The sequence below is a fragment of the Rattus norvegicus genome, chromosome 10, assembly GCF_021556685.1.
Source record: "Rattus norvegicus strain SHRSP/BbbUtx chromosome 10, alternate assembly SHRSP_T2T, whole genome shotgun sequence".
Lineage (NCBI taxonomy): Eukaryota > Metazoa > Chordata > Mammalia > Rodentia > Muridae > Rattus > Rattus norvegicus.
In genome coordinates this window covers 73,557,501-73,616,314 of record NC_141543.1, presented here as the reverse complement: position 1 = coordinate 73,616,314, position 58,814 = coordinate 73,557,501, and the positions used below count along the sequence as shown (strand labels likewise).

The following is a 58,814-nucleotide window of genomic DNA, read 5'->3' as shown; positions in this document are numbered from 1 at the left end:
AAATAGTAATCAGTTGGCAGTTAAAGAATTCAGACTTTATGTCATAAGCAGCAAGACAATTAACCGTGTGGCACATACCAAAGTCAGACAATGTCATCTCGAGACTCACACCTAAAAGAAAATCCTGGGACTGGAGAGTTGGCTCTGTGGTTAAAGAGCACAGCCTACTCTTCCAGAGCATCCAGGTTCAAATTCCCAGCAACCATATGACAGCTCACAACTGACATCTAACATCACTGCACAGACATACATACAGGCAAAACAGCAATGCACATGAAATAAATCATTTCTTTTTTTTTTGGTTCTTTTTTTCGGAGCTGGGACCGAACCCAGGGCCTTGCGCTTCCTAGGCAAGCGCTCTACCACTGAGCTAAATCCCCAACCCCAATAAATCATTTCTTAAAAATTCCTTTGGCATCCTATTCTTATCCCTTCTACATTTTTTTCTTCTAGTCACTAAAATGTTAGCTCTCCCTGAGAAATTCTGTTATTCCCCATCCCCTTAGTCTATAATTAACCAGTCACTTTACTTTTGAAGTAGTGTCCACATAATTTCCCAGTTCCTTGTCCTAGACTCCTTCCATACTATATACAACTAGAGAAACACCTAATTGTCAAAAAAATCCTTCAGTTTAAAAACAAAACAAGGACTGGAGAGATGGCTCAGAAGTTAAGAGCACTGACCGCTTTTCCAGAGGCCTTGAGTTCAAATCCCAGCAACCACATGGTGGCTCACAACCATCTGTAGAGCCGATGCCCTTTCTGGTGTGTCTGAAGGGAGCAACAGTTTACTCGCATACATAAAAAATAAAATCAAGACTTTAAAAAAAAAAATTCCTCCATTTATTTCCACATTACCTGTAAAAACAATCCTTTAGAAGTAAAGGACTTTTGCGCCTTCATTTTAGAAAATGTCTCACTACATAGTCCAGGATGCATCTCCCCCAGCTTTCCAAAAGCGGAGATGTCAGGCATGAGGCACCACATCCAGCTTTCAAGACTTTCAGGTCTTTTTTTTTATTGGTGGTTTCCCTAATAAAGCCTGAACTGGAATGGGTTAATGTATGAGAAGCACTTAGGATCCTGCCTGGCCTATGAACAGTATGCTTAGCCACTACTATCAGTAGCAGCAAATCAGACGATGCTGTACATAAAACGCTGCTGCTTATCTTCCTTTTTGAACATCTCATCCTCCAAAGCAAGTAGGACCATCAACTATCGGTATCCAACATAAGGCAATGGGCATTGCTTTCCTGGCTACTTAAATATCTCCCTGCCACTGGAAGAACCTGTAAACGCATGCCTAATTTACCACAAAAATAAAATCTCAGACTCCATGGGGCAGGGATGAAATGGGGGAATATTTCCTTCATTCAGAAACCGGCTTGGTGGTGGTGGAGTACTGGCCTAGCATTCCCATAACCCTGTCTGCTTAGCACCACCCGGGGCAGGGGCTACAGCAACTACAGAACATGCTCAAGGAAAATAAAGTCTGAAAAAAAAATATATATATAGGTTTTACACTTAGGGCCGCTGCCTCTCCAGCTTAAGCATATATTAGAATAACCTGGGAATATTCAGGAATATTGTCATCCGAATCCCATGTAGATTTATGGCGTCTAAGTTCAGGGCTCAGGCACTAAAGCGTCATAGGTGCTTTGGCATTCCACGAACAATCAAAAGTGTCACTGGTGATACTGATGTACAACTTAACAGTTATTGACCTTGTCGAAACAAACACTGTGCTTGGGACTGGATGTTTGGATGCTTTTGAAAAAAGAACATTCATTCACTGTTTTATGAAGAATATGTGTTTATGAGTAGCCTTCTAAGAACAACCTTCCCAAAGCTCCAACCCTTGGAGTTTAAGGCTTGAAAATATATATACATCGAGGTCATATAAACGTGTCTTTTTTTATCTGACTTCTGTAAGGTTCAAAACAGTGACTTGTATAAATATATACTTAGCTATGTGCAATATTTACAACCGAAAAAAACACATTGAGCCTGTAACAATGAGAAAACTTGGCAATCTGTGGTTAGAGTTTCAAAAATGTCAGAAACAGTTTTACCTCAAACATTTTATAATAAATAGCACCGCACGCAGTACCATCCCCAAAGTATTACTGCTCACTGGCTTACTTTATCCCAACAAGGGTATCCGAGGACAGAGGAACCAAGAACTTGGACACAGCACTTCTTAGGGGGCAGCGGAGACCTATGGAATGCTTGGGTCTTCAAAACCTTACAGCAAAGCCCCCTTTACCCTCCAGTCCTGAGACAGCAAATCCTGTAATTCTCCCTCGTCATCACTGTCCACATTCTCCTCTTCCTTTTTCTGAAGCTCCTTTATGGTCAAAACCTCTTTAAGTTTGTTTTTTATTTCATCCTGGCGATTCCGAAGCTTTTCCACTCGACGGTAACATTCTATCTGCTCATCAATCTCTCCAATCTGCCGGTCCAGCCGTCCCTCCTCATCCTCTTCAGCGACGATCGCTTCAGAGATAGTGTTGACTTGCCTCATAGCCTTCTGAAACTCGTCCCACTCTTTGTCCATCTGATCCTTTGGGGCATCAACCTTCCGGACCTTTGCATCTACCTCAGGGTCGTCGAAGAATCCTTCTGGTAATGCTTCGGCGGTGTTCTCTCTCCTTTCCACCACTTTTTCGTGTATTTCTGCTTTCTCAATTGACCCTGAGTGAGGAACTAAGGGGGCCTTGGGAGGATTTGTATTAAAGGGATCATTTGGCAGCACATTGCTTGTTGTCTCCCTCGGAGAGGCAAGTGAGTGTTCTCTGCCCTGTGCATCGGGAAGATGCTTGCTGCTGTCCCTTCTTTCTTCCCCACCTCCCAGTTCTTCTTCCTCCTCTTCCTCTTCCTCCTCTTCATAATCAGGGAGTAAACCGAGTCCAGTTTTACTGGAGGCCACCCGAGTGGCCTCTTTTCCCGATTTCTCAAAGTTGGCGGATGAGGCTGAGGTGGAGGGCTGTACCTGATCCACGGAGGCCTTGGCTTTCTTGGCGTCTTGGCTCTCCACATCCGTCGTTTTCCTCTTGGTGGGCTGAGGTGCAGTGCCGGCCGATGGGCCCTGGGTTGCTCCCTTGGCGCCCTTCAGCTCCGCTACTCTCTCCCGGTGCTGCTTTCCCAGAACATGGGTCTGCCACAGGAGCTCGCTCTTGACCGGGGTGTTACATAGCGCGCAGCTCAACTGCCCCAGACGGTTGTACTTGGCGAACGGGGATTCTATCCTCTTCCGGTTGGTGCTAAGGCGCTGCTTCTCCTTCATCAAACGCCTCAGTTCTTCCTGATTCACCACTCGCTTCCCCGCCGGTGTCCGAGCAGAGGTGGAGGACGCCATGTTCGCGCCCAGCACTCAGGAGATTCTAGCTTCCGAGGTGTGATAGCGTCACTTCCTGTTATGGCGCCGACTGGTTGAAGCTCCGGAGTGTGGGCGTGGCGCCAGGGTTCCGAGTTGCGAGTTAGGGGCTGGACGGTTGAACCATGGCTGCAATCAAAATCGCCAACCCTGGGGCTGAAGTGACGCGGAGCCAAGCGGCCTTGGCTGTGAACATATGCGCCGCCCGAGGATTGCAGGATGTGCTGCGTCCCAGCTTGGGTCCTAAGGGCGCGCTAAAAATGTGAGATGCCGCTAGGGTGTGCGGGGTGTCGCGGCTCCCTCTAATGCTGATCAGTAAAAGCCTATGAGCAATGCTGCGACACCTAGACACCCGGTTTCCTATCTCTCATTCCTGTTCTTAGAGTTTTCTAGCCGAGGAAGAGAACGCCTCCCCGGAAAAAAAGACTCCATCAATAGAAGCTGTGGCGCCATCCCCTTTTCACTAAGATTCACAAAACAGTCTATTCATACTGTGGGTCTCAGGAAACGTTGTGTTGAAAACGCTTCTGATGCTCCCTCTATCTCTCTCGTGTTGGGGATGAACTTAAACCTTGTGCGCGCGCTCAACAGACGTTGGGGCTGCAGCTTCGCAGACAGTATTGTTTTGATGTGGCAGACATGCGGGTACTAGCTTTGGAGCTAGGCAGGCAGAGGTTCAAATTCAAGTTCCATTATCTTCCAACTGTAGGTACTTAGTCAAGTTCTTGCGACTCTCTTTACAGTTCTTCATATTTAGTCATCCATTTGGACATACATATGTTTAGTTAGCAACATGCTTTTACGAAGGAAGAAAAGAAGAGCAGGAGATATCAAAATGTATCTTGGGAAAGACACACCCTGAGAGGAATGAGCAAAGTAGCACTAAATAGTAAACGAATCCACTTAACACTAGATGCTGGGAAAACAGATGAGATAGTTTCTGTTCTTTCCTTAAAAAAAGACTGATTTATATTTATCTGTGTACATCTGTCTGAGTTTATGTGCATCACGTGTGTGCAGATGCCCCCCGAGGTCAGAGGGTGACAGATCCCTAAGAGTTATAGGCAGTTGTAAGCCATCTGATACGGGTGTTGGAGACCAAGCTCAGATCCTCTGCAAAACAATAAGTGCTTTTTAACTGCTGAGCCGTCGCTCTAACCCTTGAGATGGTATCAATTCTTAAAGTGACATGGCCATGACAGGTATGCCAATTATATATAGATGCAAATCATTTTACAGAGGACTGTAAAGGGAAAAGGGTACATTTACTGAGTACTGAAGGAAAATCTTCTCAGATATCAGGGGATGCTTGATCAGAGTTGTAGAAGAATGAGTGTCAGAAATCAAGGCCTCCCAGTGGTGTAAGTCCATCAGAAATAAACATTATAATGCATTAAGGGAACTGAAAGACCTACTGTGGGAATACTGGTTGACGGAACAGGAGAATTTGGAAAAGACCAAGTATGTTACTGCTAAAGTCCCTGGGTTTTTATCTTGAAAGTGGTAGAGAATGTAACATCTTTGAAGGATTGGTGGTCTGGACACTGAGTCCCATTGCCTTTTAGAAATACATAGCATGGAGAGTTGATTAAAATTTGGAGACAAAACGCTGTCTAAGCAGCGTAGGAAGGATAACAATAAAATTGGAGAGAAGAGGTCCAAAGGCATTTTAACTGTGGAATTGACAGAGCTCAGTGATTAAATAAATGCAAGGGATGAGACAGCTAAATTCAGTGACTGAATCATGACACTCACCTAGATTAAAAACCTACCAAAGTTTGTAGATTTATACTCTGTTTCATACTATTAAAAAAATACGTATTTTTATTATGTATACAATATTTTACTTGCATGTACGTCTGCATGTCAGGAGAGGGCGCCAGATCTCATTACAGATGGTTATAAGTCACCATGTGGTTGCCGGGAATTGAACTCAGGTCCTATGGAAGAGCAGCCAGTGCTCTTAATCCTCTGAGGCATCTCTCCAGCCCTGTCTTATACTTTTCATTAGCCAATGTGTATAACTCAGCAGCTGCCCTTTAAACCCATAAAGGCTCCGTTTGCAATGAGATTACTATAAGGTCATCAGGGAGAACTAATTCCATGAGATGCAATTGGCAGTCACTTCCACACATCACCCCATGGCTCAGTGTCGAGTTTCCAAGCCTAGTCATCTATGTTTGGGACCATGGATGGCAAGAACCGGGAGTGTTCTTTGATTCTTGGCTTGTGTAGTTTAATAAGTACCGTTGTTCTTTTTATAGGCTTGTTTCTGGGGCAGGTGACATCAAACTCACCAAAGATGGCAATGTGTTGCTTCACGAGATGGTGAGCTAATGTTCTTCTTCCTTTTATTTTCTCCGATGGGCTCTGCCTATGTAGCCCTGGCTGGCCACAAACTCACAATACCTTCTTGCCTGCCTCAGCCTCCTGAGTGTTAGATTCAAGTATTAGATACAATGCCCAGATGCTGCTGGCTTTGATAAACTGTATGTTAATTAAAAACATGGCACATGGGTCAGGAATGCAGCTCATGGTAGGAGTACTTCCCTCACATGTGCAAGCCTCTAGGTTCAACATGGTGGTGGTAGGGTGCACTCTGCATGTTTGTTAGTTTATTGAAGGCTAGAGAGATGGCTCAGTGGTTAAGAGCACTGGCTATTCTTCCAGAGGACTTTGGTACAATGTCCAGAACCCATGTGGGAGTTCACAACTACCTGTACCTCCAGTTCCTTACATAAGCATACATGCAGGCAAAACACCAATGCACATAAATGAAAGAAAAATTATTTTAGCTGGGCTTGGTGGTACATGCCTTTAAACCCAGCACTCAGGAGGCAGAGACAGGCAGATCTCTGAGTTTGGGGCTATCCTGTTCTACAGATCAAGTTCCAAGACAGCTAGGACTACACAGAGAAACCTTGTCTTGAAAAAACATTTTTTTTTTTTTGCAATGCTAGAGACTGAGTGTTGGGCTCCCACATGTTAGGCAAGTGCTCTTCACCACTAAGCTATACTTTCAATCTTACAATGTATATTTTTAAGGATTTATTGGGCTGGAAAGATGGCTCGGAGGTTGAGAGCACTGACTGCTCTTCCAGAAGCCCTGAGTTCAATTCCCAGCAACCACATGGTGACTCACAACCATCTATAATGAGATCTGGTGCCCACTTCTGACATGCAGATATATATGCAGAACACTGTGTATATAATAAGTAAATAGGTTTAAAAAAGGGTTTATTGATTTTTAAATGTTATGTGTATGAGGGTTTATCTGAGTATGCCACATGTATGCTGGTACCTGCAGAGGCCAGAAAAGGGTGTCAGATTCCTTGGAGCTGGACTTAAGGCAATTGTGAGTCATCTCTGGGTACTGGGAACTAAACTCCACTTCCTGCAAGAGCAGAACATACTCTTAATGGCTAAGCTATCTCTCTGGCCCAACATTTTTTCTTGCTTTTTTTTTTTTTATTAAAGGCCTGCCCCAAGACCACCTGACCCCACAATTTGTATTTATTAATGTAATTTTTTAATGTTTATTTTATTTACATGAGTACACTGTAGCTGTCTTCATTCAGACACTAGAAGAGGACATCTGATCCCATTACAGATGGTTGTGAGCCACCATGTGGTTGCTGGGAATTGAACTCAGGACCTCTAGAAGAGCAGTCAGTGCTCTTAACCACTGAGCCATCTCTCCAGCTCCCACAATTTGTACTTTTAAGGCTGTCAGCTAAATACTGCAGTCTTGAGATATGACTGTTGGATTAAACCTCAACAGAATGAATTTCGGCTGTTTTCAAATGTTTATAGAGTCTGATAGCTTAGGGAGACTTACAAATTAATAACATCTTTTCAGAGCACTTCATTATAGTCTTTGTAATCATGCAAAAAAGAAAAAGTCCTTTGCAGTGTTCATAAATATCTTCCTCTTTGAGATTGAAGGGCTTAATCTCTTCTTGGAAATGTCATTGCATTTTGAAGCAAAGACTTTCATACAATGTTCAAACCTCATTAATTCTCAACTTTAAAACTTCGGATTTGACATTTACTAAATGTTGATAATGTAGAACTTGTAAATGTGCAGCATGAAGTTTGTTTGTTAATTTTACTATTGACCCTTGGGCTATCTTGGATTTAGTGGCCTTCTTCCTCACAGTTTCTTTTTAAATCTGCTGTTTACCTTTTCCAGCAAATTCAACACCCAACAGCTTCCATCATAGCAAAAGTGGCAGCAGCCCAAGACCATATCACAGGGGACGGCACTACCTCAAATGTCCTGATCATTGGAGAGTTGCTAAAGCAAGCTGATCTTTACATTTCTGAGGTATTAAATTTTCACACAAAGCAAGTTTTTTTTTTAAATTTAATTTTAGAGAATAAGAACTAATTTTAAGTGTGATAACCTTGGGCAGTTATAAATGAAAAGTGCTTTTTATTTTTTTTTTTTTGCCAAAGTAATGGCTTTTATTGCAATCATATGCTTTAATAAGTATAAAATATTTAAGGAGATATAGAAAGGTTAAAAAGAAACCTCCCATGTACTCATGAATCATGCTTACAAAAGAAAATGTAGCTAGTACTAATAAAAGTTGAAACAAAATGTTGGGGGGGGATGGCTGGAGGGTTTTCACTTTGTGTCTTTTTCTAATCCCTGTTTCCTAAAGCACTTAGCAGAATTCTTTCTTCATCAGCCGGTGAAATCATCAGTCATATTTTTCTGTCTGTACCCCTGTTTAGTTGCATTCTTTTCTCGACATTATCTATGTCTTTTCTATAATTATTTGGGTTTTCTGTCTTCCTCAGAGACTATGCAAAGCATAACCTGGTCAAAATGGAGATTTTTGGGTCTTTGTGTTCTGAGAATTATCTATTGAGTGTGTGTAATTTACCTCATTTAGATTTGGGCTTAAACAGTGGAAACAAGTAAAGCTCTCTTACCTATCCAAAAATCAGTCATCAGTCATCATCTTACATAAGAGAATAGGTGTATAGTCTGTGACTGGTAAATTTAAAAGTTCAACCAGCCATCAAGTACACAAGTCCTTTTGATCTCTTAGCTCTTTTGCCCACAACAAGTCTTCATCCTAAAATGGATCTTGAAGGTTAAGAAGCCGGTGTTGCTTGTTTTCCATGGTAAGATTCAGCAGGTGTGGGTAAGAGAAAGAAATTTCTTCAGCTATAGCATATGAATCCTTCCTTAGGGCAACCTTAGACTTATGCCCATGTTAAACTGAATACTATTGTCAGGGGAATTGATTAGGCTTGTTTAGAGCCCACTGCTTGAGCTAGGGTTATTGGTCCTCTGAAGCACAGGGGAAAGATGGACGCCTCCCAAGAATTAGGGTTGGGGGAGGAAGGAAGGAGACGGCAATGGTGAGATGTGTGTGTGTGTGTGTGTGTGTGTGTGTGTGTGTGTGGTGTGTGTGGTGTGTGTGTGTGGTGTGTGTGTGTGTATGTGGTGTGTGTGTGGTGTGTGTGGTGTGTGTGTGTGTGTGTGTGTGTGTGGTGTGTGTGTGTGGTGTGTGTGTGGTGTGTGTGTGGTGTGTGTGTGGTGTGTGTGTGGTGTGTGTGTGGTGTGTGTGTGTGGTGTGTGTGTGGTGTGTGTGTGGTGTGTGTGTGTGTATGTGGTGTGTATGTGGTGTGTGTGTGGTGTGTGTGTGGTGTGTGTGTGGTGTGTGTGTGTGTGTATGTGGTGTGTGTGTGGTGTGTGTGTGGTGTGTGTGTGTGTATGTGGTGTGTGTGTGGTGTGTGTGGTGTGTGTGTGTGTGTGTGTGTGTGGTGTGTGTGGTGTGTGTGTGTGGTGTGTGTAGTGTGTGTGTGGTGTGTGTGTGTGTGTGTGTGGTGTGTGTGTGGTGTGTGTGTGTGTATGTGGTGTGTATGTGGTGTGTGTGTGGTGTGTGTGTGGTGTGTGTGTGGTGTGTGTGTGTGTGTATGTGGTGTGTGTGTGGTGTGTGTGTGGTGTGTGTGTGTGTATGTGGTGTGTGTGTGGTGTGTGTGGTGTGTGTGTGTGTGTGTGTGTGTGGTGTGTGTGGTGTGTGTGTGTGGTGTGTGTAGTGTGTGTGTGGTGTGTGTGTGTGTGTATGTGGTGTGTGTGTGGTGTGTGTGTGGTGTGTGTGTGTGTATGTGGTGTGTGTGTGGTGTGTGTGGTGTGTGTGTGTGGTGTGTGTGGTGTGTGTGTGTGTGTGGTGTGTGTGTAGTGTGTGTGTGGTGTGTGTGTGTGTGTATGTGGTGTGTGTGTGGTGTGTGTGTGGTGTGTTTGTGTGTGTGTGGTGTGTGTCTGTGTGTGTGTGTGTGGTGTGTGTGTGGTGTGTGTGTGTGTGTGGTGTGTGTGGTGTGTGTGTGTGGTGTGTGTGGTGTGTGTGTGTGTGGTGTGTGTGGTGTGTGTGTGTGGTGTGTGTGTGTGTGGTGTGTGTGTGTGTGTGTGTGTGTGTGTGTGTGTGTGTGATGTATCTGAACAATGATAAAGTGAAGCACACGGTATGATAGAAATGCCAGGAAAGCGTGGAGATGCTAAATTAGCCTGCAGTATTCAGGAACTTGAATACAAAATCTTCAGGTTGGAATGTGAGGTGCATGGTGTTCCAGGCTGAAGCCCCACATAGCACTGGTATAGAACTGCAAGCATTTGGTGTGACTGGAGTGTAAGGACATGTGCGTGATAGTGAAGAGGTTGTGGAAGAAATTGGAAGACATTCTCGAAGGGTGAGGAACACTAGCAGGTCAGGAAGCATTACCGTGGTGAACAGGCCAAACAGCAGCATATTAATGACTGATGGGAACTGGTTGGCATTTTAAATATTTGGGGACAGTTTTAATTAGTCCACAATCAGAGGCTTTCCTAGTAGTCTGAATGAGTGATTATGAGGACTGAGATAGAGGACATTTTTGCAAATGGTAATAGCACAGGTTGGATGAGAGTGCTGGGTCTTAATGGATATAAGTTTTGGCTCCATTTCTAAAGCAGCTTGCTGATGTAAGACAAATTACATTACCTGTGTAGGGCGGTAATAGTGCCCACTTTATCCTGTTGTTGAGAGGATCAAATTAAATAATTCACATAGAGCCCTTAGAACTATGCCCAGATGCTCACTCCTTAAGTACTCTAGGAGTGATGTAAAGAAGTGATGTGAATGAACCTGGTTCATGTCAACGTCCACTATGTCGCATGTTCCTTTACAAAGTGAACAATACTGTGGGGGAGACAGCTTAGTGGGTAAAGTGTTTGCTGTTCAAAGATGAAGACCCGAGTTCGAATCCTCAGACCCTTGCCAAGCTAGGCATGGCTGCAGATGTCTGTAACCCCAGTGCTCCTACAGGAAAATGAGGCAGAGGTAGGAGAATGCCCTTGGAACATGCAGCAAGAGATCCTGCCTCAATCAACCTGGAAGATAAGGACCAATACCTAAGGTTCCAAAGTTGTCCTCAGACCTTCACACTCATGCTCTGGCATGTACAGTCACCAACATCCTCACAGCACATATAAAAGATAGAGAACACGGATAAAGGCACCAAAAGAGAGAGTAAATAATGCTACTACTTCCTTTGCTGACTGTTGCAAAGACCTAGGATTTCGCTCATCCCTGTACCACATCTTCTGTCTCAACAGTACTTGAGTGAGGCACGGTGGTCCATGGCTGTAATCCTGGGACTCAGGAGGCTGAGGCAGAGAGAGTGCATGTTTGGGGGCAGCTTGGGCTCATAATGAGACAATGTTTCAAAATTTTATTTTGGTCAGAATTTTAGATCCACAGGAAAGTTGCAAGAGTATTACAAAGAATCACCAGGGTTACAAGTGCACTGTCGCACCTCTGCTGTGTTATCTGTGAGACAAATAATTAATAGAAGGTGTCTAACGTTTTCTGAATGGGTGAGAGGAAGTGGCAAATGTGTCCTAATTATTTCAGTGACACACACACTCTCTCTCTCTCTCTCTCTCTCTCTCTCTCTCTCTCTCTCTCTCTCTCTCTCTCTCTCTCCCCTCCCTCCCTCCCTTTCTCCCTCCCTCCCTCCCTCCCTCCCTGTTTTTAGACATGGTATATAGGTGGGGCTGACTTCCTTTTTTTTTAAATTTAATTTTATTTTTTACTTATTCACTTTACATCCCACTCAGTGACTCCCTCCCACAATCCTTCCTCCACTCCCCTTCTCCTCTGAGTGGGTAGGAACCCCCTGGATACCCCTCCACCCTGGCACTCCTAGTCTCCGCAAGGCTTGGCACTTCTCCCACTGAGACCAGACAAAGCAGTCCAGCTAGAAGACCATATCCCATGTACAGACAACAGCTTTTGGGACAGCCTCCGATCCAGTTGTTGGACCCACACGATGACCAACCTGTACATCTGCTACATATGTGCAGGGTTTTTTTTTTCTTCTGCTGACAGCAAGAGGGTTACACTTGGCCACAAGAGAGGACAGAACTAGTCCAGAATGCCAAAGGTTCAGGGCAGAGGGCCAGCCGGACTATTTTGGTTGTGAGGAAGGCAGTCGTTTTCGTCACCTCGGCGAGGTGACGTTCCAGGTCTCCTGAGACTTATTACCGACAGCAGCATACAGTCCAACTACTTGTTCCGGCGTCCCGGCCTTCAGCATCCCTTACTTCTGCTCCCGCAGGCTTCGTGGGTGCACAAGATGGTTTTCTTGGACCTCTGCCTCATCTTTCTTCTCTTGCGCTTCAGCCTGCGCATTCTCTTCTTCCGCCACTTCGCTCTCATGGCGCAGGAGTCTCAAGGAAGATGGCGCTAAGACCGAGAGCAGGTTTTTTTTTTTTTTTTTGTTTGTTTGTTTGTTTGTTTTGGTTTTTTTTGTTTTTTTTTTTGGGGGGGGGGGTTTCGGAGCTGGGGATCGAACCCAGGGCCTTGCGCTTCCTAGGCAAGCGCTCTACCACTGAGCTAAATCCCCAACCCGGTTTTTGTTTTTTTTTTTCCCAAAGATTTATTTATTCACTTATTACATATACAGCGTTCTCCCTGCATATATGCTTACATGCCAGGAGAGGACACCAGATCTCATTAGTGATGGTTATGAGCCACCATGTGGTTGCTGGGAATTGAACTCAGGACCTCAGGAAGAGCAGTCAGTGCTTTTAACCTCTGAGCAATCCCTCCAGCCCAGGGACTGGCTTCTAAATCACTACGTTTTTGCCCCAGCCTCCCAAGTGCAGTTGTTACAGTCATGTATTCTCAACTCTTAGTGTATAATTTTTAGAATCACCAAATTCTCATATAGAGTCACCTATGTATAAAATTAATCTCACAAGTGTACTATAATCCAGTGTGCAGATTCCTTTCAGATTCCCCACTGGTCCTGAGTGTCTTTTACAGGGAAAGGAAACTCTAGGACAATGTGCTGTGTTGAGATGGGGTGTCCTTTTAATCTCCTTGAAGCTGAGACTGTTCCTGAAGTATTCTTTATAGTCCATGGCATCGCTACTTATTGTGTGCGGGTGCATGTGTGGAGGTCAGAGGTCAACCCTGCAAGAGTCAGTTCTTTCCTTCCCTGCTTGGAGCAAACTCAGGTTGTCCATTTTGTGGCAAGCAACTTTACCTTCTGAGCTGTCTCTCTGGCCTACTTAAAAGCTATTTTAGATTTATTTTTATTTGTGTATGTGTATGTTTTGTCTTCGTATATGTATGCTGGCCAGATGTGTGCCTGGTGTCTTTGGAATTCAGCAGAGGATATTAGGTCCCCTGGGACTAGAGTTATGGATGATCGTGAGCCACCATGTGGTTGCTGGGATTTGAACTCAGGACCTCTGAAAGAGCAGTCAGTGATCTTAACGGCTGAGCCATCTCTCCAGCCCCCCCCCCCCCCTTTTTGAGACTGTTCTTTCACATAACTTTGGATGTCCCAGAACTCTCTATGTTGACTAGTAGGCTGACCTTAAATGCATAGTTGTCTGCCTGCCTTTGCCTCTTGTGTCCTGGGACTAAAGGTTTGTGCCATCACACTTGACTGACACTGCTACTTTTTTTCTTTTAAAGATTTATTTATTTATTATATATAAGTACACTGTAGCTGTCTTCAGATACACCAGGAGAGGGCATCGGATCTCTTTACAGATGGTTGTGAGCCATCATGTGGTTGCTGGGAATTGAACTCAGGACATCTGGAGGACCGTTGAGCCATCTCTCCAGCCCCGACACTGCTACTTTTAAGTTGCACAGTTATTTTGTAGAAAGCTTGGTATTGTCTATTTTCTCACAATTAGACTCAGTTTATTACTTTTTGACAAGGCTGCAGCAGGAGTTCTGAATGTATTCTGTTGGGGGCATGGGATGACTGTCCCATACATTACTGTGATGTACTTTTGTCAAAGTCTGTGCTGCCCCGTCCCTTCACATCGAGAGGAATACTGTGTGCCTAGATGTAGTTGTAGCTTTTGAAAAAAGACTTTGTTATGCCTTGCATTGCATCACACATCTTCTATCTCAGCTCTGGGAGAGCGGACTGAGGAATTTGAAGATGGACTGAATTAGGCATGTAGCGAGACCCTATCTGAATGAATGAATGAATGAATGAATGAATGAACAAATGAATGAATTTATAGGGTTTTTTTGTCCTTGCAACTTTTCCGTAGGCTTATTGCTATTGAGCTCCAGCTCAGCCATGGAGCAATGGCTCAGTGGCTTAAGAGCATTTGTTGCTCTTGCAGAGGAGCCTGGTTTGGTTCCCAGCACCCTCATGGTGACTCAAATCCATCTGTGAGTCCAACTTCAGGGACTCCGACCCCCTGTTCTGACCTCTGTGAGTACCAGGGTGCACATGGTACATATACGTGCACACAGGCAAAATATTCATATACATTTTAAAAGATTATTTCAGATATGAAGCCTGAGAAGGAGATACTATGAATGACAATTTATGTTAGTGCCACCACTCTGGTACACATTATTTTTAACATGCTACTCGGAAAGCATATCAAACTTTTGCTCTGCATGGTTTGCTGTATAATTTGTATATTTATGTTGCTGCACCAGGGACTGCACCCTAGAATCATAGCTGAAGGATTTGATGTTGCAAAGACGAAAGCACTTGAAGTTTTGGATAAAATTAAAGTACAAAAGGAGATGAAAAGAGAAATGCTCTTAGATGTGGCTAGAACATCCCTAAGGACAAAAGTTCATACTGAACTGGCCGACATACTAACAGAGGTATGTGATAAACTGTCGTCTACCCAGACTAGTCAGGCACATGGCGATACTTTTTTTTTTATTTTGTCATTATAGAAAAAATATTATAACCAAATATTGCATATAACGTTTCACAAATGTAAGAGAAGAAGGCAGGCTGGAGAGATAGCTCAGTGGTAAAGAGCACTGGCTGCTGTTTCAAATGACCTGGGTCTAATTCCCAGGACCCACATGGTGGCTCACAATCATCTCTAACTGCAGTTCCAGGTGATCCAATGTCACCTTCTTTCCTCTGTGGATCCCAGGCATGCACATAGCACACAGGCATACATGAAGAGGAAACACTCATATCATAAAATAAATAAATTAAATTTAAAAACTACCACCACCACCAACAACTTAAAACAAGGCAAGCATTTAAAATTCAATTGATTGAAGCAGTCTTTTTAACCTTCCCAAAGGTGTCACATTAGTGATTACCTGCCTCGGAATTTGGAAGGAACTTCACTTCCTGTGGCTTATCTCTTGTGAAACCTCTTGGACAGTGTATTCAGCTAAACCTGGAGGTCCATATTTGATGGTATCAGGTGAGACATGAGCAGGCCGTTTCGGCAGTGTGTCTTGTCATTAGGGCTGCTGCTTTAATGAGGCAAGATTGACCTGATACACACACACACACACACACACACACACGCTTCCCATCTGGAAAATGTATGTTTATTTGATTTACTTCTGAAGGTAAACTATATGTAGAATAAAGACACAATTGCCTGGGTAGCTCCAGAAGTCTCGTTTCGGGTGGTTATTGTTTGGTGTATTGTTGTTCCTCAGCTCTGCCGTTTCTGAAACTCGAATTCATAATAACCAAAGTCACAAGGCATTGCCATTTGAAGTAGAATGCTGCATTATTAATTTACTTTAAGAAACACAAGTATGCCACATGTGGTACTTGGTGACCAAGCCTTTGACTTTGAAGCTTGAACCCCTTTCTTTCCCTGTTTGGTCTGGTGATAGGTCACTCGGACCAGGAGTTTCTTTTAGTCCAGGTAATTTGCCTCTCATATGCTTCTCTTTCAGGCTGTGGTGGATTCTGTCTTGGCTATTAGAAGACCAGGTATCCCTATTGATCTCTTCATGGTGGAAATCGTGGAGATGAGGCACAAGTCAGAAACAGACACGCAGTAAATAGCATGAAATTTACAACTAAAAATCGCCCCCCACTGTGTGTGCACGTGACTGTGTTTGTGGTGCGTGCCTGCGTGCATGCGTGTATACCACAGCATGCTTGTGCTTGTGGAAGTTGAATGATCTCCCTCAGCACTTTGTGAATTCCAGGGATCAAATTCAGGCTGTCGGGGGTGTTACCTGCTGAGCCACCGCCACAGCCACACTTTGGCAGTAAGTTCTGAAATATTTGGCTTTTGGTGATGTCATTAGCTTTACTCAGTGGCAATGCATTCATTCCAACACATGAGTTAGCTACAGTGAGCCTGTCACTTCTAGGTGCTGCAGTGAGGAGTAAGTGGAACACGCTCTCCTCAAAAAGCTTACATTTCAAATCAAACTAAAGATTGAAACACAATCACCGGTGGGGTCTTATAGCCCTCAGAGAAAGCCATTCTAATACGCTGAACTAGGAAGATAAGAGGCCTCTAAAGAAACAGGACCTGGCTGTGTCAGAAGGGGAGGGAGGGGAGGAAAGGGAAGGGGAGAGGAAGGGGGGAGGAGGGGGGAGGGGAGGGGGGAAGAAAGGGAAGGGAAGAGGAGAGGACATGGCCTTGGAGTGTTCCATTGTACCTGCAGCATAGCTGAGGAGAAAAAGCAAAGGACAAGGCTTGGGGGCTGACAGGGGCCATGATGACATAGGATTTAGTTCTTTAGAACATTCAACTCCAAGTCTATGTAAATACAGGGCAGAGATCTCTCACGCACCTCTGATTTTTTTTCTTTCTCAGTTTTTAATCTAATTTCAGCCTTACAGTTCCCCTCTCTGTCTCCTCTTCAGCCTCCTCCCTACAGATAGTTTTTTTCATGTTTGAGATGAGACCTCACTGGGTAGCCTAGACTCAGATGTGAGATTTTTCCTGCCTCCCAACTGCTAGGACTAACCTACAGTATTCTGAAGCAAATCTTGAAATACTATCTCACGTTTGTGGTAGTTTGAATAGGAGTAGCTGCCAGAGGCACATGTGTTTGAATGGTTGACCCGTAGGGAGTGACAGTCTTAGGAGGTGTGGCTTTGTTGGAGTACGTGTGGCCTTGCTGGAGGAAGTGTCACTGTGGGGGCGGGCTTTGAGGTCTAAGAAGCTCAGGTCTGGCCAGTGTGTGTCTCCTGCTACCTGGATCAAGATGTAGAACTCTCAGCTCCTTCTCCAGCACCATTTGTGCCTGCACACTGCCATGCTTTTGCCAGGATAATAATGGATTAAACCTCTGAAACTGTAAGCCAGCCACAATTAAGTGTTTTCCTTTATAAAAGTTGTCGTGATCATGGTGTCTCTTCACAGCGATAGAAACCCAAATTAAGACAACTTAAAAAAAAAAAAAGGGCTGGAGAGATGGCTCAGTGGTTAAGAGCACTGACTGCTCTTCCAGAGGTCCTGAGTTCAAATCCCAGCAACCACATGGTAGCTCACAACCGTCTGTAATGGGATCTGATATCTTCTGGTGTGTCTGACAGCTACAGTGTACTCATAAATAAAATAAATAAATCTTAAAAAGAAACTTTATCTAGAAATAGGTGTAAATGTTGTCAATATTAACTAATATACCTTTAAAAATAATACTAATTCATTAATATATTATGTGTTTAATTTATACTTCGATTCGACTAGAGTTTTCAGTGGATTACTTTGATTAGGATGCAAACACTTTCTACATACTCCATTTATCCATCTCATCTCAATCTTCAAATTTTGGAATAAACAGGTCCTAAAGATCCTGTTTGCAGGATTTTCCCCACCCCCACTGTCTCCTGCCACCTCCCCTCTCATTTTACACAGGCCTTTTGTTTGTTTGTTTGTGTTTTGTTTCCTAATGCCCTTCTCTTTAATGTTTGCTTTTTGCTTCTGTCTTATTAAAATAGCACTCAGGTATTTTGTTTTTAGTGCCCTGTAAAACAGTATTTGAGGCTTTCAGTTCTCCTCAGAGTATTCCTTAACCACATCCTTTAACTTCTATTCATTTTTTGGCTTTGAGACCGGCTTTCACTGCCTAGCTCAGGCCATCTTGGGACCTCTGAGCCTCCTATCTCAGCCTCCTGAGTGCTGTGATTACTTATAAGCATGTGCAGTTGTTGGTTTGTTTGTTTTTGTTTGTTTGAGACAGGGTCTCACTATGTACCCATGGCTATCCTGGAATTTGCTCTGTGCACCAGGCTGGCCTCGAACTCCCATATATCCTCCTGCCTCTGCCTCCCAAGGGCTAGGATCAAAGCCTGCACCACCACAAACTGACAAGCATGAGCATTATGACTTTTAAAGTATTTTCTGTTTTCTTTGCCTTCTACAGATTTCTTTGAATTCTGAGTGGTTTAGGTATAACAAGACTATCTTTTTTTTTTTTAAATTTATTCATTTATTATATATAAGTACACTGTAGCTGTCCTCAGACACACCAGAAGAGGGCATCGGATCTCTTTACAGATGGTTGTGAGCTACCATGTGGTTGCTGGGAATTGAACTCAGGACCTCTGGAAGAGCAGTCGGGTGCTCTTAACCGCTGAGCCATCTCTCCAGCTCCATAACAAGACTATCTTAAGGGCAAGATTAGTGTTAAAGTACAGACAGGTGCAAGGAAAAGCAGCTCTGTAGTGACGACCCACTCTCCAGGAATGGCCACATTCAGCTGTTTTCTTTTTCTGCATTCTTTATTTGCTTATTCATTTTTATTTTGTTTTACTTTTTGGAGGAAACATCTCTGTTACCCATCCTAGTCTGGAGTTGGTGACAGTCTTCTGCCTCAGCTTCCCATATTCTGGGATTACAGGCATGAGTCACGCCCAGCGGTGTAGCCTTTATGAAGGCACAGAAGAAACAGTGCCTTGTTTCTCATCCGGTTTGAGACCATTCAGCTGCCCTGTTTGTTCTGTTTGCTCCTCTGGCCAGCAGTTAAGGCAGCCTGCAGTCTCCTCCTCCCCTCCCCCTTCTGCATCTCTTTCTGGATATCTGCAGAAATTCTTGTTGTCAGGAAGAGTTGGCTTTAAAATGAAGGTTTTGTTTGTTTTGTTTGTTTGAGTGCTTTCCTATAGCTATGAGTCTGTTCCACTGGCAGACAGACAGGCTGAGGTTTGCTGGAAAATGCAATCCATTTAAAATATTTTCTAATTTCTATTTTAAACATGTGTCTTAATTTCAAGATATATAGGAGAATAGTTATTGATTTCTAGTTCAATTATATAATGGTAGGGGACATCATATTCTATAAGATTTCATTGTTTTGAAATCTGTTGAGATTTGCTTAGAGGCTTAAGTATAGAGTCAATTAATTAGTTTATTTTATGGTTTTTGTTTTTTTTTCCCGGAGGCCAGGGTTGTATGCTTATTGCCTCGTCTGGCCTTGAGCTCACAGTAATCCTTTTTCATCAATCTTGTGAGTCCTAGGATGTGAGCTTGGCTTGAGAGAATTTATTTGTAATGTTTTATGTACTCGACAAGGAGGTATGCTGTAGTTGTACAGTTTTCTATCAAGGGATCAATTTGGTTAATGCTGTTTTTCAGACCTTCAGTGTCCTGATTAATATTCTGACGGCTTATTCTGCCAATTACTGTGACAAGTTAACATTTTGAATATCATAGCAATATCCTCATGGATTTGTTTATATCCTCATTTAGGTTTTTTTTTTTTTTTTTTTTTTTTTTTGGTTCTTTTTTCCAGAGCTGGGGACCGAACCCAGGGCCTTGCGCTTCCTAGGTAAGCACTCTACCACTGAGCTAAATCCCCAGCCCCCCTCATTTAGTTTTGACAGCGTTAATAGATGTTAAATGTACATTAAACATACAAATATACATACATACACATATATATATCACACATATTTTGAGACAAGGTCTCTCTATGTAGCCTTGGGTGGCTTGGAACTCCCTATGTAGGCGAGACTGGCCTTGACCTCACAGAGATCCACCTACTTCCCGAATTCTAGGATTAAAGGGCTATGTCACCATGCCTGGGTATTTTATAGATTTCGAGCCTCTCGTGGCCTAGAGATGTGTCTGAGCACAGACCCTTTGAGTATTATCTTTAAGGTCCCAAGTTCTACCTTTGGCAAAGAAAAACAAATAACCCCCCCAAACTGTCTTACTAGATGCATACAGGATTGTTCTTGTGTTTATTCTTTGATATGGTCTTGCTAAGTAGCCTAGACTAGCCTTTAACTTAGGTCCTCCTGCCCTAGCCTCCTCAGTGCCAAGATTAGTTTATGTCACCATGCCCAGCTTTAAGTCTGACCAACTTTTATTATAGTATTTTTCTTCAAACTCTCAACTTTTTGTACCAATATAAAGTGACCATCTTTTCTCTAATAATGACTTTTTTTTTCCAGTATTGAGGACTGATCCAAATAAAAGCCTTGCATATGCTTTGCTACTGAGCTATTACTCCATACTTTTCCTCTTACTTTTTATTATGAGATAGGTGTCTTACTGATTTACCAGGGTTGGCCTTGAATCACAATGTAGTAGTAAGTCTTAGTTTCTGATCCTCCTGTCTCAGCCTCTCAGGTGTCTGGGATACAGACCTGTACCACCAGATCTGGTTAGAAATGTCTTTTTTTTTTTCATTTACATTATTTATTTGGAAATGTTTGTAACAGTACAGTGAAACTAAATTTCAGAGACAATGGCTGTCAGTTTAAGCACCATCCATTTATTATAAAAGGGATGCATGGAAATTATTTACATGAGGAAATAGTTTAGCGCATCAGTGGAATGGGCAGCTTCATGTGACACCATTTCAACAGTGATTTCAGTCGACATACTTTCCAAGAACGTCACCATCTCTAAATAAGAAGTAATCCTTGTCGTCTAGTACTACTTTGGTGCCTCCATATTCTGGGAGAAGAACTTTATCTCCAACTTTCACACTGACAGGCTGGATCTCTCGACCCTTTCCTTTCCTGCCTGATCCCACAGCCATGACCGTTGCTTGCAATACTTTTCCTTGAGACTTTTCTTTTCTTTTTTTTTTAAAGATTTGTTTATTTATTATACATAAGTACACTGTAGCTGTCCTCAGACACACCAGAAGAGGGCACCAGACCTCATTACAGATGGTTGTGAGCCACCATGTGGTTGCTGGGATTTGAACTCAGGACCTCTGGAAGAGCAGCCAATGCTCTTAACCACTGAGCCATCTCTCCAGCCCCGAGACTTTTCTGGAAGCGTAATGCCACCTTTGGTCACAGTGTCAGCCGCACTCCTTTCAACCAATACTCTGTCAAAGAGCGGAAGAAACTTCCTAAAAGCTTGTCCAGCCTTGACTTACGCCAAGGCAGCTCCGGACTCTGCTTGCTCTCGACGGCTGCTGCAAGGAGACTCCAGTGGGCCGGCTCAGGACACGTGAACAGATGGCCTAGAAATGTCTTAAAAGTATAATTTAGGGGCTGGAGAGATGGCTCAGTGGTTAAGAGCATTGGCTGTTCTTCCAGAGGTCCTGAGTTCAATTCTCAGCAACCCCATGGTGGCTCACAACTATCTTTAAGGGGATCTGATGCCCCCTCTGGCCTGAGGGTGTATAAAAGTATAATTTATCCCACGTTGATACAATTGCCATTCCCTCTTTTTAATTTGTGTGTGTGTGTGTGTGTGTGTGTGTGTGTGTGTGCGTGCACGCGTGCGCACACACACGTTTGAAACAGGGTTTCTCTGTGTAGCCCAGGCTGTCACTCTATAGACCAGGCTGGCCTTGAGCTCAGGGATCCCTGGCATCTGTTTAGGATTAAAAGTGTGTGCCCACATAGCCCAGCTATGAATATGTTTTCATTTATGATCTTTGAGAATCACGTCTTATGTGTATAAGTGTTTTGTCTGCATGCATGTACGTGCCACCTGTGCATAGCTGGGACCTGTAGTGGTCAGGAGGGCGTCAAATCCTCTGGAACTGGGGTTAACAGATGGTTGTGATTCCCCATGTGTTTCTGGGAACTGAACCAGGGACTTCTGCAAGAGCAGCAAGTGCTCTTAACCACTGAGCCACCTCTCCAGCTCCCACCAGCTTTCTCTCCGTTGGTATGTGCCTGTCGAATATGTTGTTGTTGGGCTTCCATTCTTCTTGTCCTTATATTTTAGAAGATTGCTTTTTGTAAGTGACATTTTTATTTTGTTTTACTTCTTGGAGGCAAGCAAAATTATTAATCAGATAGTCTTTAATTGAAATAGCTAATCTATTACATTTAACGTTGTTAAGAGTATATGTGATTTCAAGTCTCCTGTCTTTTTACTGTCTACCCATTTGCCACTGTCCTATGTTTCTTTTAACTGACTTTTCATTTTATTGGTGTTATCATTATATTTTTCTCCTCTACTAATTTGCAAATTTTACACTTCTACTATTTTTCAATTAGTAGAAATGATATAATTTATAGTAACTTGTAGGACTCTGGCTTTAATATCTCTGCTCTGGCTAATATCCCCATTTACTCCTCCTTGAAGCATGATCTCGTTATTGTTCTTTAAAATCCCACTTGATACTACTGCTACTTCATACCGAGTCTGCGAAGCTCTATCGTCATAATTTCAACTTGGTTTGATGTTTACGGCCTTTACCATCTCAGCCCCACTTGAGACGGCAGCTCTCTGCCACTTATCAGCTGGAGATGTTTTCCAGGCTCCCCAGTGGATGTCTAAGTAGTGCTCAACCTTCTTTCTCCCTGGCCCTTGCCAGCAGGCCTGGAGCTAACACATTCGGCTCAGCTTCTCTTTTACCTTCCTTTTCCTCTGTGGATGACTCTGCAAGTTCATGCACTTCCTTAGTTAATGTTTCTCTGTGTGACAGCGGGTCACTGAGACCGGAGGTGAAACCACGGAGCCTCCTTCAGACAGGGGGCACTGATGTACTTTCCTCTGCTCACCGCTCAGCACATAGATTTTTCTCTCTGTGTACTTTGCTCGAGGCATCTTGCCAAATGCTGGTTTGCTTTCCTTTTCACTTTTTGGTGCTTTTATTGTGATTAAAACTAGGCTTAGAGTCATAGAGGATTCCCGACTTCAGTTCACCAACTTTACAGTGGTGTGAAGGTGATAGACATTCAGGGGAACCTGTACTTTGAATTTTACGTTTTGATTCTCCCCCAGCAATATATATTGTATGATACTTTCTTGGGATACCGAGCAGTGGAGTGAACAGGAAGTAGCTCACAGCTAACCCTGCAATCACGGAGTTACAAACTCAGTACCCTGCTCTATCCAGCATTGCTCAATGATGATGGTGGGAAGGTTAGGGGATTAAATGCATTAGACATGGGCTGGAGAGATGGCTCAGTTGTTAAGAGCATTGACTGTTCTTCCAGAGGACCTGAGTTCAAATCCCAGCAACCACATGGTGGCTCACAACCATCTGTAATGAGAACTGATGCCCTCTTCTGGTATGTTTGAAAACAGTTACAGTATACTCATATAAATAAAATAAATAAATCTTTAAAAAAATGCATTAGACATGACAGTTTCAACTTATGATGGTATATTGGAATGTAACCATGTGATAGTTAATTTTGATGGTCAGTTTGGTGCCCTTATAATGGCCCGGGACACAAACTTCTGGGCATACCTATAAGAGTATATCTAGAGACTTAAATGAGGAGAGGATCTATTCTTCATGTGGATGACATGAGCTGCGATCCTGGAATGAGTTCAGAATAGAGGTGAGGATGAGAAATACATATCTGAGAATCGTTATTATCAGGCTGCAACCATGATTCTTAAAGATACCAGAAATGGGGCTGGAGGGATGGCTCAGGGGTTTCAAGTGCTGGCTGGGCTTCCAGAAAACCTGGGTTCAATTCCCAGCACCCACTCCAGTTCTAGGGTATCTATTGCCATCTTCTGGCCTCTGCTGTTATTTCATGTACCTGGTGCACAGAGATGCATGCAGGCAAAAACAAAAACAAAACAAAAAACAAACAAACAAACAAAAATCCATGCACTTTTAAAAAAGATACCAGAAAGATAGAAAGATGCCGGTAGAGTTGGAACTGTTGATCTACCAAATTCAAATCATCCTCAGCAGCCATGATCAAAGAATCTAAAAGGAAAGGGCCAGTTCACACACCTACCACGACGACGCTAGCAATCACTACAGGAAAAACACCTTGCAGTGAAGGTTCTAAGGCATGGGATCATTTCCAAATGAGAATCTGTGAGCAACGCATTGACTGACCCAGTCCATGAGCCACTCATTGATTTAGACAGTCCTGAGATCGTTAAGTGATTACTTCCATCAGCATTGAGCGGGGAGCAGAGGCTGAAGTTACTATCGTGGCTGCCTGAGTCGACTATTTTAATAAATTGACCTAATCAGTTAAGAAAAAAAAAAGAAGCCTGAATGTTGGAAACTTGTTTAGAAACTGAAAAGAAGCTAAAAATTCACCAAGGGAGACTGAGGATGGGTGATCGGGGAGGTCAAAGAGGCGTGTCTCAGCACCCAAGCAGGATGAGGAAAAATTTCAAGTATATTGAAAAGCGATCGGTATACTGTTGCAGTAGAGAGGCAGAGATGAAAGTCCGACTGAAGGCAAGCAGGAGAGAACGGAAAGGGACCGAGTGTATTGTGGTTGGTTTTGATGGCATCTTGCCACAAATTAGAATCACCTGAGCAGGAAGCCCCTCCTAAGAACTGTCCCGATGGCCTTGATGGACCTGGGAAGACTCACCTTGACTGTGGGCACCTTCTGGGAACAGCACAGATGAACAGGTGCATCAGGAGGAAGAGCATCCAGCCTTTGGCCTCCCTTTGGCCTCGAATCAATTGTTGTCCTGTTGTTTCAGCTTCTGATTTGTTGTCAATACCAGAAGCAGTTTGTACGTTTTCATTCTGGACTTGGGCCGGTGACTTTCCAGCACCCTTCTGAGCTAAGCCCACATCCGACTGAGCCGCTGCAGGTCGCTCCTCCCCTCAGTGAGAGATAGCCCCTTTGGGACTACTACCAAGGCACCCCATCTTAAGTAACTCCCCGATTCTCGGCTCTCAGGTGTTGTTCCTATTTTAAAGCTGACTTCATAAATTCTTTAACTAATGTATTCATCCCCTTGGTTCTGTTCCTCTAGAGAACCCTTACAATTCAAGGAGGAATTGCAAATGGAGACAGTTCAGAGTGTGGCTGTAAGGAAAAGAAGTGAAATAGGACCAGCGTTCTGTGCTGGAAGGGGACTCAGGAATGGAGTGAGGAGAGGGATTCTCTGTTTTAACAAACAAGGGACTGCTGAGGACTTGTCTTTTTTTTTTTTTTTTTTTTTGAGACATGGTTTCTCTGTGTAGCCCTGGCTGTCCTGGAACTCACTGAATTTCACTGAATTCCATCTGAGTCCATGCCTCCTGAATGCTGGGATTAAAGGTGTGTGTCACCACAGCCTGGTCTAGTTTCTATTTTCTTTTCTTTCTTTCTTTTTTTTTTTTTTAATTTATGTGAGCACACTGTAGCCATCTTCAGACACACCAGAAGAGGGCATCAGATCCCATTACAGATGGTTGTGAGCCACCATGTGGTTGCTGAGAATTGAACTCAGGACCTCTGGAAGAGCAGTCAGTGCCCTTAACCTCTGAGCCATCTCTCCAGCCCTAGTTTCTATTTTCTCAAAGCAGCATATTTATTCTCTGAGGATGAGGAGAGTAAACGTGACAGAAGCTTGAAAAGTAGAGAACATTGAATTTATACCTTTTTTTCCCTTCCTACGTAAGGTATCTTCATCTTCATTTGGGAGTTAGTATTCTAGTCAGATTAAAAATGTGAAAGCTCCTTTATATCTTATGTTGGACATTTTATAAAATGCTCTTCCTTCCTCCCTCCCTCCCTCCCTCCCTCCCTCCCTCCCTTCCTTCCTTCCTTCTTGACAGGATTTTACTCTGAAGCTCAGGCTGGCCTGGAACTCACTGTGTAGAAAAGGCTTACTTCAAATTTGTGGCAATCCTCTTGGTTATGCCTCCCAAGTACCGAGGTCTTAGGAGTGTGCTACTATGCCTGGATAAAAATATTTTTTTCTAGTACTTAGGAAATACTGAGTGTAGAGGGATTTCAATCCAGTAACAGGGCTACTCTGGCTGGAATACAGACACTCCCTTAGCACATAGCTTTAATCTCAAACAATAAAGGAAAAGTTAGTTTACAGAAGGAGGCACCCATGTTTGAAAGTGACGTCTTATCGAGAGGCAGACAAAGTGACAAATCAGAGAAAGATTTGACAGAACAAGATATGCCCAACTCTTGTGAAGACAGAGAGAAAAGAGGCTACTTAAGAGAGAGCAGCACAAAGAGAGAAGAGAGACGGCAGTTTAAGCTGGATAGTTGTATGGAGACAGGTTGCAGAGAGAACGAGCTAGATAGAGGTAAAGACAGAACGAGCCAGAGAATGAGAATGAGCCAGAGGATTATATTGCCAAAGTTAGTATAAGGCCAAGCAGAACAATTCAGTCAGAAGCTGAAAGAAGCCATTTTGAATCAGTCAGTGTGGAAAGTAGTTTTGAGCCAGAACAGTCAGAGTCCAGAAAGAAGTAGGAAGGGTGAGCTTATTCAGCACTAAGTCTCAGAGACTGAAAACATTCTAGGCCTAGATAAGATTGTACAGATGCTGGAAGCTTCCAGAACAATTATATCAGTCAAATAAGTCAAACAAAAGACACTTTTACAATTGGACATAAACAGTTCTTAAGGGTCAGTGGTAGAGGACTGACCTAAAATGTACAGGCCTTGGTTCAATCCCTAGCACCATACATATTCATAAAAGATTCTGCCAGGACAAGGAGAGGGCTTAGCATGTAAAAGTGTTAACTGTGTACAAGCCTGGCGACCTGTGTTTGATCCCTGGAACTGATGTAAAAGGCTGAATGCATGGGCTAGCCTGGAGTACGCTGCTCAGTGGAAGAAGCAACAGGTGAGAGCATGACTGTGAAGGTGGAAGGTGAGAACTGACTCCCCAGAGTTGTCCTCCGACCTCCACATGTGCACTGTGGCGCATACATGCCCATGCTCACACATGCAACAAATAATTCTTAAAAAAAACTGTCCAAGAGAGTATTAAGTAGAAATGCTACCACTTAAATGTGTATAAGTGACTTTTATAAAGTTATGAAAACATTTACTCTAGAAAAAATATATTTGGAAAACTAAAAATAGCCCCTGGTCTGTATTCTTACCATCCAAATCTAATCATACTCTTAGAGTCCTCTACCTACCTACCTACCTCCTTCTTTACCTACCTACCTACCTACCTACCTACCTACCTACCTACCTACCTACCTACCTACTTACCTACTTCTTTACCTACCTACCTACCCACCTATCTACCTCTTTATCTACCTACCTACCTACCTACCTACCTACCTACCTACTTACCTACTTCTTTACCTACCTACCTACCCACCTATCTACCTCTTTATCTACCTACCTACCTACCTACCTACCTACCTACCTACCTACCTACCTACTTCTTTACCTACCTACCTACCCACCTATCTACCTCTTTATCTACCTACCTACCTACTTCTTTACCTACCTACCTACCTACTTCTTTACCTACCTACCTACTTCTTTTTTTTTTTTTTTATTATTATTAACTTGAGTATTTCTTATATACATTTCGAGTGTTATTCCCTTTCCCGGTTTCCGGGCAAACATCCCCTCCTCCCCCCTCCCCTTCCTTATGGGTATTCCCCTCCCAACCCTCCCCCCATTGCCGCCCTCCCCCCAACAGTCTAGTTCACTGGGGGTTCAGTCTTAGCAGGACCCAGGGCTTCCCCTTCCACTGGTGCTCTTACTAGGATATTCATTGCTACCTATGAGGTCAGAGTCCAGGGTCAGTCCATGTATAGTCTTTAGGTAGTGGTTTAGTCCCTGGAAGCTCTGGTTGCTTGGCATTGTTGTACATATGGGGTCTCGAGCCCCTTCAAGCTCTTCCAGTTCTTTCTCTGATTCCTTCAACAGGGGTTCTATTCTCAGTTCAGTGGTTTGCTGCTGGCATTCGCCTCTGTATTTGCTGTATTCTGGCTGTGTCTCTCAGGAGCGATCTACATCCGGCTCCTGTCGGTCTGCACTTCTTTGCTTCATCCATCTTGTCTAATAGGGTGGCTGTATATGTATGGGCCACATGTGGGGCAGGCTCTGAATGGGTGTTACTTCAGTCTCTGTTTTAATCTTTGCCTCTCTCTTCCCTGCCAAGGGTATTCTTGTTCCCCTTTTAAAGAAGGCGTGAAACATTCACATTTTGATCATCCGTCTTGAGTTTCATTTGTTCTAGGCATCTAGGGTAATTCAAGCATTTGGGCTAATAGCCACTTATCAATGAATGCATACCATGTATGTCTTTCTGTGATTGGGTTAGCTCACTCAGAATGATATTTTCCAGTTCCAACCATTTGCCTACGAATTTCATAAAGCCGTTGTTTTTGATAGCTGAGTAATATTCCATTGTGTAGATGTACCACATTTTCTGTATCCATTCCTCTGTTGAAGGGCATCTGGGTTCTTTCCAGCTTCTGGCTATTATAAATAAGGCTGCAATGAACATAGTGGAGCACGTGTCTTTTTTATATGTTGGGGCATCTTTTGGGTATATGCCCAAAAGGGGTATAGCTGGATCCTCAGGCAGTTCAATGTCCAATTTTCTGAGGAACCTCCAGACTGATTTCCAGAATGGTTGTACCAGTCTGCAATCCCACCAACAATGGAGGAGTGTTCCTCTTTCTCCGCATCCTCGCCAGCATCTGCTGTCACCTGAGTTTTTGATCTTAGCCATTCTCACTGGTGTGAGGTGAAATCTCAGGGTTGTTTTGATTTGCATTTCCCTTATGACTAAAGATGTTGAACATTTCTTTAGGTGTTTCTCAGCCATTCGGCATTCCTCAGCTGTGAATTGTTTGTTTAGCTCTGAACCCCATTTTTAATAGGGTTATTTGTCTCCCTGCGGTCTAACTTCTTGAGTTCTTTGTATATTTTGGATATAACCTACCTACTTCTTTACCTACCTACCTACCTACCTACCTACCTACCTACCTACCTACCTATCAACTTATTGTTTCAGTTTTTAAAAAATTTGTTCTGTGTATAAGGGTGTTTTGCCTGCATGCCTGCTGCCTCCCTCAGAGGCCAGATGAGGGCATCAGATCCCTTGGTTGTAAGTTCCTACTTGGTGCTGGGAATTAAAATCAGGTCCTCTGCAGGAGCAGCAAGTGTTCTTCAGCCCTTATGTATTTATTTTTGTGGTCCTGGGAATCAAAGAATGGAGAATCTCAGTCATGCTACACATGCACTGTATCAACCAAGCTACATTTCAACTATGGGGTTTTTCCTTTAATTGCCAACATTTTTAAAAAAAGAAAAGTTGCGATCATGTTTTACATACAGTATACAATGGGTTATTTGTACTTATTGGTTATCCCTGTAAATATTTTTTATGTTACTACATAGTTTTTATAACCATCGAATAGCTGGGCCGTTATTTGCTGAACAATATCCCATTGTGCTGGACATTTAGGTTAACAATGATTAGTTATTCTATATAATTATTTTGAAAAATTCATTGTGTGCCTACCTTTTGATCAGCTACTCCTATTTTTGAGCTGTGTAACTTAGAGAGTGATTCTGGATTGGCTTTTCATTTTGCCTATGGTCATACTGTTAAAACAGATTCTTTCTCTAATTTTGCTAATTATATGTTAGATTTGAAGCTATACAAGGAAACAATGTGTGTCCTGGCTGATTCCAGCTTTGAATAGAGTTGTAATTTGAGAATTTGTATTCCATGAAATATTATGTGTTTTAATAGGTTGGTCCGAGGATTGGTTCTGGACCATGGTGCCCGTCACCCAAGGATGAAGAAGCAGGTGCAAGATGCGTACATCCTCATTTGCAATGTGTCACTAGAGTATGAAAAAACGTGCGTGCCAATTGTCTTCGTAATATTTGAAATTCCCTTAACATTTCCTTGCTGTAATTTATTTTTATTTTTAATTATGTGCTTGTATCTGTGTGTGGGTATGTGCATGAGTGACGGTGTCCAAAGAGGCCCAGAAGAGGGCACTGATCCCCTGGAGCTGACGCTGTGAGTCATTTGGCATGGGTGCTGGGAACTGAACTCAGGTCCCCTTAGCTTGAGCCATCTCTCTAACCCTATTTTTTTAAATTATTATTTCCATATCCCCCCTCCCCCTCCCCGCCAAGACCTCCTTCTTTCACCCACATCTCTGTAGTCCAGGAATGTCTCAAACATGCAATCCTCCTGCCTCAGTCTCCTGACTATTGGGATTACAAGTATGAGCCCTCATGCCCAGCTCTCTTTTCTCTGAATGTGTTTAATAATCTTTTTCTTTCCTACTCCCACCTTTACTAACTTTTCCTGTTTGTTTGTTTGTTTGTGTTTATTTTCTTGAGAAAGGGACTTGTATTGCCCTGGGTGGCTTCAAACTTGTGAACCTCTTGCTTTAACCTCCATACCTGGTTTACTAACTTGTTCTTATTAATCCTTCAGAGAAGTGAGCTCTGGTTTCTTTTATAAGACTGTAGAAGAGAAAGAGAAATTGGTAAAAGCTGAAAGAAAATTTATTGAAGATAGAGTGCAGAAAATAATAGACCTAAAGCAGAAAGTCTGTGCTGAGTCCAATAAAGGATTTGTTGTCATTAATCAAAAGGTGAGAGAGAAGCGGGCAGCTCAAGGGCTTGCCACTGTACCTCAGCATTTCTGTGTGACCTGTTGACCCTCAGCAACCCTACAGCACTTTCAGGGAGCGTGGGGAGGAGACTCTTTTCATCCTAATGATGCTCTTTTGCACTGCGTCGACGTTTGTAAGGGAAGGTAGAGCTGCCGAATTCTTCCTCAAGACCAGGAGTGCTCATCACCGTGCTCTCTATCACCACAGCACTGAGGGAAAGGACATTTCACTTAAGGATAGTGTCTTGATGACAGGTCTGGACTGGTGGCTCTGCAGTGAAGCACGTGCAGTGCTCGTGCAGATCTGAGTTCAGTTCTCAGCACTCACATGGTTGTGTAGCTCACAGCAACCTGGGGCTGCAGCTCCAGGGGACCTCATGCCTTCAGGCCTCCACATACCTGCACTCAGGTGCACATACCCATTTACAGACATACTGTACACACATCTTTTTAAAGAAAGGAATGTTTTGAAATGTTAACTGTAATGATTTCTACTAAACATCAGTATTTGAGTATTCTTTTATAATTTGGTGTGATTAGAATATGAAATATACTCGAATCACTTGTGTGTAGCAAAACATGATAGTTGTCTTGAAGAAAGCCTTTGTGTAACTGGATTTTGAGCTAAACTAGCTACCTTTTCATGGAAATCTACTTTTGGTTAAAAGAAGGACCAACAGATAAACTATAGTTATTTAAAGCAGGTTGTTCATTGGATTTCTTTTCCTGAAAAGCAAGTTTAGCAACCCTACCATTCCAAGGAAGACGCCTCACAGAGTGTGTTGCCAACAGTGACACGAGCTCAGCTCAATGAACCAGGACTCTCTAAATGACAGAAAACCATACAGTTTTACAAAATCAGGCATGAATAAATAGCCCAATTAAGATATAAGAACCTGGGGTTGGGGATTTAGCTCAGTGGTAGAGCGCTTGCCTAGCAAGCACAAGGCCCTGGGTTCGGTCCCCAGCTCTGAAAAAAAGAAAAGAGAAAAAGAAAAAGAAAAAAAAAGATATAAGAACCCCATAAAATGTTTTCCTTTTTTATGTATGTTTAGGAATGCATGTCTGAAACTGGAGCTGCAGGCAGTACTGAGCAACTCACATGGGTGCTGGGAACTGAACCTGGGTCCTCTGGAAAGATCAGCAAGGGCTCTTAACCACTGACCCATCTCTCTAGCCCCTGTCTTTATGATCTGATTCAGATATGACCCGATACATAGCTTAGGCTGACATGGAACTCACTGTGTAGTCTGTATTGGCCTGGGACTTTGGACCTCCCTTGCTTCAGCTTCCTGAGTGCTGGGATTCCAGGTGTGTGCCACCATGCCAGCATGGATTCTTCTTGCATTTTAAGAATGTGAAGTGGTGTTGAGACAGAAACACTTGAGGAATATTGGCTTACATTTTTAGAGGTTAGGAGTAGAGCTCAGTGGTAGAGCATTTGCCTGGTGTAAAACAAAAGCCACATAACTTCTGTGTTAACTTGACTACAGGGCATCGATCCGGTTTCCTTAGAAATGCTTGCAAAGCATAACATCGTGGCTCTTCGCAGGGCGAAAAGAAGGAATCTCGAGAGGTGAGTGCAGGCTGCGTCTGATGTGCTTTCCGCTGCTCGTGCTGCTGCTGTCCTTTTGTTTGTAATTCTAGGCATTGACCCCAAAGCTTTCGAAGTTTTGCTTTAAAAAAAAAAAAAAAACAATTACTGGACATGGTGGCCCATGAGTTTAATCCAAGCACTGGGGATGCAGAGGCAGGGGGATCTCTGAGTTTTGAGAGTTCGAGGCCAGCATGGTCTACATTGTGAGTTCCAGGACAGCCAGGACTATGCAGAGAAACCCTGTTTTTGAAAAAAAAAATCAAAACTAAACAAATTAAACAACCCTTCCCCCAAACAATTTCTCTTCCTGTGTATTTGCGTGTGTTTGTTCGTGTGTGTGTGTGTGTGTGTGTGTGTGTGTGTGTGTGTGTGCTCCCAGGGGCCAGAAGAAGGTGCTGCATCCTCCGGTAGTTGTAAGTCACCTGATTTGGGTGCTAGAACCTCATATTCTCTGGGAGGGCAATGAGTGTTAATCACTGAACCTTCTCTTCAGTCCCCCTCCTATGAGTTTTTGACAGATTAAATTTCAGTCATCTCATGTATATTCTGTGTAGCTCATAATAAACACTTCTGAGCAAGGTATCAGAAAGTTCTAAATTTTGTTGTTAATGTTAATAAGCAGTTGTGCTATCTAAAACCAAGCCTAGGCCAGAGACTCAGCACTAAAGAGCACTTGCTTCCCTTCTCAAGTGCTAGGGTTCTGGATTCTAGCACCCACACGACAGCTCACAACTGTCCAGTACCCCAGTTCCAGGGGCTCTGACACACTCCTCTTGCTTCAAAGGACACCACATACCACATTGTACATATCCGGACACGTAGGCAAAACACTCATATGCATAAAATAAACTCTTTTAAAAGCATTCAATTCATAAGCTTATTCTACAAAGGGAGATTTTCATTTAAAAAAGTTTTTAATCTTGCTTAAAACTTGCTCTGCAAGTGTGAAACCCTGCGTTCTGATTCTAAGAACCCACATGAAAACCAGTTCCAGTAGTGCTGAATGCCTGCACCCCAGCACTGGGAGTTGCTGCTCATCCTCTAGGTGAAACCTGAGCTTTGCGTTTAGTGAGAGACCTGCCTCAGAAACATAAGACAGAGAATTGACTGAGAAAAGACATCCTGATGTGAACCTCTGCCCACCTATGCATGGGTGACTGTACCCTCACGCACATGGGCACACACAACTACCACACTGTATGGTCTCGCTTGCATTGGAATTTAAAAACTACTGAATCGGGGTTGGGGATTTAGCTCAGTGGTAGAGCGCTTGCCTAGCAAGGGCAAGGCCTTGGGTTCGGTCCCCAGCTCCAAAAAAACAAAAACAAAAACAAAAAACAAACAAAAAAACAAAAAAAACCCAAACTACTGAATCTCCAGATATGAGAATGATAGTTGTAGCGGGTTGGACTGTTAGGGAAGATGAAGAGTTTGGGAGATATTGGTCAAAGGATTTGTTATATGGCATGTGACTGCTGTTAATAATTTTGTCTGTTTTTGAGACAGGATCTCAGATGCTGTCCTGGCTTGCCTAGAATTCATTATATAGACCAGGCTGGCTTTGAACTCACAGGGATCCCCCTGCTTCTGCTTCCTTAGTGCTTGGATTAAAGGCCTGCAAACTACTCTGCCTGGACTCTGTGTATTATTAAAAATTACTAAAACAAACAAAAAACCAAACCTAGTTTTAAGCGTTCTTGCCATAAAAATGGTAACTATTTATTATACTGTACCTGGCAAACACACCATTTCATTTGTCTGCTCCCACACAGACAATGCTGCATCGTGAGTCTGTGTTAGATACGCTTCATCCTTACGACGTCAGCTTTAGCTGGGCAGGGTGGCTCATAGGTGGTCCCCATACTTAAGAGGCTGAGGTGGGAGCATCACTATAAGTTTGAGGCCAGATCATGCCAAAAAAAAATTAGCTTTATGTTTTCCATAACCAAAGCAAGAGTGGCATAATGTGATTCCAGGCTTACCCTTGCTTGTGGAGGATTGGCTGTAAACTCCCTTGAAGACCTGAGTGAAGAATGCTTGGGGCATGCTGGCCTTGTATTTGAGTACACATTGGTGAGTATTTCTGTGATAGCAGTTATTTATAACTTGATTCCTAAACCCTTTTTTTTGCATTTTATACCTTTTAATTTTATTTTGCATCTTGAGGTCTGACAGGACAGAGTTTACAGTTTTACCTAAATGCTAAGAGTTTTGCTCTGTGTCCCAGGCTGGTATTGAACTGTCTCTGTAACCCAAACTCCTCAAATGGTGGGGTAGTTTAACCACTTTAAAATACTTGATAAAAAATTCACATGAAGATTGGATTCTAATAGAAAATAGATTTGAATTTGATGATGACATTGTTATTTTATAGGAGTGTGATTATATAATGAATCAAAAGTTATAGTGTGTGTGTGTGTGTGTGTGTGTGTGTGTGTGTGTGTGTGTGTGTGACTGGGGATCTAAGATCTAAGTCAGGAACTCATGCCTGCTAGGTAAAGTGTTCTATCACCCATAGCCCTAAGCTACCCCAGACCTTAAAGTTACATCTTTTCTTGTCATTGGTTAGGGCGAAGAAAAGTTCACTTTTATTGAGGACTGTGTAAACCCTCTCTCTGTTACCTTGTTGGTCAAAGGACCAAATAAGCACACGCTCATACAGATCAAGGATGCCTTAAGAGATGGACTTCGTGCGGTCAAAAATGCTATCGAAGATGGTAAGCAAGCTCTGTCCGTGGCGGGTATGAACCCCATGCTTCTTAAGTAGCAGTAAGTCTGCCATGCTATGTATAGGATTTTAAGGTTAAGGATTATTCTTCCTTTTCACTTTAGATTGATTTTCCTTTGAATCCGTTAAGAGTAAAGGTAAGATAGACTGCCCCTCTTAAGAGATGGAGCTGAGGTAGCCATCTTGCTCTCGCTGAATGCTGGTGTTGGGGGACTCTCCCCACTGCAGATTTACCAACAGCACGGATCAAGAAAAGCTAGTCAAACTTCTAGCTCAGGTCCTGATGGGGGGGAAGGGGACAGCTCGCAGGAAGAAGAAGGTGGTGCACAGGACAGCTACTGCTGATGACAAAAAAACTTCAGAGTTCACTAAAGAAACTGGCTGCGAACAATAGAGCGGGTATTAAAGAGGTGGACATGATTGAAGACAATGGAACAGTTATTCATTTCAACAATCCCAAAGTCCAAGCTTCCCTCTCTGCTAACACCTTTGCAATTACTGGTCATACAGAAGCCAAACCAATCACAGAAATGCTTCCTGGAAAAGTCAGCTTGGTGCTGACAGCTTAATGAGCCCTAGAAAGTTAGCTGAACAGTTCCCACGACAAGTGTTGGATAGGAAAGCAACCAAACCAGAAGTCATTGAGGAAGAGGATGATGATGTTCCAGATCTTGTAGGAAATTTTGATGAAGCATCAAAAAATGAAACCAACTAAAATCCTCTGGGTTTTGGAAGTTGGCATGGACTAGATTTAACAGTCGGCGCTGTTGCTCCAAAGTTTTACAGACACAGAGGACATCACCTGTTATTAGCTCCGTAATATAAATATTAATGATGCTGTTTGCACAGCATTTCTTGGTCATTGGATTTTGCATTTTGCACTTCTTCCCAGGATCGATTATTTTGGTCAAAATAGGAATTATTGGTACAGTTTGAGGGTGGTTTTTGTTTTTATGTGTGTGGGGGGTACCTTTTGGTGTGTATGCATATATATTTGTGTGGGTGTGTGTACACAGTAGACAGCAGAGTGGATAACAGTTATGTCTATCCTATTCCTTCCCCCAATAGAAATAAAGCAAATCTTTACATTAAAAAAAAAAACAAACAGATGACAACCACTTAATATATGTTAATTTTTAAATTTAGGAATTTACTTTTAAAACCATGAGAGCTCTTAGAGCTTGGAACTTGCTCCTTTGCCTCAGGTGTAGTGTAATTGCAAGGAAGATTAGGAAGGAATGCTAATATTTTAAATTTACTGACAATTTGTAACCTGCTTGTGTCTAAACAGAGGTAAGGGAGGTAATTCCATAGGAGTGTCCCTTTGATATAGAGTAACAGGTACGTGAAAGGACGCTGAACGTCAGCATTAGAGAAATGGGAATGGAAAGCGCATGGAGATGTTGCCTTACGTAATACAGAAGCTCAATGTAAGTGTCCTTCAGCAGAAATCAAGAAGCTGGAAACACCACGGCGATAGCTGCTGGGGGACAGGTGGCTGGACCATACAGCAGTTCTGTCTTTTAGTTTGGATGAGCACGTGGTACCCGCTGATTGCTGCCGTGGCTGTACTAGCTCATATCACTGCCAGAGTTTAAGGGTTCATTTCCCCACATCCTCAGCCACGTTTGCTATCATTTGACGAGGCCTTCTGACTGGGGCGGGGACAGTGTGGCTGTAGTTTGAGTTTGCAATGCAGTATGGATAAGAGCGGTGAACATTTTCGTGGAATTCTTGGCTATTTGTATTGTTTGGAGACGGTCTATTTATCTCTTTAGTGATGGAGTTGTTCATTGGTTTAGAGCCCTTTGTGTATTCTGGGTATTAATTCCCAGCAGAGGAATAACTAAGAAAGTCCTTCTCCCATTCTTAGCCTGCTCTACTGTTTTCTCTGCTGTACAGAAGCTTTTAAATCTCACACAGGAACACCAGGCTTTGCTATTTGGTTGGGCTTTGGGAAGCATATTTAGAAAGATTCCCCTGCTCCTGTTTTATTTATTTGTTTGTTTGTTTGTTTATTTATTTATTTATTTATTTATTTATTTATTTATTTATTGAATCTCTTTCTGGCCTCACAGAGATCCACTTGCTTCTGCCTCCTGAGTTCTGGGATCAAAGATGCGTACCAGTATTTTTGACATATGCCTGTATCTTGAAGAGGTTTTTTTTTTTCCTAGTGGCTTTGAAGTTCTAGGTCTTAATATTAATGTTAAAGTCTTTGGTTTATTTTGAGTTAATTTTGCTACATGGTGAGAGATAAGATCTAATTTTATTCCTCTACATACATATATCTAGGTTTCTCAGCGTGATTTGTTGAACAGGCTGTCCTTCCTCCAACTGTAGTTTTTCGGTATCTCTATTAAAAAGCCTGTGACCATAGCAGTGTGGGTTTATTAAAGGATCCTCTGTTCCATTCCATTAGCCTGTGTGTCTGGTTTTGTGCTAATACAAAAAAAAATTCCTAAGTTGAGAGCACCAAACTATTGCCAGTGAGTGAAATATGATTTGCTGCATTTTAAAAAAGTTTTATTTATTTAATGTATATGGGTACACTGTAGCTGTCTTCAGACACACCAGAAGAGGGCATCAGACCCCATTACAGATGGTTGTGAGCCACTATGAGGTTTCTGGGAATTGAACTCAGGACCTCTGGAAGAGCAGTCAGTGCTCTTAACCTCTGAGCCATCTCTCCAGCCCCTACTGCATGTATTTTGTAAAGTAAAAATTTAGTTTTATCACAGCTCAGTCATACTCCCTTAGCATGCATTGACTGTAGATGTTTCCTGCTACAGTAGAGGGATGAGATTGTTGCAAGGGCATGGTAGGACCCACAGACCCTAGACTGTTAGAAGGCTTAATTTCCCCCCAGTACTAGGGATTGAATCAAGCAGTCTCCCTGCCCCTGGATAATTAAGAATGGTATTAGTGTGTGAGAGTGAGTGAGGATGTGCTCGTGTCTTGGTGCATACATGGAGGTCAAAGGACAACTTCAGGAGGTGGCTCTCCGTCTACTCTGGGTTCCGGGGATTAAATTGAGTCTTTCATGGTCAGTGCTTTCTGCACTGAGTCGTCCTGCTGGCTCTTTCCTGGGCTTTTGCATAAAGTTTATCAATACTGATCTAAGTTGTTTAATATAGCTGTAAGAATACATTTGCCTGGGGTTGGGGATTTAGCTCAGTGGTAGAGCGCTTGCCTAGGAAGCGCAAGGCCCTGGGTTCAGTCCCCAGCTCCGAAAAAAAAAGAACCAAAAAAAAAAAAAAAGAATGCATTTGGCATTTGCCACCCCCCTTTTTTTGGGGGGACAGGGCCTGGAACTCATAACGATGTGGTCCAGGCTGGCCTTGAAGTATTAACGATCCCCCATCTGAGCTTCCTTAGGAGGGATCACAGGTGTGAGCTCTGTCATTTTGATTTCCCTGTTTCCACTCTGATCTCTCTTATTTCCATCCCCTCACTTACACTGGGTGTTGTTTGCCCCCTCTCTAGTTCCTTAAGAAGAAAGTTCAGGTTGCTGGCTTTACAACTTTGTTCTTTTCTGAGGTAGGTGTTAATATCCTGCAACTTCACGTTGTGCTTTCAGGAGGAATGGGCTGGGAGTTCTCAGAGGTGCGCTACTGTCTGTGCTCAGATGCGTGGGGTAGGAGGTGCACACGACTATTTGCACAGTTTAAGTCTTTATACCTCTCATGTGCAAATATTATTTTGAGTATATTGCTTCTTAGGAAGGAGCTTTTCCAAAATGGGATGAGATGTGTACTCAGCTTCTAGATGACCAACTCCTTCAGGGTTTGTGCCATGAAGTGTCTCAGAGAGGGGAGAAGGGAGTGAGAAGTGCTGAACTGAGAAGCAGTCGATTTTATATTGTTTTGCTGTAACTATAAGTAATTCTGGAGCAAGTTTATTGATAGTCAACATGTTCAGAGCATTAAACATTATACAAGCAGGACTGGGAATATATCGTTGAGTGGTAGAGCCCGTGTCTATCATGAACAAGGCCGAGGTCTAATATTCAGTACACAACTACCCAAAACTCTACAATCAGATGTAAAGTTCTTATCTAGCTGTGAAAATTGATGTATGTTAACACAAAGCACTCGGCTAAAAGACACGTACTTTTTCTTGGGTACCAGTTTAGATTCTGTTCCAATATAGAAAACAGATACTTGGCTGGGTCCTAAGAATTTTGTACCAAAACCCCTGGCCATATCACTTGCCCCAGTCCTCTCTCCATTTTAATAGATTTTCACTCATCTAGAGTCAGGAAAGGTCCTAAGAGTCACACTTTCAAATTGATTAAACACACACACACACACACACACACACACACACACACACACACAATTTTGCACTGTTTTAATTCCCTTTAAAAGAAACCATATAGCGTGGTTTCCAGATGTACATAACAGTATAATCACTCTCCAAAGCATAATGAAACCATGATACACAAGCCATTGTCCCCACCAAAGACATCCACAGGCTGACATTAGACTTGATCAGGGACATTCAGGGTGGCATGGCTCTGTGCATTGCTTCACTTAAGCAGAAGTGTGGACACGTCCTGGATGTCACTGTTGAACTACTGTGGTGAGACAGGAGCAGTGGTCCAGAACGGTTCCCTCCTGCCTTGGCCCCAGCAAACGTCGGAGAGTTCTTGTATGTTCACTGTAGGAGTTACTGTGTTCCATAAGTGCATTTCTCCCTCCGTGCCTCCCTCCCTGCCTCCCCCTTCCTACTAATCCTCTCTGCTCCCCCAGCCAGTGCTACTTAGACTTTTATGTCATACGTGAGGCAGGATGAAAGTCAGGGAAAATTATGGGGATCTGGGAAGGAAAGGGAGCCACTTTCCCTGGGGTCTGCTTAAAGCTTCTCATCAGCTAGAGTTCCAGCTCTGTTAACAACACTCACTGTGAAGGTTACCTACCTACCTTTCTTTCCTCCTTTCTTTCTTTCTTTCTTTTTTCTTTCTTTCTTTCTTTCTTTCTTTCTTTCTTTCTTTCTTTCTTTCTTTCTTCCTTCCTTCCTTCCTTCCTTCCTTCCTTTCATTTAGTGGAGATTCAAATAAGAAAGTTTAAATAGCGGGAAACCATGCTTGAAGCCTAAGTATAGGTGACCTTTTCCCATTCTATCTGTAAACCTGAAATTTTCTAGGACTTGTCTAAGAATCTCCACAAAGACATGTCTTAACCTTTTTGTGCAGCCCTTGTGGCTCATGATTTTGTCTTTATTAGATTATAATCCTATCCAGAAGGCACCTCTGGAGCCACCCTATAACCTCACTTATCTATTGTAAAGAGCGTGGAGGGGCTGGCAAGATGATGAGTTCAGTCTCAGGATCCTCATGTGGATGTAGAGCTCTGACTCCCTAACACTGTCTTCTGACCTCCAGTGAACTCTGCAGCATGCGTGCAACCCCCCCCATAAATAAATAAATGTAATAAAGAAAAAGAAAGAAAGGTTTTGAGAGCAATCACTAAGAGCTATAATTTTAGAGCCTCTGAGACAGGTAAGCAGGGCTGGCTCCTGAGAAGCCCAGGTCTTTTTTTCCCTAGCACCTCTCCTTCTATCGCTCCCATGCTTAAACTTTCCCCATTAACCTTTCACATGCATTTATCATTATGTGAGTGTTATATTTATGGGCCTATGCATGTCATGATGTGTGCATGGTGATCAGAGATCGACTTCAGAACTTGCTCTCTCCTCCCACCATGGGAGCTCTGAGAACCGAACTCAGGTTGTTAGGCATGGCGGCAAGGACTGTATTCTAGTGCACTCCTTTGTTTCTGTGGTAAACATCGTGTCCAAAAGCAACTCGGGGAGAAAGGATTTATTTCATCTTACAGGATGGTAATCCATTGAGGAAGGCCAGTGCAGAAACTCCAGGTGGGGACCTGATGGAGAAACCATAGGGGAGCCATGCTGCTTACCGAGCTGCTCCCAGGCCAAACAAAACAAAACAAAATAACAACAACAACACAATCCCCCAACCACATTAGACTCCCTCTCCCACCAGGATGAATGGTGTCCAGTGCTAGTGAGGATATAAATGTGTTTGCTCATGTGGCAGATCTACTTTAATTTTTTGAGGACCTCCACCACCAGTTTATAACAGTGCATTCAATTTCCTTTTGCCCAGATCCTCCCTAGCATTTGATATTGGTTTTCTTAATGAGTATCAGTCTTCTTGGCATGAGATAGAATCTAATGTGCTTTAGTGGGGGTTTTTGTGAGTTTTTGTTTTGTTTTCATTTGTTTGTTTGTTTTTCTTGAGCGTGACCCTGGCTGTCATGGAACTCCCTCTGCAGACCAGGCTAGCCTTGAACTCAGAGATCCCCCTGCCTCTGTCTCCTGAGTGCTAGGATCACCCAGCTCACCTATACCTTTATCTTAAAGCGTTTTCCCTCAAATACTTTCAGAGTTCCAGGTCTTACATAAGGTATTTGATCCATTTGGAACTGATTTTTGTAAAGACAAGAGAGAGAGATTAGTTTTATATTTCTACATGTCAACACTCAGTTTCCCCTGTCTCATTTCCTCAAGAGGCTGTCTTTTCCCACCAAAAAGATATTTTTTTTGGCTCTTTTGCCAAAAAGCCAGTGGCTGTAGCTATGTGAATTTATATCTTGGTCTTCTCTGTCTTGATTTATGTGTCTGTTTTGTGCCAGCACTATGCTGGCTCTGTTATTATGGTTCTTTAATATAACTTTAAGTCAGGTATGTTGATACCTACAGCATTCTTCTTCTTGCTCAGGATTGCTTCAGCCAGCTTTGTGCTCCCATAAGAATTTTTAGATTTTTTTTTTTTTTTGGAAGGGATGAACATTCTGGAAATGTTCATGTGAAACCATGACTACTTCCATAGAGATCACGGAAATAGAGCAGATTCTCATGTGCAGACATTCCTAGTTGACCTGAACTTTTCACATCATTTGCCATTTGAACAATAAAAGCTGCCGTTATTGACTGTAGACTCAGTCTGGTCTACAGTGTGGGTTCTAGGACATCCAGGATCAAAAGAAAAACTGTATAAAAAACAGGAGGAAGAGGAGGGAGAAGAAGAAGAAGAGAAGGAAGAGAAAGAGAAGGAGGAGGAAGAAGAGGAGGAAAAGGAGGAGGAAAAAAGAGGAGGAGAAAAAGGAGGAGGAAGAGGAGGAAAAGGAAGAGGAGGAAGAGGCTGGGCTGGGATTTAGCTCAGCAGTAGAGGGTTAGCTTGGGAGTGAGCAGGGGCACAGCTGGCAGTTGTACCTACCTAGCTTGTATGAGACCATGGAATGCAACCATAATCACAGAAACACACACACACACACACACACACACACACACACACACACACACACTCATATATTTAACTAAAACATAAAAGACCCACATCCCTTCACTCATATCCTCAGGTTGTCCAAAAAGTCCCAAGTCCCATACAAGCCCCACATGATGCTCAGAATCTGTGTAGGAGTGGCTTGGCTCTGCCATTTTGGATCAAGTGTTTCTATGTGAAGTTGCCATGGGAACTGAGTTGTGCTCAGATACCTTGAGCGTTCTGGGTGATGTTGAGGATCTTCTCAGTGCCTCCTCTATCAGTGAGGTGGCTCAGGTGCCCGTGTCACTCATGCTCTCCAATCACTACTGCCAAGTCTATGGCCAACTTGGTCAAGAGCATCTGGGCAGTGCTGGGAGTAATACTGATACCTCGCCCAGGTCAGGAGCACACCCATTGCAGACAGCTCCCTCTTTAGGGCCTTCAGAAGGTTGTCCGTCTCTTCCTGGTCAGTTATGACAGTGGCAGTTGAGGGGCGGGGCGCAGAGTAGGATTAAGGGTCATAGGTTGAATTAGTTCAGTGTCTGCAAGGGGTGCCAGCTATAGTCATCTGAGCTACTGACTGCTAGGGGACTCCCAAGACACCTAGGGAGTTCAAGTTGGAAGGAGACATCTAACATTAGCAGAATGGTATCAGCCTGCTCCAACCTGTCGTGGACAGGCACACTGCACACTGTCCTGCTCCAGCAACCCTGCACCTTCCCTGAACCTGTCTACACTCCTTAGCAATGCTGGGAACTGTGGCTAGATCTACAGGCGTCTTCTGCGTATCACAGCTGATGGCCCTCCCCAGCTCTCAGGACACAGCGGGCACAGGCTTTGAACTGAGGTTCACCGGGTTGTTCTTGTGTGCATGCAGTGTCCTTCACTGATTACAACATGGGCCCCTGAACAGAGCTCCTGCCTCTGAGTGCCTGGGTTGCCCTATGGATCAGGTCTGCCAGCTTCTCTACTGTGGCCAGGCTGAGTGAGCTTCCTGTGGATAAACGGCCCTCTGGTGAACTCTCAGGTCTCAGCTGGCTGTTGAGTTGCCCAGAGTCTCACCATGGCCCAGACCTCCGTGTGCACAGAACCCCTTGCAATCCTCACCCATGAAACGGGGGCCTCCCTTGGCAAAGAGGTGAGCCATGTGGTCAGCACAGCCTGGCAGACTTCTGTGAGGCCAGTGTACTGCCAGAGTCCACAGCCCTGCTACATGGACTTACAACTGTGGCCTTAAGATTCTTTCTCTATTTCTGTGTGTAATGGTGCTGGAGTTTTGATGAATGCATTGAATGTGTAGACCGCTATTGGTACTGTAACAATTCTCACGTTATTTCCTTCAATCCATGAGCATAAGTAGTCTTTCCAGCTAGTGTCATCGTTGGTTTCTTCAGTGTTGACAGTTTTCACCGCGAGGGCCTTTCAGCTCTTTGATCAGGTTTATTTCAAGGTACTTTCTTTTTGAGCCAATTGTGAACGGGATCGGTTCCTAATTTCCTTCTCAGCATGTTTGTTATTGGGGAAAGGAAGGCACTGATGGTTCTTGTCATTCGTTTTGTACCCTGGCTCTTTGCTGATGTGTTTACCTATTTGTGAAAGGGGAATCTGTAGGGCCTCATGTACAGAGTCATCTGTAAATAAGGGCACTTTGACTATTCCTTATTTATATCCCCTTCCTTTTCTTCTTTTGTTTACTGCTCTAGCTAAGAATAAAAGTGAAGAACATGCCCAGATTCTAATGGAGATGCCTTGAATTTCCCACATTTAGTATAATGTTGGTTAAAGTTTGTTATATAGCCTCTATTATGTTATGCTGGGATATGTGTTCTTTTTATGCCTGGTTTCTTCAGTGTTTCTGCCATGAAAGGGATATTGGCTTTTATCAAAAGCCTTTTCTGCGTCTACTGAATTTATCATGTGATTTCTGTGATACCCTTAGCATATTCTTATTGCAAAGGACTGCTTTGGCTGTCTGGAGTCTTTTTTTTTTTTTTTTTTGGTTCTTTTTTTCGGAGCTGGGGACCAAACCCAGGGCCTTGCGCTTCCTAGGTAAGCGCTCTACCACTGAGCTAAATCCCCAGCCCCTGTCTGGAGTCTTTTAAAAACTATTTTATATGTGTGAGTGTTTTGCTTGTATGTCTGTCTATGCATCAAATGTGTGCAGTGCCTTCAGAGGCCAGAAGAGGGCACCAGATACCTTGGGACTGGAGTTACAGATGGCTATGGCTGCCTTATGTGTGCTTGGGATCAAAACCAGGTCCCCTGGAAGAGCAGCAGTGCTCTTAACTACTGAACTCTCTCTCCAGTGCCTGTCTGGGGTATTTTATATTTTCACAGGACTTTTAAGATTTTGCTTTTATTTTTATGAAAAATGGTGCTGGGATTTTGATGAGAATCAAAATTGAATCTGTAAATTACTTTTTGTAGGACAGCCATTTTACCCTTTGAATCCATAAGCATGGGAAGTTTTCCTATCTTCTGGTGTTCTCCTCAATGGTGTTTTAAAACATACATTATGGAGATCTTTTATTTCCTTCCTTAATGCCTATTCCAAGGTATTTCATTTTATTTTTTGAAACTAATTTGAATGATACTGCTTCCTTGGTGTTTTCTATCAGTGTATAGACAGGGTGCTTGTTTTGTATCATCTCATCTTGCTGAAAGTGTTTATCAGATGTAAGAATTTTATGGTATATAGTATCATGTCACCTGCAAATAAGGATATTTTGGACTATTCTTTTATGTTTGTTTGTTTTCAAAACAGAGTTTCTCTGTGTAGCCCTGGATGTCCTGGAACTCACTATGTAGATGAGGCTGTATTCAAACTCACGGATATCTGCCTGCCTTTGCCTCCTGAGTGCCCGAGGAGATTTAAGCAGATGCCACCACCCCTGACTTGCAAATGAGGCTCCTTTGACCTCTTTTCCGATGTATCTCTTTTATTTCCTTCTCTTGCCTTATTACATGGTCCAGCTAAACCTTCAAGCTCTGTGTCTTATTCCTGGCCTTAGTGGAAGTGTTTTGCGTTTTCCTGTCTTGCATGATGTTGGCAGTAGGCTTATTGTATATGGCCTTTGTGCTGAGATGCACTCCTTCTAGTCCTGGTCTCTTCAGTGCTTTGTCAGACTTTGAAATTTGTCAGATTCAGTGCTTGAAAAGATAAGAGATTTTGTCACAGGCTTTTCCTGCATCTATTGAAACGATCATGTGATTTCTGGTCTTGTCTACTTGTAAGCTGTATTACATTCATTGTTATAGGTATTAAACCATCCCTGCATCTCTGGAATGAAGAAACTTGATCATGAAGAGTGGTTTGTTTTGTTTTGTTTTGTTTTGATGTATTCAATTCAGTTTGCAAGTGTTTTATTGCAAGTTTTTACTTCTATGTTCATAGGACAGATTGGCCTCTAATTTTCTTTCATGTATGTAGTTTTATCTGGGTTTTGGTGTGGGGCAGTACTGGCATCGTGTGCTGTGAGTTTAGGAGCATTCCCCTATTTCCCATTGTATGAAATAGTCCAGGAAGGATTGTTGTTAGTTCTTTTGTATACAAAGGCCACTGACTTTATTAATCTAAAAGTCTTTTTGAGGACAGTAACTGTTTTTGACCAAAAAAGAAAGGAGCCAAAAGGCATCCGACAGATAGATGGTGAAGGGAGGGAGAAGGAAGGGGCCAGTAATCCATTCAGGAAGGCTGGTAACTGTTGCCATGGAACTGCAGGGGTGTAGGGGGAGGCATGCAAGGGCAAGAACCCTAGAAAGGTTGAAATGCTGAGGAGAGACCTCCTAGAAGACCCTCGAGTACAAAGGAGGCAAGGGTGACAACAGCAATCTTTCCCTTCTTGTAGGACAGGGAGGAGCCCACCCTGCTGCAGACATTGGGGACTCTATGCTGTGGCTGGAAGGCTGAGGGGTCCTCCGGGAACATTACAGGATGGCATCACACCTTTCTCGAAGGCACCCCAGGGAGTCCCTGGACTGCTTGGCATTGGCACGGGAGATGTCTTTCAGCCATTTTTGGAAGACGTCTTCATCTTTCTTTAGCAGAAGTGGCCAAGGACCACATAAGCAGTGTCAAAGCCCTTTCCTCCAGCTTCTTGCCTAGGACTTCACCAATCCTGGCCAAGCTCCTCACTGTCTGCCCCTTCCCCGCAACCCCGTGGGCTCTGCCACAAAGCCTTTGGTGCTGCCATCTTGATCAGGCTTAAGCAGCTCTGGTAACGGCTCATTTCTACGTCACTTTCATTGCTTATAGGTCTATTCAAATTGCTTATCTCAGATTGTTTTTGGTAGACCACATGTTTCTACAAAGTCATCCATTTTTCTTAGGTGTTCCAATTTAGAGGAATGTACTTTTTCAAGGTTTGTCCTTAGGACTTCCTGAATTCTATTGGCATTTGTTATACTATCCCCTCACTCCCCTTAAATTAGTGTTGTTTTCACTGTATCTCATAGTTTTGGTATGTTATGTCTTCATTTTCCTTCAACCCTAAAACATATTTCTTTTCTGATTTCATCAGTAACACAGTTGTTCAATCTCCATGAAGTAGCTTCTGTTTGTTTGTTTTGTGGTTGGTATTTTGGCTTCACTTCATTGTGGTCAGACAGGATATAAGAAGTTGTTTCAGGTTTCCTCTATTTATGAGACTCGCTTCTTGTCCTATGCTATGATGTACTTTAGGGAAAGTTCTATGGGCTAGAAGAGCATGTATTCTGCAGTATTTGTGTGGAATAATCGGTAGACGTCTGCTAGGTTCATTTGACCTAAGATATTGAATTCAGATGTTTCTCTGTTCATGTTTCATTGGGACAGCCTCTCTATTGATGAGATTGGGGTACCGCCATCACTCAGTTCCCTTGACTCGGATTCATCTGTGTCTTGACCTCTGGCAGTGCTGCGTGCACTCCAGTGTACATATGTTCACAACAGTAGTATTGCCTTATTAGAATGTTCACTTAGACAGTATGAAGTAATATTATTTATTTCTTTTGACTAATTTTGGTTTGGAGTTTATTTTGTCAACGACAAGAATTCTGTTTTAAATCTAATAATCTTTTAATCTATCTTCTATGTGGGAAATTGCGACCACTGATGTTGGGAGTTATTAAAGGGTGTGCCCTGGTTCCTGTCATAGCGTGGGTTTTATGGTGTTTGGTGAGTCTTAGCTCTCATTTTCTTAGCTTCTGTTCTAGCAACACTTACTCTTTCCTGTAGCTTCATGGTCTATCTTTCTTTTCCATCCTAAGATCCCTTTCAGTGTCTTTGGTAGAGCTGACTTAGTGACCATGAATACCGGTTGACTCAGGGAAAGTATTTCTTTGCCCTTCAACTGGGAGAGGTAGTTTTGCAGAGATTGTAGTCTAGGTGAGCAGTTATCATCTTTCAAAGGATGAAATTCTAAGGCCTCTTAGTTTTGTTTATTTAGATCAGACATTGTATCCAGCTACTTGCTATTATAAATTACAAATAACATTTCAATGTAGTCATATAAAACTATCAGATGCAAACAAAAGAAATGTCTACCTAGGGGGCTGGAGAGATGGCTCAGTGGTTAAGAGGTCCTGAGTTCAATTCCCAGCAACCACATGGTGGCTCACAACCATCTGTAAAGAGATCTGATGCCCTCTTCTGGTGTATCTGAAGACAGCTACAGTGTACTTATTTATATAATAAATAAAATAAATCTTAAAAAAAAAAAAAAGAAATGTCTACCTAAAAAAGATTCATTTGTGTGTCAATGTGCCTGTGTGAGCTTGTGAGCACTGCGTTAATGCAGATGCCTGCATAGGACAGAGGGCGGCGGGTCCCCTGGACTTGAGCTGCCTGATGTGGGTGCCGGGAACCATCTCGATGACCCCAGAAACCCCACTTCTGTTTTCCAGAGGATAAACAATGAAACGAAATGTTTGTGGCCAGGATGCGTACCACGCTTTCTTACTTTCAGGATGCTTTATTGGGAAACCTAGTAATTGCTGAGTTGTAGAATTTATTTGATTTCAGAATATATTCAAAACGTTCCAGAAACGTCAAAGAGATCAAGCACGCTTGCCCTTGCACCTAGTTGCTCTTGTCGTTCCCTTTCCTTGCCTGACATCGTTCTGTTCTTTGCCTTTGGTAGGTTGTGTGGTTCCAGGAGCTGGGGCAGTTGAAGTTGCCATAGCAGAGGCTCTTGTGAACTACAAGCACTGTGTGCAGGGAAGAGCTCGCCTCGGAATCCAAGCCTTTGCTGATGCCTTACTCATTATCCCCAAGGTACAACTGTCTCCTGGCCAGAGAATAACTGGGTGCACCTAAAGATCCTTGATTACAAATTGCCACCTTGCCCAACAGTTCGCAGAGTTAGAAATGTGCTCATTTGCATTTCCTGTTGTGCATAAATATTTTACAAACCCAGCAGAGAAACTGTGGGGATTGAAGCTTACAAGACATTCGGGAGCTCCAGGAAATAGTCAAGTTTTCCCTGTGTCTCAAAGCTCCTTTGGAAAGTTCAGTACTAACCAATCCTAATGAGCAGTTTGGAACTCAAGTTTTGCTTGAATATTTTATTTTAAGCAGAGATTCTTGTTTTGTGGTGGCATCCAAGATGCTATTACTTTAGTTGTGAGAAGAGAAGGCCTCGAAGATGTTTAGTGTCCCCTAACACTACTAGCTGGGACTTGTAACTGAAGGGGTGAAGCAGCGAGTGGACAAGGCTACCCTTCCTTCCTCTTTGCCTTCTGTTAGCCATCAGCCAAGTAGACATATAGAAATGTGTTTCAAGTATGCTATTACCATGAATTCAATCATTATTAGCATTGCTAGCAAAGACTTAAATATTTTATATCACTATTATTCATGATTTGTGGGTTGTTTGTGAATCAGATGTCTATTTTTTTCTTTCCTCCAAGCAGCAAAGTCATTAAGTACTGTGTTGTTGACAGGAATTGGTGGCCCTGGTATACAGTGGCCCTTTTCTTTATCAGTTTTTAGTTTAGAAATTAGTCTAGTGTGGAGTATAGGCATTTCCATCCAAATTGCTACAGGTCATGGCTGTCCTTCTGAAGCTTGGGACACAGTGCTATGGATGCTCTGGTCTTTTTTTTTTTTAGCAAGTGCTGGGAAGAACAGGAAGGTGCATGGCTCAAGAGGCCAGAGGAAATAAGAATAGACTTACATCTTTGATAAGGGAAGGAATAAGCAGGCTATAGTGTGGCCCACACCTGTAATACCAGCACTAGGGAGGTGGAGGCTGGAGCTCAAGGTGGTTTCTGCTACACAAGAGAAGAAGGGGTTTGAGGCCAACCTGGGCTACATGAGACCTTGCCTAAAAATATCTAGTGGTGAAGAGTCTGATGTCCTTAGAATTCAGTGTGGTATTCACAAGGGGAACTATTCAAGAATGAAATGTGTTAGGTAGATAAAGCAATAATTTGATTTAGGTTGGAAATGGGATTCTTCTATAGTAGATGGCCATGGTATTGTGGTTATGTGTTCACAAGACTGAAGAATAGTGCCCTCTTTTATACTTGACTTTCAAATCCATATAGGAAGGTATTCCACACATGTATTTTTTTCATAAAGGTTCTTGCTCAGAATTCTGGTTATGACCTGCAGGAAACACTGATAAAAATTCAGACTAAGCATGCTGAATCAAAAGAACTTGTTGGCATAGACCTGAATACAGGTAAGAAATTGAAAAAAATAAAAAGCTATTTACTCAAAAGATTGTTCCTCAGGGGTCCAAAACTTGGAGAATGGTGGGTTGGAACATTTTATTGCGTCAATCTTGAGTGCATCCAGCTTACTCCAAAAAATATTTAATGTGCACAGGTGTTTTGCCTATGTATATGTCTGTGGGTAATGTGCATGCAGTGCCTGTAGAGGTCAGACAAGAGCACCAGATCCCCTGGGACTGGGCCTGAACCCAGGTCCTCTGCAACTGTAGCAAGTGTTCTTAACTGGTGAAACATCTCACCAGCCCTGAAACAAAAGAATGTTTTGATGTGGATCCTGGGGACCAAATTCAGACTCAGACCTTGTGTTTGTATAACAGTCAAGGACTGAACTATCTATATCTTTACTCTTCCCGCCCCCACCAATGTTTAAAAAGATAGACTTGTTGAGTGCTAATTATTTGAATTCACACTGGGCAAAATAGACTTAAAATTGTGAGTTTCTCTTATAGTGAAAACAGGCAGTAAACAATAGTCTTAACAAATAAATTATTTAGCACCGGTAAGGATGATCATGCATGCTAAGTGGAAAGGGCAGGAAAGGGGGAAAATGAAAGCATTTGTGCAGTATAAAGTAGGAAGAGGTCTACTAAAGAGCTAATGGAACTAAAGGGTTAGCCATGAGGGGACAGCAGGAGGTAGACTGCTGGGAGAAGGAACAGCCAGTGGAGAAGGAAGGAGGTGACAGAGGTGACACGTCAGATTACACAGTGGCATGTGGGCCTTGTAATAAAGTAAGGAGCAATGTTGCAACACAGTCTATGTTTAAAAGAATGACTGTGGCTACTCTCCACTCTTCAGAGAGCAGTTAACTGAACAACTAGCAGGTTAGAATCGCACTAACTGTTGGTTGAGCTGGCCGTGGGTTGAGGGACTGTCCAGTTTTAGCAAAATCAGGTAGAAGTACTTATGGCCTTTAGGGGGAAAGTAGTTCAATATATTGAACTCAAGAAATATATATGTGTTGTTGGTAAGAGAGTATCAGGGTGTAGATAGTTTAAACATGGAAAACTGGATGAGACCACCTGGGATTATGTGTGCCGTATAGTTTTATGTGAAATTGACACAAGCTAAAAGTCATCTGAAAGGAGGAACCTCAATTGAGAAAATGCTCCCGTAAGATCAGGCTGTAGGCAAGCTTGTAGGACATTTTCTTAATTAGTAATTAATGAGCCTATTGTGGGTGGTGCCATCCCTGGGCTGGTGGTCCTGAGTTCTTTAAGAAAGCAGGCTGAGCAAGCCACGATGAGCAAGCCAGTAAGCCACAGTCCTCCATGGCCTCTGCATCAGCTCCTGCCTCCAGGCTCCTGCCCTGTGTGAGTTTCTGTCCTGACTTCCCTTGATGATGAGCACTGTGGAAGTGTAAGCTGAATGCACCCTTTCTTTCCCATATTGCATTTGTTACGGCCTTTCATCACAGCAGTAGTGATCCTGACCAGGACATGTACAGTGAGAGAATAGAAGAGCCTTGGACTGCATGGGTGCTCCAACAGTAAGCTCACTTAGGAGAAAAGGAGCCAATAGTGAAAAAGAAAGGGGAGCATGGTGCCCAAAAGGCGAGAAGGACTTGGCCAGAGGCTGTGATGAGCTGTTGGGAGTTGGTGAATGAGGCTGGCAGTCGTCCACAGGGCTTAGCAGAGAGGTCAGTGGTGAGTTTGACCAAAGGAGTTCTGTAAGAGATTAATATTGTTAGAATTCACCAGCCAACACTGACAGGGTGTGTCAAGATTGCTCAAGTAAGTAGCTTGTCTTTACTTTGCAGGGGAGCCGATGGTAGCAGCAGAAGCGGGAATTTGGGATAATTACTGCGTGAAAAAACATATTCTTCACTCTTGGTAAATTGGCAACGAAGACCTTTGGGGATGTAATTGATAAGTTTGAATAGTTCCCATTATTTTTGTTTGGAAAACATTGACAAGTATATGACACTTTGGTCCCTAGCTGCTGTCCTCTCATAGTTCCCCTCACATTGTGTTTGTAGCAAGGTAAGGCACACGTAAAACTAACCTTTCCTTCCCTTCACTGTTTGGGTTGGAAGGGGAGGCAGCGAGTAGCAGCAGCCTCTGTGTAGCAGGGAGCAGAAATGACCTGTGAAAATTGGCGCCGATATGCTGAGTACAAATTAGACTTCTGCCGAGTCAGCAAAGCAGTCGCCATTACAGGGTGAGGAGGGTGCTTCCTTCACAATATCTCTGCTTCATGAACTCTCACTCCAACATGCCCGCAGGGGAAGTTCCCCACCACGTGCTGGCTAAGGAGACCCAGGCAAGCTGTGGGGGGCTGGGCTCACTCTGATCCTTTCATCCTCAGCACGGTGATTGCCACCAACGTCCTCCTGGTTGATGAAATTATGCGAGCTGGGATGTCTTCTCTCCGAGAGTGATTGAATTCAGAATCATCTGCATGACAAGAGTTCATACGTGTCGTATCCAGCAGCGTCACATGGCCTTAACTGTTACAAAATAAAGGTAGTGCATGTCTTTTGGTCTCAACTGTTTGAAAACCACTTAATCAAAGCATAAAGAACACACAGGTTTTCCCAGTAAAGAAATAGCAATGGTAATATTTTCTGAGTCTTACTTCCCACCCTGTAATATATGCTGTTTCAGTTTCCACAAAGCGACATGTGTCCTGGTGCCTGTACCTTCTGGGCACAGGCTTGAGGGTATTCCAGTCAATTCCGGCTTATCAGAGATCATAAATGTTGGAAGACAAACGTTCTCTTTCCTTTCAAGAGTCCTTCAGAAACTTCCTGTGGTCACTCCCTTACACACGTGGCATCACTTGCAATATAGGTTTGGGTTGTTCTGGGGTACAGACCCCGGCCCAACCTAATTACTGTACAGTTTATTACAGTTTGCTTAGCCTTTAAAGGTGTGGGCAGGGTCTGGCTATGTGGCTGGGGCTGGAATTTAGAATCCTTCTACCTCGGCTTCTGAGTGCTGGCATTGCAACCCTGCTCTTTTCAGCAGGCTGTGCTCTGCCCTGGCTCTGATAGGCCTGACTAGCAACAAGGCAGCCCCAGGAAGGGTGAGGCTCATTCATGTTGGCTCTCTGAGACCATTGCTCCTGGTTCAAAAGCAGCTGCTTTATAGAGAAATAGTCCTGTATGCGTTAGTCCAGAGCTGTCTACTTAATCTATCACAGCTACCACTGGTGGGTCTTTGTTCAACTCTACCTGGGTCCAATTTGCTAAGATACAATATCTCAGGTGCATTCTTGGAATTCGTTTATAGATTTAGAAGAAGGTTCCTTTGACTATTTCATGCCTTGGTTGAAAAAAAATCTACAATTTAAAAGTCTGTTTTATTCTTTATTTTTAAAAAAGGTTTATTTATTTATTATATAAAAGTACACTGTCACTGTCTTCAGACACACCAGAAGAGGGCACCAGATCCCATTACACATGATTGCAAGCCACCAGCCACCATGTGGCTGCTGGGATTTGAACTCAGGGCCTCTGGTAGAGTAGTCAATGCTCTTAACCACTGAGCCATCTCTCCAGCCTACCTGTTTTATTTCTACTTACTATCTTTATTGGCATCTTTTAAAGTAAGTAACCAATGTTTCTAACCATCCTTTTATGACTGTTCATTGCAATACATCCATTTAGTTTATTTAAAATTTGTTTCTCTTATCAATAGTCATCTTGTTCTGTTTCATCCCACAACATAAGCCTTTCATATGAAGTAGCACGTCCACCAAGACTTTCGTTGTTGTTGAAGATTTCAGAAGAGCCTCTAACTATAGCCCAGGTTGGACCTGAACTCTCAGCAGTCCTCCTGCTCATCCTTCCAAGTGTTGGGGTTACAGGCATGAGCCGCCATGTGTGTCTATATAGGACTTTTTCTATGTAAAATTCTTGAAATCATGGGAAAAGTATTTGAGGCCTAGACTAATTATGTAACCTAGGCTAGCCTTGAACTCAGACTTTCCTGCTTTAGTCTTCCAGTTGCTACTATGCCTAGCTTAAATACTTTATTTTAGAAAGATTTTATTTATCTATCCATGTGTGCATGTGTTTGTGCGTGTGTGTACATACACATACATGTGTATATGCATGTGCATGTTGGTAGAGGTCAGCTCTCCTTGAGTTGGAGCTAGGGGTATTTGTAAGCTGTATAATGTGTGTGCTGGTATCCAGACTCCGGGTTTGACTGAACAGCAAGTCCCCTTTGTGGTGAGCCTTCTCTCCACCCCAGTACAGTGAGAAAAAGGAGGAGGGTGGTCCCTAGAGCTTGTCCTTCCCAGGCCAATGAGAGAGCAAAGGGAGGTGGGTGACATTTGAGGTTGTCCTATGGCTTCCTCAATTGTGTGCAAACACGTGTGCCCTTGGGCACATACATGTACACACCATGCCTTAAGAGGATGCTGAAGAACCACCTGTGTCTCTCCCTATCATGAGCTCTCCTACCCCGGCTCCATAGATGAGGTCTTTGAATTCCACACACTGTCTCTTAAATGTTTAATATGTATGCACAGACCTGTGGTGAGATAAAACATTCTTCTTAAGTATTTAAAGCTATAAATAGGTTATTCTGCAGATACATTTTTACTGTTTTTATTTCCCACTAAATGATTTTAAGATTTATCTATTTATTTTAGCAATTTTGAAGTGCCCTAGCACATTTCTGCACTACGACACATTCATTTTATTAATGGACCTTTTGGTCTTCTCTAATTCTCCACAACTTTATTCACTACATGGTGAAATTCTTTGTACACATCTTTTGGGAAATGAAGTGTCAGAGTTTAGTCTCTATGTTATATTTACTAAGCAATCTCACAAGTCTCTTATTCTCTCTGCAATATATTTAATTTCCCTGTCTCTACAATCTCATAGTCCTCCTAATCTTAATTTCTGCCAGTGTGAAGGGTAGATGGTGGTACTGCACATTTGTAAATGGCTTTGATCACTAGTTCAACCGAACATGTTTTTCATAAACTCTTGGCCATTTCATTTTTAAAAAACCATCATAAATGGTGTATTATGGGAATATACATATATATATATATGTGTGTGTATATAATATGATATTCTCATATATATATAAAACCTTTGCCTTAAGAAATTCCTCTATTTAAATAATAAAGATATTACCTATGTTTTATTTTTTTTCACATTTGTTTTTGTATACGTCATGGCATGGCTCTAAATATTTGACAGGCTGCCAATCAAGTGTTCTCATGCCCACTTATGTGTGATAACACCTCTGTTGTATACTAAGGTGTGTGTGTGTATATGTATGTATATGTGCACATGCCTGCATGTATGTATATGCATGCATGTGTGTGTGTGCACACATGTGTGTACGTGTGCTACAGCATGCATGTGGAAGTCAGTTCTCTCCTCCCACTCTGGGTTCTGGGTTCAAACTCAGGTCATCGTTGTCTTTACCCACCAGACTTCTCTTTGACCTGGACCCAGTTTTCATGATCTAAGAGAGCATCAAATCCTAGCCACTAGACAGCTGGGGACGCTAAGTTTCCATTGTTTGAGTTTGTTTTGGTTTAAATCTCTTGTTCCATAATTCTGTCAGATTGCTATTATGCCATTACCACAATTCTTAAAGCTTCATAAAGTCTTAAAACTTAGTAGTGTGACTCCTATGCCTACTTTGACATTTTCTTCAAAATGGTTTTGGCTGTTCCTGGATGTGGTCTTTTCTCTCTTACATATGAGTTTTATCATCTGGTCATTGAAGAATTTATAATCATTAGGATTGTGAGGATTTTATGGGTTATTTCAGATAGAATGGACAGTTATATAGACAGCAGTAGTCTATATAACTTCATTCATAACTTCCTCATGTTCCAAGTTTTTAATTAGTCAGCATTTTATTTTAATAGATTTTGGGGGGGGAGTGTGTGCAAATTTTACTATATAGCCCTGGCTGGTCTGAAACTGGTTATATAGACCAGGCTGGCCTGGAACTCAGAGATCTGCCTGCCTCTGCCCCCTGAAGTACTGAGATTAAAGGAATGTGCACTCACATTTGGCCTATTTTAATACATTTGCCAACTATTTTTCGTACCTGAGATAAACCCTATTTGTTATGATGTACCATTTTCATCGGCTGTGACAAGCACATGTTTCATGCTTTGACATTTTTGTAAGTAGAACATGCTTTACTGACAATGGTGTCTTCTAATTTCTCATGCTTAATCTTGGTCACTTGTAATCCTGAAAGACCTTTCACAGACCATTTGAAGAAGGAAAATGCCTCTTGGTTGACTGACGCCTCACTGTTGTCATTTCTGGCAAGGCAAACCCTGTGCATCCCAGCTTACAGAATGCCTGCTGGAGCGTAGTGAGGAGCACACGGAAGCCCCACCCCTAGGGAATCTTGCGTCCCCACCTCTGGATCCCAGGAATGATATCAACTGTGTTGAATGGTGACTTAGAAGAGTTGGACTCTAAACATAAAGTTTGCAGAGTGCCTTATTCATCTTGTCTAAGCTTTATTTAGTATGAATCCACTGACAGTGATCTATGGTAAAGTCTGTATAAACAAGTCCTAAAAGCTCCTCTGGTAAGTATAAATAAAGTGTACGAGTGTCAAGAAAGCATCATCATGGTTGAAGTGACAATATATTTTTCTCTTAGTATATAAAGAGACGGCACGTCTCATAGGCAGTGATGTTTTCAATTTGATGAAATATTACATTTTATCCATTTCTGGCTCAATGCTAATATCTATTTAGAAAGGTTTTGGGGAGGGTGGGTTTTTATTGAATTGAATTGAAAACTCAAACAGCATCAAAGAAGGAGCTAGTGAGTGAACTTCCTCTTGCCTCAGCAAATGCATTCAGTTCTCAGATGTGCTCTGGCCAGACTGTGGTTGTTCTTTCTGAGTGTGGTGTCGGCCCAAGTGAAGCTGACAGCATGAACTATGCAGGGAGCTCCCTTGTCTTTCCCGTGGCACAGTTTGAGCCATGATGAAGGGTTATCTATTTCTCAAAAGCCTGGACTGGCCTAGCAGTTTCTTAAATGGGGAATAGACTTTTGACTCAATTTTCTTTAGTGCTTGAGGTCTCAGATTTTCTATCATTTTGAGACTGTTTTGGTAATTTATATTTTTATAGAAATCCATTATAAAATCATTTCCCCCTAAAGTTTACTCGTGCCACCTCTTTTGACATGGGGAATGAGACGGGACCATTTTATTTTTTTATGTGTGGAGGATTGAACCCGGGGCCTTGCGTGTGCTTGCATCTATCTGCCACTGAGCCACATCCCTAGCTCTAGATTAGATCTTTGTAAAGGTTTTGGTTGATTTTTTTCCCTTATTACTGACATGGTGAACTTATTTCTAACACATAATTCTGGTGTTCTTACATTTATAAACTTCACTGTCATCGTCTCAACTCTTTTTTTTTTTTTTTTTGGTTCTTTTTTTCCGGAGCTGGGGACCGAACCCAGGGCCTTGCGCTTCCTAGGTAAGCGTTCTACCACTGAGCTAAATCCCCAGCCCTGTCTCAACTCTTTTAAAATCATAATTGTGTTGGGGGACACACACAGCACAGTGAGCATGTGGTCAGAGGGTAACCGTGGGGTTGGTTCTCTCATGCTCTTCTGTAAGTTAGCCAGCCGAGCCATCTTTCTACCCTACCCCACTCCTTTCATTAGATCCAATTTTGTCTAGTGCCCTTCTTCCTCCTCTGCAGGTTTGAAAATGATACATTCAGCCCCCCGTCCAGATCTCTCTGACTCATTTTTATCTCGTCTATATTAAATATCCAGTGCCAGTTAAGCGGGCCAGCTCTGTTCCCCTCTGTTCTGATTCCTATTTTCTTTTATTCTCTATTATTTTTTCATTTCCCTTTTGATAAACCTTCCCAAAGAACATAACTGAGACTATTTCTCGAGAGAGGTCTCTGTGCCTCAGCCTTTCAGGAGGCCAACTGCTTAGTTTACATAATTGAATTTATTTGCCTCTTTTTATTTATAATTATCTTTATAGCCAGAGGTACCTCCTCTTCCCTTGCCCTCACTCCCATCCATATAAAGCAAAAGCAACCCATGAGATCCTATGGGGTACTACGAAGAGGTGAAATCTATGAACCATGGGCATAGAAATTTAACTTTATACTAAAAGAATAGAAAAATTTCAGTAAAGTCATAGCAGAAAACTGACCATATTCAGGGGTGGAGATGCTCATGCAGGTATGGGGGCATTTAGAGCACCCAACATACAAGACTAGAAAAGAACCCCCATGTCATATTATAGTTAGAAACACTGAATTTACAGATCAATGAAAGCATCAAAAGTGAAACAAGTTAGACATAAAGACCAGCCCATCAGAATAGCAGCAGAATCCCTAACAAAATCCGTGAAAGTCAGGAGGGCTTGGAATGACGTTTGAAGATCTGAAAGACTCCCCTTCCCAGCCCATTACTGCCTTGTAGCAAGCAGGTTAACTGGCCCCAAGGACATGAGGAGAGCAGGCTCTGCCTCTCACCAGCTGGAGCTCTCCAGAGGGGTGGGGGGGGGCAGGGGGGATGAGGGGGCTGGTGGGGGGGTGGTCCCCGCCTGGGTAGCAGGAGAGCTGGCAGGCTGACCAGCTCAGCTATCATCCAGGCCCAGAGCCAGGGCGGGCCCACCCCGACATCTACCCTATATATGAATGGCTGAAAGTTGTGGAAGGGCTGGTTCTCCAGAACCAAAGCTGCAGGATCCCCATGACTCAACAGAACAGCGTGATATCTTCACTATTGATGGTGGAGCAGAAGAAGCCAGAGGCCTTGCAATGAACATTTGCAAGCAAAGATGTGTGGACAGAAGGGTGTACTGCGTGACACGCTGTGACATACTACAACAAGATTTTTTAAAATTTATTTTCTTTTCTTTTTTTTTTTTTTTTTTTGGTTCTTTTTTTCGGAGCTGGGGACCGAACCCAGGGCCTTGCGCTTCCTAGGTAAGTGCTCTACCACTGAGCTAAATCCCCAGCCCCCTTATTTTCTTTTGGGGAGAAATTGCAAGGGTGGAGGGTAGATATGAAGGGACGGGGAGATGAGTGGGATTGAGGTGCATGATGTGAAACTCACAAAGAAGAAGCAGTTAAAAAAAAAAAAAACCAAACAAATCTGCAAGACAACTGCCGTCCAGACTGTATTACCAAGTA

The 58,814-nt window shown here is 42.9% G+C and overlaps 2 protein-coding genes and 1 pseudogene across 3 annotated transcripts; 2 read left to right on the top strand and 1 right to left on the bottom strand.

Moving 5' to 3' along the window:
• Positions 1-1,900: 1,900 nt before the first annotated feature.
• Positions 1,901-3,365, bottom strand: Zfp830 (zinc finger protein 830). Its single transcript, NM_001037360.1, has one exon. The coding sequence runs from the start codon at positions 3,356-3,358 to the stop codon at positions 2,246-2,248; it is 1,113 nt and encodes a 370-aa protein (NP_001032437.1). The 5' UTR covers positions 3,359-3,365; the 3' UTR covers positions 1,901-2,245.
• A 55-nt stretch (positions 3,366-3,420) lies between these two features.
• Positions 3,421-52,180, top strand: Cct6b (chaperonin containing TCP1 subunit 6B). 2 transcript variants are annotated; one of them, NM_001014228.1, is made up of 14 exons: positions 3,421-3,638; positions 5,641-5,704; positions 7,569-7,703; positions 14,356-14,529; positions 15,586-15,689; positions 29,475-29,585; positions 30,177-30,336; positions 31,850-31,932; positions 33,930-34,026; positions 34,523-34,670; positions 48,095-48,228; positions 49,537-49,639; positions 51,451-51,523; positions 51,999-52,168. In NM_001014228.1, exons 1-14 carry the CDS (start codon positions 3,502-3,504, stop codon positions 52,069-52,071), a joined length of 1,596 nt encoding a protein of 531 aa, NP_001014250.1. In that variant the 5' UTR covers positions 3,421-3,501; the 3' UTR covers positions 52,072-52,168. The 2 variants fall into 2 exon arrangements, with proteins under 2 accessions (NP_001014250.1, XP_087429568.1); XM_087573442.1 differs by lacking the exons at positions 14,356-14,529; positions 15,586-15,689 and having other exon boundaries at positions 3,462-3,638; positions 51,999-52,180.
• On the top strand, positions 34,969-35,437 carry LOC148003007 (transcription factor BTF3 homolog 4 pseudogene; annotated as a pseudogene).
• Positions 52,181-58,814: the final 6,634 nt, after the last annotated feature.

What these genes read in the sequence shown, in the direction of transcription:
- Cct6b (NM_001014228.1), top strand. Translation starts at nt 3,502, where the DNA reads ATGGCTGCAATCAAAATCGCCAACCCTGGGGCTGAAGTGACGCGGAGC. An exon ending in CAAAAATGCTATCGAAGATG is followed by an intron (nt 34,671 to 48,094) that starts GTAAGCAAGCTC and finishes TGCCTTTGGTAG; the next exon opens with GTTGTGTGGTTCCAGGAGCT. An exon ending in AAACATATTCTTCACTCTTG is followed by an intron (nt 51,524 to 51,998) that starts GTAAATTGGCAA and finishes TTTCATCCTCAG; the next exon opens with CACGGTGATTGCCACCAACG.
- Zfp830 (NM_001037360.1), bottom strand. Translation starts at nt 3,358, where the DNA reads ATGGCGTCCTCCACCTCTGCTCGGACACCGGCGGGGAAGCGAGTGGTG.